The 68,240-nt window shown below is 32.3% G+C and overlaps 11 protein-coding genes, 1 non-coding gene and 1 pseudogene across 16 annotated transcripts in view; 8 read left to right on the top strand and 5 right to left on the bottom strand.

Moving 5' to 3' along the window:
• Positions 1 to 1,696, top strand: part of LOC112792515 (putative clathrin assembly protein At2g01600) — a 5,830-nt gene extending 4,134 nt beyond the window's left edge. Inside the window, exons 10-15 of the mRNA XM_025835784.3 lie at positions 1 to 76; positions 196 to 276; positions 400 to 576; positions 647 to 728; positions 832 to 956; positions 1,098 to 1,696. The exon at positions 1 to 76 is cut by the window's left edge and continues 5 nt beyond it. Coding sequence (XP_025691569.1) covers positions 1 to 76; positions 196 to 276; positions 400 to 576; positions 647 to 728; positions 832 to 956; positions 1,098 to 1,460 — 904 coding nt within the window. The 3' untranslated portion in view covers positions 1,461 to 1,696. The remainder of the gene's footprint in view (positions 77 to 195; positions 277 to 399; positions 577 to 646; positions 729 to 831; positions 957 to 1,097) is intronic.
• Positions 1,697 to 10,271: 8,575 nt separating this feature from the next.
• On the top strand, positions 10,272 to 14,662 carry LOC112792514 (myosin-binding protein 2). Of its 2 annotated transcripts, none has more exons than XM_025835783.3 (4): positions 10,272 to 12,093; positions 12,170 to 12,355; positions 12,438 to 13,828; positions 13,951 to 14,662. In XM_025835783.3, the coding sequence occupies exons 1-3, from the start codon at positions 10,800 to 10,802 to the stop codon at positions 13,802 to 13,804; spliced, it is 2,847 nt and encodes a 948-aa protein (XP_025691568.1). In that variant the 5' UTR covers positions 10,272 to 10,799; the 3' UTR covers positions 13,805 to 13,828; positions 13,951 to 14,662. The 2 variants fall into 2 exon arrangements, with proteins under 2 accessions (XP_025691568.1, XP_025691566.1); XM_025835781.3 differs by having other exon boundaries at positions 10,278 to 12,093; positions 12,435 to 13,828.
• Positions 14,663 to 17,622: 2,960 nt separating this feature from the next.
• LOC112783896 (uncharacterized mitochondrial protein AtMg00810-like) lies at positions 17,623 to 18,057 on the top strand. The gene has a single exon (XM_025826976.1). It carries the CDS (start codon positions 17,623 to 17,625, stop codon positions 18,055 to 18,057), a length of 435 nt encoding a protein of 144 aa, XP_025682761.1.
• Positions 18,058 to 21,283: 3,226 nt separating this feature from the next.
• On the top strand, positions 21,284 to 25,593 carry LOC112792512 (cysteine-rich receptor-like protein kinase 43). The gene is made up of 6 exons (XM_025835778.3): positions 21,284 to 21,808; positions 21,932 to 22,071; positions 22,402 to 22,612; positions 23,729 to 23,963; positions 24,135 to 24,285; positions 24,929 to 25,593. The coding sequence occupies exons 1-6, from the start codon at positions 21,730 to 21,732 to the stop codon at positions 25,367 to 25,369; spliced, it is 1,257 nt and encodes a 418-aa protein (XP_025691563.1). The 5' UTR covers positions 21,284 to 21,729; the 3' UTR covers positions 25,370 to 25,593.
• Positions 25,594 to 25,978: 385 nt separating this feature from the next.
• Positions 25,979 to 28,323, top strand: LOC112792513 (uncharacterized). Its single transcript, XM_025835779.2, has 4 exons — positions 25,979 to 26,403; positions 26,490 to 26,885; positions 27,214 to 27,628; positions 27,716 to 28,323. The coding sequence occupies exons 1-4, from the start codon at positions 26,190 to 26,192 to the stop codon at positions 27,918 to 27,920; spliced, it is 1,230 nt and encodes a 409-aa protein (XP_025691564.1). The 5' UTR covers positions 25,979 to 26,189; the 3' UTR covers positions 27,921 to 28,323.
• A 988-nt stretch (positions 28,324 to 29,311) lies between these two features.
• TRNAL-CAG (transfer RNA leucine (anticodon CAG)) lies at positions 29,312 to 29,392 on the bottom strand. The gene has a single exon. It is a non-coding gene; the product is annotated as a tRNA-Leu (tRNA).
• Positions 29,393 to 29,987: 595 nt separating this feature from the next.
• On the bottom strand, positions 29,988 to 32,089 carry LOC112792510 (reticulon-like protein B9). Its single transcript, XM_025835777.3, has 5 exons — positions 31,936 to 32,089; positions 31,530 to 31,710; positions 30,708 to 30,849; positions 30,551 to 30,620; positions 29,988 to 30,453 (listed from the first exon to the last, which is right to left on the bottom strand). Exons 1-5 carry the CDS (start codon positions 32,039 to 32,041, stop codon positions 30,284 to 30,286), a joined length of 669 nt encoding a protein of 222 aa, XP_025691562.1. The 5' UTR covers positions 32,042 to 32,089; the 3' UTR covers positions 29,988 to 30,283.
• A 4,809-nt stretch (positions 32,090 to 36,898) lies between these two features.
• Positions 36,899 to 39,650, top strand: LOC112792508 (L-Ala-D/L-amino acid epimerase). The gene is made up of 6 exons (XM_025835775.3): positions 36,899 to 37,558; positions 38,097 to 38,207; positions 38,290 to 38,506; positions 38,680 to 39,013; positions 39,125 to 39,186; positions 39,307 to 39,650. The coding sequence occupies exons 1-6, from the start codon at positions 37,025 to 37,027 to the stop codon at positions 39,378 to 39,380; spliced, it is 1,332 nt and encodes a 443-aa protein (XP_025691560.1). The 5' UTR covers positions 36,899 to 37,024; the 3' UTR covers positions 39,381 to 39,650.
• LOC112792506 (kinesin-like protein NACK1) lies at positions 39,618 to 44,741 on the bottom strand (annotated as a pseudogene).
• A 128-nt stretch (positions 44,742 to 44,869) lies between these two features.
• Positions 44,870 to 48,647, bottom strand: LOC112792509 (uncharacterized). Its single transcript, XM_025835776.3, has 6 exons — positions 47,881 to 48,647; positions 47,386 to 47,600; positions 46,237 to 46,522; positions 46,055 to 46,140; positions 45,866 to 45,957; positions 44,870 to 45,667 (listed from the first exon to the last, which is right to left on the bottom strand). The coding sequence occupies exons 1-6, from the start codon at positions 48,184 to 48,186 to the stop codon at positions 45,411 to 45,413; spliced, it is 1,242 nt and encodes a 413-aa protein (XP_025691561.1). The 5' UTR covers positions 48,187 to 48,647; the 3' UTR covers positions 44,870 to 45,410.
• A 794-nt stretch (positions 48,648 to 49,441) lies between these two features.
• LOC112792507 (LEAF RUST 10 DISEASE-RESISTANCE LOCUS RECEPTOR-LIKE PROTEIN KINASE-like 1.2) lies at positions 49,442 to 52,435 on the bottom strand. Of its 3 annotated transcripts, XM_072212935.1 has the most exons (6): positions 52,297 to 52,435; positions 52,016 to 52,216; positions 51,288 to 51,613; positions 50,834 to 51,141; positions 50,590 to 50,736; positions 49,442 to 50,406 (listed from the first exon to the last, which is right to left on the bottom strand). In XM_072212935.1, exons 3-6 carry the CDS (start codon positions 51,437 to 51,439, stop codon positions 49,592 to 49,594), a joined length of 1,422 nt encoding a protein of 473 aa, XP_072069036.1. In that variant the 5' UTR covers positions 51,440 to 51,613; positions 52,016 to 52,216; positions 52,297 to 52,435; the 3' UTR covers positions 49,442 to 49,591. The 3 variants fall into 3 exon arrangements, with proteins under 3 accessions (XP_072069036.1, XP_072069034.1, XP_072069035.1); XM_072212933.1 differs by having other exon boundaries at positions 50,834 to 51,613; XM_072212934.1 differs by having other exon boundaries at positions 50,834 to 51,613; positions 52,016 to 52,213; positions 52,297 to 52,423.
• Positions 52,436 to 53,479: 1,044 nt separating this feature from the next.
• On the top strand, positions 53,480 to 54,899 carry LOC112792505 (uncharacterized). Of its 2 annotated transcripts, XM_025835773.3 has the most exons (4): positions 53,480 to 53,851; positions 53,941 to 54,001; positions 54,113 to 54,308; positions 54,396 to 54,899. In XM_025835773.3, the coding sequence occupies exons 1-4, from the start codon at positions 53,763 to 53,765 to the stop codon at positions 54,623 to 54,625; spliced, it is 576 nt and encodes a 191-aa protein (XP_025691558.1). In that variant the 5' UTR covers positions 53,480 to 53,762; the 3' UTR covers positions 54,626 to 54,899. The 2 variants fall into 2 exon arrangements, with proteins under 2 accessions (XP_025691558.1, XP_025691557.1); XM_025835772.3 differs by having other exon boundaries at positions 54,113 to 54,899.
• Positions 54,900 to 57,855: 2,956 nt separating this feature from the next.
• LOC112792504 (LEAF RUST 10 DISEASE-RESISTANCE LOCUS RECEPTOR-LIKE PROTEIN KINASE-like 1.2) lies at positions 57,856 to 61,087 on the top strand. The gene is made up of 4 exons (XM_025835770.3): positions 57,856 to 58,711; positions 59,592 to 59,624; positions 59,713 to 59,970; positions 60,071 to 61,087. The coding sequence occupies exons 1-4, from the start codon at positions 57,943 to 57,945 to the stop codon at positions 60,970 to 60,972; spliced, it is 1,962 nt and encodes a 653-aa protein (XP_025691555.1). The 5' UTR covers positions 57,856 to 57,942; the 3' UTR covers positions 60,973 to 61,087.
• The last annotated feature ends 7,153 nt before the right edge of the window (positions 61,088 to 68,240 follow it).

Raw genomic sequence — 68,240 nt, 5'->3', positions numbered from 1 at the left:
AAGTCTCTCTGATTTCTATGAAGTTTGCAAAGGGTTGGAACTTGCCAGGAATTTTCAGTTTCCTGTTTTAAGAGAGGTTTGTCTTTGCAAATGTGTCAATTACATGCTTCAATTTAGCGTTTTTATTATTGGTCTTCCTGTTCCATTTTTATTATGGGGCTGCCAATTTCCAATTGTTTTGATTGTTGTTTTCAGCCTCCACAATCTTTTCTCACAACCATGGAAGAGTATATTAGGGAGGCACCGCGAGTAGTGACGGTTCCAAATGAGCCATTGGTTAGTATGTTTATTGTGTGCCCAGTTGGCATCATAGCTTATTTTATGTCATTTTGTTTCTCTATACCCTGGCTAGATATCCTGAAATCCTCAAACATTAACTTCTTTCTTCTGTGTTGACAGCTTCAGTTGACTTACAGAGCCGAAGATGCTCCTGATATTGAAGACACTCAAGTACATGTTGAAGAACAGGAGCCATCAGTTCCTGTTGACAACGATGTTGCCTCCAATTCTGAGTCTGCACCTCCTCCTGCTTCTCTGCCACCGCCGCAGAACAATTTTGAAACTGGAGACTTACTGGTACATTTTCAGATACAAAATAATCTCAGTTGTCTTTCCTGAACTTTACTTATTTGTGCCCCAATTGCAGGGATTGAATGACACCACACCTGATGCATCATCACTAGAGGAAAGAAATGCCCTTGCCCTAGCCATAGTCCCCACCGAGAATGGTGAGCTTTGTTTTTTGGTGCTTCTCTTTATGTTTTCTTCGCAAACTATGATGCTCGTCAAGGTTTTGTGAAATGTTTCTGCTCATCTGTTTTGTGCAAGTAGGCACTACTGCTTTTAACCCAAGTGCTACTCAAACGCAACCAAAAGATTTTGATCCAACTGGATGGGAGCTTGCTCTGGTTACCACTCCAAGTACCGATATTTCTTCAGTCAATGATAGACAACTGGTAGGACCTTCGTTTGATCATTCTGGGTTGTTAGTAGTTTATAAATTGATACTAATATTAGTGTAAAATCAATGTAAAGTTATGTAAGTGATTGGTCCTTCTAGCAGCTATGTTTATCTTTAATTTTATTTTGTGTTTCAGGCTGGTGGATTGGACTCTCTTACTCTTAACAGCTTATACGACGAAGCAGCGTACAGATCTGCACAGCAACCAGTATATGGAGCACCTGTCCCGAATCCATTTGAAGTGAATGATCCATTCGCCTTGTCAAGCAGCATCCCCCCGCCAACCAATGTCCAAATGGCGTCAATGGGGCAGCAACAAGTGAATCCATTTGGTCCTTACCAACAACCCTTTCAGCCGCAGCCACCACCACAGCAGCAGCAGCAGCATATGCTGATGAACCCAGCAAATCCCTTTGGAGATGGTGGCTATGGGGCTTTCCCTGCACATCCTGTTTCTCACCCGCAGAACAATCCATTTGGAAGCACTGGCTTGTTGTAAGGGAATGAATGCCTTTTTGGAGATGCATGCATGCTTGTATTTAATCAAAACCAAGATGGATTTTCTACATTTTAGGGTTGTGGAAATTGTAAAATGATCAACTACTACTTTCTTCTTTCTTTGTTGCTAGATAGGTTGTTTCTTGATTGGGATGCTTGCCTTATAAAATCCAAGACTAGACACAAAATGTAATAATCATTTTATTATATAAAGAATTGTGGATTGCTTTCTTTGGATATACTCCACTCATTTTCTTAAAGACATAGGCATACATGTTCATATATGATACCTTTTTATTGTTTGGTTTTATAGATAGAGTAATGTTACACATTCAAGTTTTTTTATGAATCAAATCTAATCACATTAAACAATAAGATTTGAAATTATGTTAGTCATAACTGATCTTTGTTATGTTAGATCAATTTGGTTAATAAAAAGACTTCTGGATAATAAACAGTTGTGGTGATCCATTTACAGCAAAAAAGGAAATTTACTCGATTTTTATTTTTCACCAGATCAATAGCTTATTTACATTTTTTGGTGGAGGGATCACATTGTTTTAAAGACCCATAAAGTTAGATATGTCTCAATTAATTACTTCGGTAGAATACACACGTGTTACAGCTAGAGAAACAGAGTATTGTTTAGCAAAGAAGTAATTGATCTACTATCCACTATCAAAGTGTTAGATTTGCATTCATGACATTGTTACGTGTGCCTATGCATGTGTGTATTTTTGGATGGTAATGTATCAAAGAGTTTTTTGAAAGAGAGAGTGAGAGGGTATCTATAACAAAGTGAAAGCATAGTAAAGAAGAGGGTGAATAAGGTGAATAGATATGTCCATGTCCCACATATCCAACACTTTTGAAGTCATCATCATTACTACCACATCTCTTTCAATTTATCTAAGTGGCCTTCTCCAGGAATTTTAATTTACTTAAAGGAATTATTCATCAAATTATAAAATTTAACTTTCAGAAAATTCTGTCGCCAAAAGTTCAAATTTTTTATTCTTATCTTATTAAAATATTATTGTATATTAAATATCAAAGAGATTTTTCTTTTATTGATAATGATAGTATTTTTGAAAATAAGAATATATTTCCAAGAATATATACAATGAACAAACATATTTATAACTTATTTTTGAGAATATTAAAAATGATCTTTAATTATTTATAGTAATAAAAAAACAAGTTTTTTTAATAATACTTAGATATAATATTTCTAAGCATAATATATTTGAAAATATTAATTTTTAAAGTACATTTTTAGCCTTAAAATAATATGTTAAGTAGTACCATTTCTCATTTTTGTGTTGGGTGAGCTCTCTATGTTTATTTGTTTAATCTCTTTTATTTTCTTGCTTAAGGAACAATGAGTGGTATCCTATTATCAGACAACCATTCTATGATTCTTTCTTTAATTTCTCTATTATGTATTTCTCCTTCTCTCTTTTTAGGATTTGTCTATGGTGAGGAAAGTATAAAGTGGTTCTTTAAGGACTAGAGAGAATATGCTATTTTTATTGTGGCTTTGAGAATTTTTTACACTATTTTTTTTATTACATAGATGACTTCTAAGCTAGTAAAATTATAATAAATAAATTAAAAGATGGTCCAGTTATACTAAAAATTTTAAGGCATAAATTTAGTGAAAGAAAAATATGGACTTTTTGAAATAAAAATATATTTAGTAAAATTAATTTAGTAAAAACAATATATATATATATATATATAAGTAAATATCAAAATAATCATTTATTCCTTTAATTTTTATATTAATAAAAATAAAATAAAATTGATATTAATTTTATTTGCTTTGCTTTATTTTATTGGTACCAAAAAATATATAATTAATTTGAATCTTTCAACAAAATTATTGAGGAAAGTAAATATTCAATTTAAAACCCTTATTACAAACTATGTAATTTATATATATTCACACAGATTATTAGATAAACTTTAGTAATTATATATATCATGAGTAATATAAATATTTAAAATACAGTAATATTATTTAATTATTCTAATTATTATTTGTATAATACTATTAGTTAAGTAAATTTAATCAAGTCTTTAATTGTTTTTAATATATTTAAAATGAAAATTTTTTAACATTTTTTATTTTAAATTAATATTGTAATTACTAGGTTATATACATGTCGATCATAATTTAATTTTATTCACATAATTTTAGTCCTTTCAAAATCTATATTGCAATCTTACTTATTAGTCAAAATCTATATTCACATGATTTATTTTCCATGATAATTTACATCTCAATTAGATCTCATGAATAATTCTTTTTATAATTTTATTCATATAATTTTAGTCCTTCCAAAATCTATATTGCAATCTTACTTATTAGTCAAAATCTATATTTACATGATTTATTTTCTATGATAATTTACATCTAGATTAGATCTCATGAATAATTTTTTTTATAGATAAAATTCTTAATTGATTGTATTTTGATTTTTCAGTTATATGTCAGAGTTAATTCTTATTTAAAGTAGATGTAAATAATAAAGAATCAAATAAAATATTTACCTCAAGTTACCTGGAGTCATTAAATTTTTTTACCAATAACGTGTCATTAATAATCTCCTCTAAAAGTTTAAGTTGTATAAATACAATTGGATAATTTTAATTATTAAATTATATATAAATAGTGTATATAGAAATATGACTATTAAATTGAATAATTTAGTTTTTTTACTTTAATGTTTAAAAGATATTTTATTATTTTTGTAATAAAATTAAAATTTTAACATTCTCATAATCAGATTAAAATAGACAAACACAAAAAAATACTAAAAAATAAAAATAATCAAATTAAAATTATAATGTCTAACATAATCAAGCATTGTTACATCTAATATGATTTTTTAGTTGTTTAAAATAAAGTAAAATGATATTTTATCATTTTTAATATAAAAATCCAATGAATATACTTGGTTTAGGTATAATTATAAGAATAAAATTAATTTTAAATATAAATAGGATAAATAAGAATAAAAACTAGTGTAATAGATTATTCAATTTATAAAATATCAATATGATTTTTTCTACAAGTGTTTAAATATAAATTATGTGTCATTATTATATGAAAGATACTATTTAAATTATAAAATTGTATGTCACTAATACATGAAAGGTTATTTTATTAATTATAATTCACTTATGTAATGTAATTTTAATTTATAATTGGATTTGTCAAAAAAAAATTGAAAAATAAATTAAATATAATAAAAATTTATTTGTCTGGAGGGTGGAATAGTCATTTCGACAGTTAAAGGAGTGAAATGTGGTTGTGTCACATGTGCAAATGAATAAAAAATATACTTTAATTATAAATTGATTTAATATCAAATGAGTTTTAAAATTAAAAAAAAAATTGCACAAAGATACTGGTCCTCTAAGGACCTTAATATTCTTTCCCCACAGTAGAACTCTCCTTCTTTTTATTTTTGGTTTTGGTTTTATATTAAAACAGAATCCTAAGTTGTAAAACAACAGAAAAGAAAAAGGCAGCGTTCCAACCTGCCTTTACTTCCTAAAAGATTTCAGAAAAAATAAATATTCACAACTTAGAATAGAATATTCCAAAAACTATGTATATTGATTTGCTTTTTGTGACTGCTATTTTCACTTATATATATTTTTGTATATATAGATATACCCTTATAGAATTAGAGGGCCCCTAAAAGGTACATGATGAATTTGAATTATACATCAATGTTATATAGTGCAATATTGTATATTATTGATATTAACCATGCATTTTCATTGGTTGTTGCTTTGCTAGTAATTTAAAATTGAGTTTATTTTTTGAAATGAAGTAATAGGTTTAAGATTATTTTTGTGGCAGTTCCATTTCTGCCACCAAAGAACAACTCAAGTTATAGGCTGTTTTTAAATTCAGGCAATTTTTCTTTTGGTCCCATCTGTGTGAACTGTCCTTCAAATCCCTGCTGATTGCTGTTTATTAAAAGGATTAGGGAATAAAATGGTGTCGGATTTCATTTGTAGCCATAGGAATCTAAGTTCTCTTCATTCTCCAAACCATAATCTTGTATAGATTTTGAAGACAGAAAGGTTAAAATTATATCAAATCAAATAAAAATACAAGAATTGAAGATGTCTCCATCGATCAGTAGATGTCCTTTCACCCCTTTGATATGCTTTATAGACATGATGTCAGTATCATGCAAATCCATCTGTATTTGTTGTATACAATATAGTTAGTTTTTATGCAACTTAAAACATTCATATCTAATCATTACTTGTTGCATAGACAAAATTAATTAGCTTTTAAATTCACTATCTTAAAGATAAAATAAAATAAAAAAACTTATTGAAGGTGCATACTAGCAGATAAATGCAGGCCATCTTTCAGTAACCAAATTTTTATAGGCTCTTTTGTCCATACATTAACATGTTGGGAGTAGCATAACTTTGAAGAATCTTTCTCTTTCTTTTTTTTTTTTTAACAAAGAGTTTAACCTGCTCAAAGTGGAATATACAAAGACACAGACAAAATAATAAAAAAGACAAAACAATATTATTTTCGGCAAAATCATCAATAAATGAGTTATTTATCACACTATTATGTAACACAAAAAAGCCATTGGGCCGCACAATCTATGATTCATATTGTTTTGCTCTGAAATACGACGTCATTTTTTCGTAACCAAATATTTTATATAACTAAAAAGAACCCAACTGACTAATATTTGTGAAGCTCTTTTCTCATATATGAATCTCTAAGTCTAACTCTTAAAATGGTGATATTTTAAGGTACCAAAAATAGTCCATATTTGTCCAACTGTAATTCATGTTACTTACCAAGAATACTTACAAGTAATAAATAAGTATTGTACATTTTTAACATTCTTCTTACACAACATGCATAAATTATCATTCTATTCTAAGATTTTCAACCTACTTAGCCGGTCCTTTATATTGGTCCGACCTACAAATATAAATCAAGTGAACAATTCAACTCGAGGTGAAACTAATTCTTTTCAAATTTCTTTTATAAATTTGTAGTTCAAAATCTTTTCGTCTAAAGTCTCTTCTTGCAAAATCTATACAATTTTTTCCTTTCTTTTTATTTTTTTAATTACATCTTCAGTGTGGTGAATTAGTAATGAGAATGGGAACATTCAATTACATTGATCTATATATTTTTCTTAAGGCTGCGTTTGTTTTCGAGAACAGGACAGGATAAGACACGGAGAATAGGACAGGACAAGACACTGATGAACAGAGACACAAAATTTTGTGTTCTTGTATTTTGTTTGGTAATAAATTAAAACAAATTATGAAAATATAATTTATTCACTTTTTTTTCATTCAAAAAATTTGAGATGAAAAATATAATAATAAAAAATATAATTATAAAAAATTAACAAGAATAATAAAAGAAAAAATAAAAAATAAGTTATGTCCTTTGTTAGTGTCTCTGTGTCTTTTCTGTCAGGATGGACATAAAATACACTAATTCAGTGTTTCTGGACACATTATCTCTATCCATGTCTTATCTACTAAACATAATTCTGTATCTCTGTATCTTTGTCTCAGTGTCCTGTCTCTGAAATAAACGCAGCCAAAAGGAATGAAAAATTATTTTTCCTCATTCTTATCCGTGAACCAAAGAATTGGACATTCTAACCATCACCTAATACCTATGCTTATCTCAATCTATAATAGATTCTGGCACCTTATCACAATTTGTTAAATAGAACGAAAGAGAAATATAACATCCCACTCTTTATAGGCCATTTTTGCCTTTTCAATTTTCATATCATTCTTAGCATGAGGACTCTATAAATCAAGGTTACAACATGGCACTAGAGCCTAGAGGATATGATATTTATTTTAGAAAAATAAATGCTAAATTAATTAGCTTAAAACTCAGTTAGCATCGCTTCCGGATTCTCATATCAAACATTGGAGCCTACTTATAATAATGCTAAAACTTTGATCCTCTAGAATGTCATAGTCACCCTTCATTTTCTATCCAGCAGTTTTAGACTTTGGTATACCATTTTTTTAAAATAAAAATAAAATTTTAATTGTAGACCCCCTTCACTTTCTCCCGCGGCGCTCCCAATCAAGAAAAAAAAAAAGTTAAGAGTGTAATAGAAGGACGTTAATGGTTATCATTGGAAATGAAAAAATAGGGGCCATTTAGTATAATTAATATGTAGGATTAAATAAAGTATATACACTTGCAGATTAATTTCATAATATTTTATATGTCACATTTTTTGTTGGCTTTGAACCCACGCAAGCCGTCTAATCCTGATTAAGGGTCCCTCATCTAATTGAGCAATTAGATAACAATTACAATTCATGTGCTCATTTTCAGCATAACTCGCCAAATTTGAAACTTACAAGGAGCTATTTGGTCCATAATATTGGACTTTTAATAACAATGTGTGAATAAGTATAACATAATCTTTTGAATAATATTATTCTTGTTCACATGGTTTTAATTACTTTACACCATGTCATTTGTTCCAAATATGGGAAATTGAAGAATAGTATGCAATTTTTGGAGCTCTATTTTCGTTTCACTCCCAATAGGGAAAAAGAAAAGAAAAGAAATTTTTTTTTTATCACTTTCTTTTGTTTCACATTTTAAAAAATGTTTGATGCTCCTTTAATTGGGATTTATTAGGAGCAATTGAGGGCTCCCCCACCAGTAATTAACTTTATAAAGTTGTGTTTAGCTTTGATGTTTCTTCCAAGAACAAGAAAGATAGTGCCTTTGAATTCAAAAACGTTTTTAATTTTTTCTGTTTTGCATATTCAACTCTGCCTAATCATAAATGGCCCCATCTCAATACCTATCTCATTTAGTCCCAAGTTATACACAACTACTTGCCCATAATTAAAATTATGATACAATATGTTCATATAACAAACTTTGATGAATCATGAATCAATTGGTTTATTCATTTATTGTATATAATAAGACATTGTCATTAATGAGGGGGCAGCTTCCTTTTTATTTTTTCTTCTCTTCAATTTTCTCTACCTAAATATATACTTATATTGCAACTTAGGTACCACTTTACTATCTGGCATAACAATTATTTACATCTAAAATTTGTACTTTATGGATTCAAACATGATCAATTATGATGAACAGGTGCAAAAGTATGATCAGATTTGCTTTTGATTTCGTTTGAGCTGGCAAGTATGTACTAAACAAATTTGATAATGGGAGTGTAATGTAGGTTAATTATATTTGCTCAATTATAACAAAGTAGGGCCAATTTGGACACTGAAAAACTTATGGTGGAGACTTGACTAAAGCAAAAGCAATTTGGAGGGCCAAAGGCACAACATTAACTGAAGCTAGCCATAGATTCCTCTTTCAAAAATGTACATATTATTTTGGAAAGTACATATATTGTCACAGTTTTGAGTTCCAATTCTAAGTTAGAAAATAATAATAAAGAAAAAGCAGATTAATCCATCTTTTATAATATAATTGAAATACCAATTATAAATCACAAAAAAGAACAAAATAATATTGAATTGTGATAAAATAATTTTAGAAAACATGGCAACAAGGTCGGTGAGAGGCGGTGCAGCCCTGCTTCCATAAAAGGCCAAGTTAGACCCTGTTGGAGCCTAACAAACTGCTCACTCCATATTTGTTTCGGCTTCTTAAGCCCCCCACCATTCATTTTCTTTCTTTTTCCCTTTTTTTGTTTATATTGGATTGTATACCTAACTAGTCACTCATTTTCATGGTACATCCAACATGAAGATAATGGAAAAAAAAAAACTGTGAATAAGTTTAGAGTTTTACTAATAGAAATTTCTTCCAGTCAAGGTAAAGTTGGATAAAGAATAAAAATTATAATTAATTTTTTTAAAAAAATGTGCATTGCGCATAATATTTTTATATTTTAAATATTTTTTTTATCTCTTTACTCAACTTTTCTTTTCACTATAGTTTTATCCGTTATTAATATGTGTTCTAAAAATACATTTTGAGAATATCATAAAAAATATAATTAAATTTTTAAAGAAAGTGTGTATTGCACATAATATTTTTATTTTTTAACATATTTTTTTATATTATAAAACAAACAATTTTCACTCTTTACTCAACTTTTTCCTTCACTATAGTATTATCGTTTATTAATATGTGTTCTAGAAATACATTTTGAAAATATCATAAAAATATATTAGACTAAAAAGTTATGCAAAACCATCAATTTTTTAAAAATAATTACTATTATAAACTAATAAATTTATTGATTAGTATATTTGACAAAGAAAGCCAATTTAATTTTGGGTTGTGACATAATCTTGAGTGAGAAAAAAAAAGAAGACAAGATACTTTTCTTCCATAATATAGTAATATTAGATTTGTTGAGGTTATTTATCAGCATATATAAATGCTTGTTAGCAAAGTAAAATGAGTGAAGGTTTTAAGGAGCAATATTGTGAATAAAGAGTTTTTACTTACAATAATAATTGGTTGGTTGGAAGTGCATTATATGTATATAACAAAAAACAGAAAGTGTGATAGGAAACAGACCCTCATAATGAAGTGAAGCATCTGCAGCCGTATAAGGCCCCACACCCACACCCCCTTACTTTGGAGTGGTCCCCACCAGCTCATATCTGTGGTCTTGTGGGCCATCCCATTTCTTGCCTTTGTGGATTTTTCCAACACGAGCTGGCACCATTAATGGATTTTCAATAATATTATTTTGGCCAAAGAAAATTCTAGATATTGATGTAGTAAATTATTTAGTACTTCAATCCTCAAAAAATTACTGGTTCAACAAAGAAACTTATTCAGATTTTGTATCAGAAAAGAAGTGCTCAATTCCACAATATTAAGGCACAAATGGGACAAGTAACCTTAATTGTTGTTCTAGTGGAACAAGTGAACTACTGCTACTAAGGTTCTATAGTTTTTGTCAAAAAGGCACTAAAATGTTGCTTAGAAAATAAAACATTCTTTAACTTTCTTTGACTCAAGAACATCTCTTTTCTTTTTAATTTTTCTTTTTCATTTTCATTTTCAATTTCCCCCTCACCTCAGAGTCTTCTTTGGTTGTCATTCCATTCAAACCATACCACCACCAATACCTCCAAATAAAACCACCCTCTCTCTCTCTCTCATAAACAGTTAAACCTCTCTTCCCTTGGAAACTTGTTCCTCTTCCTCTAATTCTAGTACCACCTCCTTTAGATTCCACCAAAATCTGATATACTAATACTATTGTAGGGTAAAACATCATCCCTTTTTGTACATAACAAAAGAGAAAACACAGAGAAACCAACAACAACAACCATGGCTGCTAACAAGTTTGCAACCATGTTACACAGGAACACCAACAAGATCACCCTTGTTCTTGTCTATGCCATCCTTGAATGGATTCTCATCCTCCTCCTTCTCCTCAATTCTCTCTTCTCCTACCTCATCATAAAGTTTGCAGATTTATTTGGCCTCAAGAGACCCTGCATGTGGTGCACCAGAATCGATCATCTCATAGAGCCTGCAAAATTCAACAAGAGTTTATGCAAGGATCTTGTTTGTGAAGCTCATGCCTCTGAGATTTCCAAGCTTGGGTTCTGCTCCAACCATCACAAGTTGGCTGAATCAAACCACATGTGTGAGGATTGCTCATCTTCATCTCAACCAAGTTATGCCAAATTGTCTCAAAGCTTTGGTTTCTTCCCATGGATGAAGCAAATTGGTGTGGCTGATGACAGGGCTATTGAGAAAACAGAGGAGCCTCTGACTTGTTCTTGTTGTGGCACCAACTTGGACAGCAGATTCTACCCTCCTTGCATTCTGATCAAGCCTTCTCTTGATGTTTTGGGGTATAACCAGAAGCAGAATTTGCTCACAGAGCGTGGCGTTGACACGGAGGTTGACGATGGCGATCGCTCGGATCACAGCAGATCAGATGAACAGAGCACTGAAGAAAACAGGGGAGGTGACTTGGTTTTTGAGATTGATCAGTGCTCTGGTAGAAGAACAGAGGAAGCAGGGGAGAGTTGTGCTTGTTCTGTTTGTGATGGCTTGGATTTTAGTTTAGAGAAAGGGAAAGAAGCCATTGAAGAGGAAGCAGAAGCTTTGATAGTTTCTGAGGAAAAGAATGATGATCAGGCCTGTGAGAAGAACACTACTTCTCAAGTTGATTGCACTGAGGGGGAGACGACTCTGGAAATTCCAAACAAACATCTTGAATTTTTCATTCATGGTGATGATTGCAGGTTGATTCCTGTTGAATTTGACTCTGCTGCCACAGAAGATGCAAATCAAAGTAGGTATAAGGCCAATGGCGAAGATTTTATTCTGGATTTTGACACGAGTGTTGATGCTGAAGCTGCGCCGGTTATTGAGAATTGGCACATTTCTGGGGAGGAAACTGTGGCAGAATTTTCATGCCAAGAGAATACAAAGGCCTTTAAGGTCAATGAGATTGAATCAATTCAATTACAAGAAGAGGAACAACATTTGGAGCAAGATTATCAAGATGTGAAGATTGCTGAAACCACTGAAGATTTGCACAAGGATGATAATGCTGAACCAAACATGGAAAGAAGAGATGGAGAATCATGTTCAGATGTTTCAACAGGTTAGTTGTTATTCTATTCTCTTACTTGATTTTCTATGTTTATTGAATGATCTAATACCTATCTTTATTTGCGCAGCGTCTGAAGATGGATCGCAGTTGCAGGGAGAGGAATTTGAAGCAGAAGTGTCCATAGGGACTGAAATTCCTGATCAGGAGCAAGTTGATGAGTATCAAAGCCAAGATATTGTTTTGGATACAAGTCAAAGGATACAAGAAGATCCATCTACTAGCACAGTCAGTTATCAAGTCCAGGATCATAGTGGTAAACCTTAACTTCTTATCTCATTCTTGCTAGAAATTTTTCATTCTGTTTTGTGACATTTTTCAATTCAATATATAAGTAGGCCATGAGAAATTAGAAGAATTTGTGGAATTCAAAACCATGTCACTTGAAGTGAGAATGCCAACAGTAAATAACCACTTTTCGGAGTCTTCTGAGATTCATGAGAATGAGGAAGAAAGGGTTCCTGAGACCCCAACTTCAGTGGAGAGTCTGCATCAAATACACAAGAAACTACTACTCCTTGACAGGAAAGAATCTGGAACAGAAGAGTCGTTGGATGGAAGCGTTGTAAGTGATCTAGAATGCGGCGAGGTATCCATTGAGAAGCTAAAATCAGCATTGAAATCAGAAAGGAAGGCTTTAAGCACTCTATATGCAGAACTAGAAGAAGAGAGAAGTGCATCTGCCGTGGCGGCAAATCAAACAATGGCAATGATAAATAGGCTTCAAGAAGAGAAAGCAGCAATGCAGATGGAAGCTTTGCAGTATCAGAGAATGATGGAAGAACAATCTGAGTATGATCAAGAGGCATTGCAGCTTCTGAATGAGCTTATGATGAAGAGGGAGAAAGAGAAGCAAGAGCTAGAAAAGGAGCTTGAAGTGTATAGGAAAAAGGTTCATGAATATGAGGTAAGGGAAAAGATGTTGATGATGTCAAGAAATGGTAGCAGTATAAGAAGCAGAACTTCATCTCCCTCTTGCAGCATTGCTGAAGATAGCGATGGATTATCTATCGATTTGAGTCATGAAGCGAAGGAAGAAAACGGATTTTGTAGCAGCCAGCAAGAATGCAGCAACAACCAGAACACACCTGTGGATGCAGTCTTGTATTTGGAGGAATCATTGGCAAACTTTGAACAAGAGAGGCTATCAATTATAGAACAGTTGAAGGTACTGGAAGAGAAGCTTATTATATTGAACTATGAAGAGCAAGAGCAAGTTCATGATGATACAAAATCAACAGAATATCTTTGTGAGGAGAATGGGAATGGATATCATGATCATGATGTTGATGATCATGGAGGTCAGGTAAATGGATATGCAAATGGCCATGCAAATGGTAAGCATCATGAAGGGATAAAAATCATGGGTGCAAAAGCCAAGAGTCTTCTCCCACTTTTTGATGCAATGAGCACAGAAGAAGATGTGGAGTTGAGTGGAGATGAGTTAGAATTTTCTCCCATGCAACACATTTCGGCAGAAAAGGCTAATTCGGATAAGAAAAAGCTTGCTCTAGAAGAGGAAGTGGATCATGTTTATGAGAGACTACAGGTGTTGGAGGCAGATAGAGAGTTTCTAAAGCATTGTATCAGCTCCTTGAGAAAAGGGGACAAAGGGTTAGAGCTTCTTCAAGAAATTCTACAACATCTTCGTGATCTCAGGAATGTGGAACTCAGAGTGAGGAACATGGGAGATCTTGCAGTGTAACTAACAAGTCCATGCTCATACTAGGTAAAATAAAAATGCTGAACTTGAGTTAACTCCCCAATTGAGTTTATGATTTTATAATACTCTGCAACGTTTGATTACATTGTTTGATTTTATGGACTTATCTTGTTCTTTAATGAATGCAGATTTGTTATACTGGAATTGAAGTTGATCCACATGCAGCAGATCAAGCATACAACATGAGCATTGAGTACCACTGGTGTGGTCTACCATAGATACAGGACAACCAATGCAAATGCATCACTTCAATGTTAACAAAAAGTGGGATTCCTTAATGGAGAGGGGAAATCCTGGTATGGTCTGTGTTGATACAATCATGGTGGACAACAAAACTGGAGTCTACCCTTCTCTTTTTCTTGTTTTGTTTTGTCCATGTAAGCCCAAAATTTTTATGGGGTTGGTGTCTCCATTTCATCATCAGTCTTTGTGGAAAAGGATGGTGATGATTGAGTATATGTCTGTGTAGGGTAGTGAGGTTAAGGCCAACCTGTCACATTGTGTATTTTGTGAGAAAAAAGACCTGGCTTGCAAAGCTGGAGGGATATATCAAAAGATTCCAGTGCCAGGTACATATAGCTTTAGTTTATTAGAGACAGAATTAGGGCCACTACTTTTGTCATTTTCCTTCATTTTTTGTTTCCTTTGATAAGGGTGAAAGATGGGGTAAGTAGCCTCTTCCTTTTTCTCTTCTCTCATCTTTTGCATACTTGCATTCTGTTGAGGTTTGTTTTTTAAATTTTTAATTTTTCTGAGGGGGACAAGGTGAGTCACTTGTATACTACATGTATTCATTTTGTAATTATATATATATATATAAAAAGTGTTTGTTTGTTTAAACTTTATACTGATTAGAAGTTCCTTGGTTACTGTTGTTGCTTAAAGCTAGCTTGTGACTGAGATATGCGTTCCGAAATAACTAAAAAGTTAAGAATAAGAATCAGAAAATGAAGCCTCTACGGTTTTAGCATTGATTATGCTTTAAGGTTAAGCATAATGCAACTTCTTGTTAGGTTGAGACAAATGTAAGTAAACTAAAATAATAATAATAATATAATATTGAGATGCATGCTGCGTTGAAAAGTGAAAACAATAGAAGGACGGCACTGAGATGATATTGATTACTAAAAGGAACATTGCATGAAGTCATGAACCTATTGATCATAAGATGAGAAAAGGTTCCAAAATCTATTAAAAGTGAAATGGCTAGTTAGCTACACAAGTCAACATCAATGCAAGAAGTTTTCTCAATACTAGCACTCATTAAGTTTGCAGTGTTATGAAAGAAAGAAAATGTTGAAGAGTTCACATTCATTAAGAGTTGCTCAACTACTATAGAATTCGACAAAGTGGTTTATTATGTCATCCAAATTAAGGATAAAAAGTAAACATAAGGGAGCAATAATTTAATGAATATCATGTATGCGAGACAATTAGATTTATGTTTATTATTAATTATTTATTTTGACCAAAAAGTCACAGATATTTACCAATGTAGTTTTGATGTGCAGAAATGAAAGCTATAAGTGATAAATAGAAAGTCAACATTTTTTTTATGATTTGCATGTAGGACAAAGATAGTAATCTCCATCTTATTGTGTGTTTTATACCCAACCTCATCAAACATAAGAACTTTAAACACCTTCCAAAATAAATGTTATTAGTAAGAAATTGTCGATGTCAATCAAAGATGACGAGTTATGTATGGTGTATACACTGCATCTGCCCCCCAACTAAGTTTTTCAATCAGTGAGAAACAAAAAAAAATGTTTTCAGGGAAATTTAGGAGTGCCCCTGATGTCACGGTAGCATCCCAATGGACCCAATTTGCCGCGAAATTTATGTACCATCCCGTTTTCTATTTCTTCTGAGTCCACAGACCTTACTCTAATAAATGTCACTTTTATTTTCCATGGAGAATGAAATAGACAATTATACCCTGTGACCGGACAATTTTGCAACCTAGTATTAGTTGTACACAACTTTGGTTCAAGGAAAATGTACCCTTTCTTTAACAGAATTTTTATTTTAATAAATAAAATAATTATAATAATTACTGAAATAAATAAATAATTCTCTTTTATCTTGTTTACACGGTAAATAATTTAATTTTCTATATATTTTATTTACGGTATAAACGAGAGATACGTGCAAATATGTAAACGAGATAAGGCTGGGAGACATCTTTAAATATATGTCGTTCACAACCTTTGACCGGGTCTCAGTTTAAACTTTTCAACTACTTTTTCGTCTCTTTTACTCCTTTCTAACCATATCAATAAATACAACGATGGCACGTGCAGTTAATAATGATAGAGACATCAATAGGATGAACGAGACTTCGCATTACGTTGCGCAGCCGACTTTAATGTTAGTTTTTATGTGTTGAATTTTGTGCTATCCCATATAGATATATTTTTGTATGTAGCCATAATTAGGATTGTTGCGAAGAACTAGAGTATAGTTTGTAGCGTTAGGAATAGGTCGTTTGTAGAAATTTGAAACTTTATTTAATTATGGTAGATTATTACTATATAGTTATTTAGTTTGGAACTCTATTTTATCTGTGGCAAATTATTACTACTTATTATAATCTTTTAGTTAGGTTTTTTTAGTATCAAATATATTAAAATTAATAGAATAATATTTGTCTAAAAAACTTGTAATTAAAGATGTAAATATGTCCTTAATTAGAAATATCTTTAACTTAGAAAGAAATATTTATTTAACTTTAAAAATTTTTATACTAAAAAAAATCCAATTACAAAGTAAAATAGTGTAAGAATTTATTAAAAAAATATAGAAACCTATTTAAAAGTTTTAAAATATGAGGACTGTTAAACGTCGAAGACCTAATTAAAGTTTTAAAAATATTTTTTTATAATTATGAATATTTTATTTTTTTCAGAGGCTTCACCTTCTACTGGCTCAACAAGTGAGTCATACTCTTCCTTTATCAGACGCCATCGTCCCGTATCTGGTTGAGACTGGATTCGGCGACACAGTGCCCCTCAAAGATTTCATATTCGACAATTCTCTGATTACGGCATTCGTGGAGCGATAGCGTCCGGAGATCTACACGTTTCATCTCCCATGAGGTGAGGCCACTATCACCTTGCAAAACGTGGGGTACCACCTAGAGTTACGCGCATACGGCGCTCCAATCAGGGATACCTTTGTGACTTCGGTAGGTATTTAGCCCCAATCAGGGATATCTTTGTGGAGCGATTGATCAGGTATTTAGTCCAATCATTAAACCAGCCACAATCCGGGTTATACTTACCATTGCTCTATCAAAACGTTGGCAAAATTTTCAATATGACTTCAATAATAAATTCTTGAATGGTGTCCTTCATGAGACGATGTATATGCAACAACCACCATGCTTTGTTGATAATGACTCTAGTCAAGATTGTTGACTGCACAAATCCATTTATGGATTGAAGCAGGCACCACATTCGTGGTTCATGACTCTATCCAATACTCTTTCAAAATTTTGCTTTAAAACCACATAGTTAGATCCTTCCCTTTTTACACGCCTTACCTCTTTTTCATCCATTTATATCTTTGTTTATTTTGATGACATCTTAGTTACTGGTTCTAACAATAAAGAAATATCCCTACTTATGAAACAATTGCACTCTATTTTCTCCTTAAAAGAATTGGGTGAGTTTAATTACTTTTTTGGTATAGAAGCTATCAAATCTGATGCAAGTTCCTACATTCTAACTCAATCTAAGTATATTAAGGATTTACTGTATAGAGTTGGTATGAATTACTCTAATCCTATGCCAACACCCATGATCACTACTACTAAGCTCTCTAACATTGAAGGTGAATTTTTCGACAAACCCACTTTCTATAGGTCAGTGGTGGGTGCCTTGCAATATGTGACTCTCATTAGACTAGAAATTGTATTTGTTGTGAACAAAGTTTCACAATTTATGCATCAACCTCAGTTACCACATTGGCTTGGAGTTAAAAAGATCCTTAGATATCTTGTTGGCACTATTGATCATGGGATTATTTTCAGACCGTGTACTAATTTAAGGATTTTTGCCTTTGCAGGCTCAAACTGGGGAAGTGATGTTGATGATCGGCGCTCTACCTCTGGTTCGTGTGTCTTTCTGGGATCCAACATTGTAGCTTGGTATAGTAGGCAGCAACGGTCTGTGAGTCGATCTAGTGCTGAGGCAGAATTTCAGAGCATTGCAGCTGTAGAAATTGACATTTGATGGCTTCAAAACCTTCTATCGAAATTGATGATATCATGTTCGTCTATTCCTACTATTTATTGTGACAATATAAGCGTTGTTCTTCTTACAGCAAATCCAATCCTTCACAATAAGACTAAGCATTTTGATTTGGATCTTCATGCTGTGTAAGAGAGAGTTCAGCAACGTAAACTTTGTGTAGCTCATATCCCGACCTGTGATCAAATATTGCTAATGTCCTCACCAAATCGGTGTCCGTTAGCTCCTTTACCCAGTTTAGAGACAAACTCAGGGTCTCATGTTGAAGGACCATGAGTTTGAGAGGGGGGTATATAGGAGATACATCATTTATATAGAGTTAACTGATTTAACAAATTTCTGTTAGGCTGTTCTATATAAAGCTAACAATTTTGAGACTCTATAAATAAGAATATACATACTGCATAATAATGTAATGATTCAATATTAATAATATGTCCCTGCATTAATTTTTTTTAATTAGATCCCTCTTAGTAGTAATTGGCTTAATTATATAGGGACCTAACTAAAAAAAATTGGTGCAAAAATCAAATAAAAGAAAAAAAAGTGTAGGAACTCAATTAAAAAAAATTTGGTATAAGAACTCAATTAAAAAATATATATATAAAGACCTAACTAAAAATTTTATAAAATTATAGGACCCATAGAATAATTAAACCTTAATAATACTCATTATCATATTCTTTTACTCTCTATCATTCTAATCTCTTTCTTCTCAAGCCAAGATCATCATTGTTATCTGATACCTTATAACATTGTTATTAATTGAATTATCTCCCCTTTTCTTAAAAATCAACATTTTCGATTCTTTTATGTGGAGTTACAAAGTCAGGTTATGTGATAAGACACTTGATGATTCTATAAAGTTCAACCATTTGAAAGATGACTTTGTGAATTTATACCTTGGTTTGCAAATTGCAATTAGGTTAAAAGAGTCATCTAGCCATATATTAATTTTCTATCTTGTTCAAGGGATATATACATTGGTCAAATAGTCAATAATTGGCGCAATGTTAATAACCCATGCATGTACTTAACCCAGTTAAACTCGATTCAAACTTAAAGCCCAAGAAGTGGGACGTACTATTCATGCAAATAAAGACTGCCACTAAACAAGTAGTCAAATGATAAAGGAAGTTTGAAAGTACTTTGTTGAATGTTGTTCCTTATAGGAAGCAGACAAGCCGTTCTTCTCCACGATGATAATTGATAAGTGAAGTTCTTCTCCTGGTGGCCGAGTTGGAACTATATGGCTGCACTTATATGTTTTGAGCATTATTTAGAATGTGTTCAAATCTTTATTTGCATATAGATCACATTATCAAGAATGTGTTCAAATCTTTATTTGCATATAGATCACATTATCAGCTAACACACTAACGTTTTTTTTTCTTTCGTTTGTTTTTTGGGAAATATATAATTAATGAAAAAGGTTAGAAGATTATTAAAATTTATTATTTTTAGTTATTATTTAATTATTAATTTAATTTTTTTAGTTTAATTTTTTTAGTTTAGTAATTTAATAAGATATTTTTATCTCCTATTTTTAAATATTAATAGTTAATCGATGGCTAAAAATAATAAATTCTGATGGTTATCTATTATTCTTCAAAATTAACATATATCCGTATATTACTTAAAAAAATTATATATTACTATATTAGGTAAAAAAATAAAATATTATTTGTACATTAAAATCAATCATTATGTAATTATACATAAATATATATTATTTAACTTATTATATATATATATATATATATATTATACTAATAATTAATTTTAAAAAATTTAGTATACATCTAATATTATTATAAATAAATTTATTGGCTATATATTTGTTAATCACTTAGATTTTCTTTTACTGTCTTATCATAATAAATAAGAATAAAATTTTACATCCAAGTCTAACCAATTTGTTATAACTTATAACTACTTTTCAAATCACGCGCCTTCTCTTTCTCCTTCTCCGTTTCCTTCTCCTTCTCCTTTTTCGTTTCCTTCTCCTCCTCCTCATCTTTCTTCTTCCATTTTCTTCTCTTTTTCATTTTCCTTCTCTGTTTCCTCTTCCTCCTCCTTCTCCTCCTTCTCTTCCTTTTATTGATATCTCAATTGTTATTTTTTTCTCTTTTTTTTCCCTTTTTTTTATTCTTTTGTTATCGTTGTCACCACCACTACCTTCTCCTTCTCTTCTTTCCTTTTTTCATTTAATTTCTTCTTTTCATTTATTTTTCTCCTCCTCCTTCTCCATCATCATCATCATTGTTATTGTCATATCGTCATCGCCATCTTTGTTATCGTTATCGTTATCGTCATCGTCGTTATAGTTAAATTTTTATCATATTAATGATGCCTGATCCAAAATTAATTTGAATGTGTTTTTGTTCATAATTCAGTATTGTTTGTGTGCTTGTTTTCGAACTAAGTTTGTGTGTCACAATCATTAAATAATTTTGATGTAAAAACTAAAAAATTTATGTATATTTATTAAGAAATTTCAGTATATTTTTATTCTGATAAGTTCTGCATAATTTAAAACTTTTCATTTTTTTCTTTCTCAGTTTTTGCTATTGTTTCTTCTTTTTTATCGTTATCTTTTTTTTTTCTTATTCATCTTTTTTTTCTTAAGTTTCTTCTTACTTTACTCTCTTAACAAGAATAATAAAAATAAAAAATTAAATTAAGAAGAAGAAAAAATACATAATATTGCAAAATTTTTAGAAAGAGGATAAATTTTTATTCATTCAACTAAAAAAAGAAAGAAATAATGAAAATAAAATGAAGAAAAAATACAGCATTAAAAAAGATATTTTTGTACTTTTGTAATAAAATTTTAGTGTAAAAACTAAAAAATTTATGTGTATTTATTAACAAATTTTGATGTATTTATATTCTGATAAGTTTTGTATAATTTAAAATTCTTTTTTTTCTCGTCTTCTTCTTTTATTTTTTTAATTATTTTTGTTTCATTTTTTTAAGAGAAATAAAAAAATACAGTAATAACAACAACAAAAAAAAAATGACAATAAAAAAAAACATATAAAAAAAATATAAAAAAATATTCGCGTAAGTAAAACGTGCTTGTACACACTGCATGTAATAAAAATAATTTTTATTAGATTTAAACTAAATTAAATTTAATTGCAAAAAAGACTTGGGCACATAGCAGGAGTGAATAAATAGTGTAATGTATATGGTTTGATATCCTACAGAAATGTTTTAGCATCCCTCTCCCTTTCCATAGAGAAAATGAAACTTTTGGTTGATATTTGATTTTGACTTTTCTTTCTCAATAATCAATATGAAGAGAGAGTCAAGGAGGCGTCACCTAGTCAATATGAACACACACGCTTCTGTTCTGTGTTCTCTCTTCTCCATTCTCCATACATATTTATGTTCCGTTTCTTTCTCTAAAAACCAAACTAATAAGTAATAACTAAGACCCCAAAAATGAAAAAGAAAACTAATAACTAAGAAGTAATAACAACTCAGGTTTCGTATTCATCATTTCATATCTCTCTTCCCTTCTTTTATATTCTCAAGCTCCCGCTTCATCTCCATTTCCTCACAAACCCAATTTCCTGTTCACAAAAAAGATTGCAACTTTGCTTCCTTTGTTTCATGGGCTCATCTTTCGAATCATAGAATTCCGTCATGGACAAGGATAAGGACAAGTCGTCCCACAGTTTTCTTCATAATCTCATCAAACACATTAAATTGGGTTCCAATAAAGGTATTCCAACTAAATCCCAACCTCTTTTTTTCCCCATTGATCTGAATTGTATCTTCTTCTTGATGTGCTCTCGTCTGATTATAATAGGGTTGTGTTCCTCTTCTGTGTTGTTTTTTTTATCAGAGCGAAGCAATGAAGCTGAAATAAAGCAAATGGCTGCGCAGGAGCAGAAGGTCTTTTCCTATGAAACGTTAGTTGCAGCTACCAAGAATTTCAGTGCTCTGAATAAGCTTGGTGAGGGAGGCTTTGGACCCGTTTATAAGGTGAGCCATAATCACCAATTTTGTTAGTGTTTTTTGTGTTTGGTTGCAAGGGAAAATGGATGAGAGAATACTGAGAAAGCTTTCAATTGGTTGAAGTAAAGGTACATGTTTTCTGATCATGAATTCAGGAATAGGCTCTCCAATTTTGGAATTTTCACAAAGAATCACTTCTGATCCCTAGAATTTCTCATTTTCCCCCTTTTTTGGGAAGCCCCGCATAAAAAAGGTGGTTCCTTTTTGTTTTGCACGGTAAAGAATGAACATATAAAATCTAAGAACTATTCTAAATAATATGTTTTTTATTTTTCATCAAACTTTCATCACTTGCAGGGGAAGCTGAGTGATGGGAGAGAGGTTGCAGTAAAAAAGCTATCACGCACTTCAAATCAAGGGAAGAAAGAGTTCATGAATGAGGCAAAATTATTGGCTCGTGTCCAGCACCGGAATGTGGTGAATTTGTTGGGCTATTGTGCCCATGGCGGAGAGAAGCTTCTTGTCTATGAGTATGTTCCTCATGAGAGTCTTGACAAGCTTCTGTTCAGTAAGTACTTCCCCCTTTCATTATTACCAATCCTTATTCTCTTCAATGAAATCACATGGAAGGAAGAACACCATTCATATTTTCCTAAGAGGATCTATGTAGTTAGGATTGCTTGTGGAACATGTTTTCTGTTTTTGTTACTTGTTGGGTACACAATACTAATAAAATAAGCGTTTCAGATTAATTTGGTTTTTATAATTGATAGTCTGAACTAAGATAATTGGTGGTTTTTATTCAACCCAAAATTTCATTTTCTTCAGCTGACTTTGGAATGCAAGTTTCCATATTTACCCTTTTTCCTTTAAAAGTTTCAAACCAATTTTGCTTATAATAAGCTGTTCCATCTTCTTCCCCTCCATTTTTTTAATGCAGAGGTCCTGACTTTTCAGCTATACCAACAACGTGGACGATTAAAATGTAAAATTAGTTTTCTATTGTGATAGTGACTGCACTTAGGACTGACTTTGATATCAAATAAATAAACTTCATCCTTAAATTGGCTTGTGTAGTCAAAGAGATTGTTCCAACTTCCAAAACTCCTCCTTAGCAAAGCCATGACGAATCCTTAATTATCTTTGATGAAACTTCCTAATCATCTTCTCTTTTCCTTTTCAATGATGGTGCTTAACCATTTATGGCTTCCCATTATAAGAAGGACAAAGTGAAACTTCCCAAACCCAAAAGCTTTCTAGTTTCTAGCATTCTTTTTGGGGTGGAAAAGCCATTCAAGACTCAAGGCAAAATAAATAAGTTGTGGGGTCAATCCTTTCTCATTTTTCTCTCTCTCAAACCAACACAATGCATTTATAATTATATTGTCTACGTATTTGCAAACTGTTTTGGGATAGGAATAGAAAAATATTAGAAAATGTCTATATTCCAATATATTATTTCATTTTTTACTCACTAACAAATTAAGACGTGGTGTAGATTGAGACAGATCTTGTTTCACTGTATTTATATTTCGTGTTATGAGACACTTATCAACAAAGAAAAAGAAAACATAATTTTGATTCATTAATCAGATCAATATTGTGAGAAGCATTTTTGTATGTTGTTGACTTGCTTCAAGAGAAAAGATGAAGATAAGAAATTGAATTGAATGAATGAATGCAGAGGTGCACAAGAGGGGGGAGCTAGATTGGAAAAGGAGGCTGGGGATAATAACAGGAGTGGCAAAGGGGCTGCTTTATCTTCACGAAGACTGTCACCATTGCATCATCCACCGCGACATCAAGGCCAGTAACATCTTGCTCGATGACAAATGGCAGCCGAAGATCGCAGACTTTGGCATGGCCCGTCTCTTCCCCGAAGATCAGAGCCAGGTCAATACTCGTGTCGCTGGAACCAAGTAAGTCTAACCACAACTCTTTTGTCCCTTGTACATCAACACCATATTGAAGTCAAATATCAAAACTAGTACTATGACTAAGTATGCATATATTTTTCTCCTAAGGTTATAGAACATAATTAGATGTTTGTGTTTTGGTAGAGTCATAATAATTTGGTGATCATATCACAGTGGTTATATGGCACCGGAGTATGTAATGCATGGACAGCTGTCCGCCAAGGCTGACGTATTTAGCTATGGAGTGTTGGTGTTGGAGTTGATCAGTGGCCAACGAAACTCTAACTTTAATTTGGATGTGGATGCACAGAATCTACTTGATTGGGTAACTAACAATTGATGCCTCATTCTCCTTCACTTATATTTTCTCACGGTTTAGGTATTGTGTATCCTTTTCTTAATCACCAAACTATATAAAACAATAATAATCAATAAACACATGTAGGCGTTTCTTGACTTTTCAATAAATGGTTTTGGAGTTATTTAGTTACTTTAAAACTATTTAATTAATTCAATAACATTGATTCGGGGATTGACTGATAACCCCATCACATCTTTTCTAAAAAGAATTTAAACCAAACCCCAACGCCACAAACTGCTCCCTTACCTCATGGATACATAATCTGATTCCATCTAGAATCGTTGATAATAAAGCTACTTTACTCATAAATACTACAGTTAAGATTGACATTAAATAAATATTATATTAAACTACAGAATATTGGGAGTAAAGGGGGGGGGGGGGGAATCGCAGCTCTGCTATGATGTATTATCTCATTCTAGAAAACATGAAAGAAAAAGAAGTTATGATCGATTGGTTGCAAGGGTACCCCAAGAGAAAGGAAATAGTGACTACTACATGCTAAATTCACAAATTTATTTCAGTCACAAAGCAGTAAGGATATCTAAAAATGAATTAAAATTTGCATAACAACTCTAAATGCTGTCTATTTTGTGTCTGGTTCTAGGCATACAAGCTGTACAAGAAGGGGAGGAACTTGGAAATGGTGGATTCCGTGTTAGCATCCACAATGGAAGCAGAACAAGTAGCAATGTGCATTCAGCTTGGTCTGCTGTGTACTCAGGGTGACCCAAAGCTCCGACCCGACATGAGGCGCGTTGTGGTAATGCTGTCTAGGAAGCCAGGCCACATGGAAGAACCTACCAGACCGGGTGTGCCTGGTTCCAGATACAGGAGACGACCCAGGCAGCATACTGGATTGTCCTCCGCCACTCCTGGTACCTCCGGTGCCTCGGATTCTCAGACTTCTGATTCAAGTAGCAACACAACCAGTGTTACTGCTACTAGTGCTACTACTCCAACTGCAACTAGAACTAGAACAAGAACAAACTCGGGAGTTGCGGAATCATCGGACTCAAGAGGGAAACGACCAATGGAGGAGGGTTAGACTAATTTTGTTCTTTATGGTGTCATTGGGGTCAATCATGATTTTGTTATTCATTTTGTAAAATATGAGTTGGTGATATGATTAAGCAAGCAGTTAGAATGTAAATATTAAGAGGGTTAGGATAACTGGATAAGGATAGGTTGAATTGAAATATTCATATCTTATTCTTTTATATATATTAAAATGAGGAAATTAGTTTATCTCATTTTCATTGCCACAACAAACTGATACATACCATAGTTTCTACTGTTTTGGAGGAGAGGGGGTCATGATCTTGTTCTCGATATGTTTCTGTTTTCACTAATAACAAGTGCCGTGCACCTTAATGGCTGCTGAAAATATCGAACTAAACATCAAAATATAGTTGGCTAGTTGGTATATGCCCTTTAATGGCTGCTGAAACATCAAATAATGCAACATTCATGTTATTTTTGTATATAAATAACTTCTTGTCTTGTGGATGTGTCATTTAATCCAACAAATTAAACATGACGAAGCAAGCTATCTCTAGCTTATAGTCAAAGTTATCGTCATATTTTATGGTTTTAACTGATGACGCTTTGACCTTGGTAATAGTTATATTAGAGGCACTGACAATAAAGTAAAGTTGGTTTGCTAACTAATTGTACATCAAATAGTAAAAGAAATTGCTATCTCAAATCAATTTTGATTTAAGTCTATGCAATAATATTTCCTTGAAAATAAATAAATAAATAAATAAATTCTTAACAAATTAAATTAAAACAAAAAGAAGAAGAAGAAAAGAGGAAGACATCAGTGCCATCAGCTCAACAGTGAAAGTGAAACCCTAGACACCGCCATGAGACGCACCCTTCTCCGAAGTGCTTCCTTCTTCTCTCGCAACCTTCTGCTCCGGCCCCCTCCTCCTTCTTCTTCCTCCACGACCTCACTCCCCTCTCCTTTCGCCGCCGCAACCCACTCCCGACTCAGGCTCTTCTCCTCCGACACCAACGACTCCTCCAATGAAACCAAAAACGACGCCGCCCTCGATATCAAGGACGTGAGCAACAAAGGTACACAAAACCCCCTTTCAATCATTTCCCTCTCTAAATCCACCAAATGAATCTGTATATTTATGCATTCTTTTCGGTTCTGGCAGAGCTGAAAGAGTTGATGGTGAGTTACTTCAAGGGCGATAACCAGGTTCTTCCGTCCATCATGGAGGCAATCATGCTGCGGAAGCTCTCCGGGAAGCACGAGGACACCGACGACGAGCTCATGGACAGCCTTCGTATGGAGCCCATCGATGACGTCGATGACAAGGATTTCGAGGACGATTTCGAGGACCTAGTGGAGACTGATGAGGAGATCGATGACCTCTACAATGCTAGGGATATCGTCATGAAGAGGATGGTCAAGGATGAGTTCTTCAACATGGACGAGAAGAAGTGGGATGAGATCGTTGAGGATGGGGTCAAGCATGGCATCCTTAGGGACACCAAGGAGTGTGAAGAGATTCTCGAGGATATGCTCAGCTGGGACAAACTTCTCCCCGGTATGCCGCCGATTCTTGTTTAGAAATTGTACTGATTAATACATGATTCATTCTCTCTAGTGCTCTAAAAATGATTAGTTTAGTGTGCAGTGTTAATTACATTCAGGGCTATTATAAATAGGTTGGTAATAAGTAATAACTTCAATGTGCAATGTGAAAGGCAATAATTCTGTAGGCACCAATTCTTATCTTCTTGCTTGTGCCTTTTCTGTTATTATCTTTGCATTTTTTGAGTTAAAATTTAGTTTTCAAATTCTACATTGGGTGACTTATGTTTGCTGACTATGCTGCTTTTTCATTTCTCGTTTTGGTGTGAAATTTCATATAGATGAGATAAAAAAGAAGGTGGAAATAAAATTTAATGAGCTTGGGGACATGTGTGAGAGAGGAGAGCTGGAACCCGAAGCAGCTTATGAACAGTTTAAGAAGTTTGAGGATGAGATGGTTGCTGAGTACATGAAGATAATGGAAACACAGGAGGCCCAGTCTTGCGATGGTACAGCTGTCCCAGACAAGAAAAAGGATTTAGATGACCCACCTGGCGAAGGCCCGATTCTCCGGTGGCAGACACGGGTAGTCTTTGCACCTGGTGGTGATGCTTGGCATCCAAAGAACAGGAAAGTGAAACTATCTGTAACTGTGAAGGAGCTCGGACTCTCAAAGTACCAGTTTCGCCGGCTGAGAGAATTGGTAGGGAAACGATATCATCCAGGAAAAGACGAGCTTACAATTACCAGCGAGAGGTAAAGTGTTATACCTATAATTTTCATTCATAGACTATTTCGTTCAATTTTCTGATTTGTGTTTGGAATCCTTTCTGTATTTTGAAGGTTTGAACATCGGGAAGAAAACAGAAAGGACTGCTTAAGAACTCTTCTCAATCTCATTGAGGAGGCTGGCAAAGCTAACAAACTGGTGGATGATGCACGGGCTTCATACGTGAAGGGAAGGCTCCAAGCCAATCCTGCTTTCATGGAGAGGTTGCGAGCAAAGTCGATCAAGAGATTGCAAGAATCTAATCAGGTGCCTGCTTGAGGTTCTTCAGGTCTGATGTACGAATTTCGGACCCACCTTTCACCCGCCTTAATTTGTCACTGCTCCCATTCTACTTCTGTGATTATGATCTTTCCTTTTTACACCGGAGTTATATTGTGAGCCAAAGTTGCGGCAATAGCCTTTTCCGCATGGTGGGCTGAGGTTGTAACATTTGATTCTCCGAGTACGCCATAACGGTAGGAGATTCAGTGCACTGAGCTGTTCTTTAGTCGTATCTTTGATATTTAGAGATAGGCATCGCCGATAATTTACCTTTAGCAGGTGTTGTATGCTAAGTAATTGATTTTTATCATGCTTCAAAGTTTTGTTTGCTTTTTCACCAATAAAATGTTTTTATGTGTAAATAAATACAACTGACGGTCACTTGGATACTGACTAAAAATTACTTTGTAGCTGTTCAATTATTTGAATTGCACAATGAATACCTAAACTAAAAGTGTTGCTCGAAAAGAAGATATGGCAAAGATTATTAGTGCTAGCTTTGTTTCTGTAGAAGCCGTTGGGACATTGATTGGTGGTTGCCGAAGCGCAATGGATAGTCAATACGAAGGCTAAATGCAAACAGAATTTGACTTTGTTTACCTTTAAACGTCTTTTTCTACGGTTTAGATCCGATCAAGTTACTTGGAATTCAAGTGCACCAAACCTTTGATTAGGGAACATGAATAAATAATGAATGAATAAAAAACAGCAGCAGCAGGTGACCAATTTTTTACCGTTCCGTTCAAGGCGCTCAATATTGCAATAATATTTTATTTTTTGAAAAAGCACCTGTGATATATAATCGCCACCGCTTATGGCTTCGGATTACATAGTAACTGAGCAATCATTTGAGTTCGTGTCTATTACTTGGGATGGCCGATATTGACCTAAACATCACTGACTCATTTTGAACGAAGTCCCTAATCTGAATCTCCATGTTGAATTTTTTTTAATGCACTCTTCCAAAAGCAGTTGGTGTGAAATGTGGAAATAGGGAGCATAAACTAAGACAAACGAAGCATTATTTGCTGAGAAGCATGAAGGTAAGCCTGCCAATGGTAACCTTTGTTCATATTCTAGCATGCGCTCTCCACATCAGCAACCATGTTGGAGATGCGTGGTTAACCTGGTTGAGTTTCTGTTAGTTGTTGAATGTTGTGTGATTGTGTCTGTTTCGCGTGAGGCCATGATACACAATGTATAGTTGTATGTTCTGACAAAAGCAGGATTATGGAATGGGATGTTTCCGGAGCATTCTTTATGTTTTGACATTGATTCAGGTGATATTTTTTATGACGTTAAACCAAATTGTGTATGAAGCCAAAACAAGAGTACAGTCGTAGGCTTTAGATGTATGGATATTAAAAACATAATAAGTAAAAATACATTGTCAAGAATGGGATTCAAACCCATGCCCTTTCGGACCAGTACCTGAAACTGGCGCCTTAGACCAACTCGGCCATCTTGACCTGTATCATGATTCTGGCAACTTTTATTAATTAACTTCATGTATTATAATTTTTTTTTTCTTGTTAATTGTTATCATAACTTGGAATGGGTGTTTGGACCATAAATGCCAAAAGCTCTTCATATTTCCCTACACAGTGGTATCAGCAGTATACACCAAGATTAATTTCTTCATTTCTTGGAAACCCCCCACCACAAAAATGATATTAATTTAACTCAGCATTTATATATAGTCAGATAACTACTTTGGACAAAAGAAGGAAAAAAAAAAAAAAACAAAGCACATTGTTAGCTTGACTTATAGGTTTGACGCATTGCACTGACACGTAACACCCTTCAATATTGGTACAAAAGTTGGGCCTAAAATGTGTCTCTATTATACAGTGGATTAGCATAATAATTGAAGGAGTTTTTGTTCTAGAAAAAGTATAAATGTGATTACTGGACCTTACTGCTCCATTGTTCTCGTCATGAAATTAAAAATTATGGTAGTGGAAACTAATTAGTATGGCTTGCCGTTTCTCACACACAAATCATGTGATGCGAGTCTAAATGGTTAATACTTTAATTCCAGCTAGAGTTTAAAATTGGCACACATGTTTTAATTGACACTTTCATAAATAAGCTTAACCAACAAAGACATTTATTTTTGTACTTGGGGAAGCGGCAACTAGTTTAATGTTTTTCACTTTAATTGGAGACTTAAATAAATGAGGACTAAATATGGTTATTGTTGGTTGATCTTGGAAACTGCGACAGTGTTGTGATCCTAGTCCCTTATATTATTCTTAAGGGAATTTCTATATACATATATGGATATATACCAACACTTGACATGAGAATGATGATAATATTTTTTCATCCAGTTTATAAAGTATGGTCGGATTGTAATTTTATTTGATCTTCTTTTCCTTGACCGGTCCTCTGGGAATTTTGTTCAGATATGTCTTCTGAAACCTTCTATATTTCCTCCTAATATCTATCAAGATATGTTCAGCCAAATTCCTAATTTCTTCCTCATATCTATCATATACAATTGGCAGTGTTTGGATGCAGATAGAACCTTGTGATCATAAACATGAAAAGACAAAAATTAATGCACTTATCTGCAGTATCAAATATCTTGACAAAGAAACAAAGTGTAGGAGTTGAGTTCTAACCAATGTATAGCAGATTGATAAAGCTGAAGTAGTTTCCAATTTCTGATAATATATAGAGGGAGATGATAATCTGAAAATTTTTATTTACAAGTTAGATATTTAATTTGGTTTTGGTTAAGAATTCAAGTGCATAGATGGATAATCATTATTAGCATACTAGAAGAAACCGTGGTAGGTCTGTTCCACATGAAATGTGGAAGAGCACTTGTAATAGCTGGTAAAATCTTCTCTGCAAATTGAAAGCTAGATCTTCAAAGAAAGAATCTTTCAAAATAGTTTCCGGAATCTTGGGACCATTCCTGTGTATCACCACGTGCCAGATATATAATTTTTTTAACATATTAATTTTTAAATTATTTGGAGACATTATATAAAAGTAATGCTCTATAACTATAACTAGTGAAATTAATGAAGATAAATTTATTGTTGAGTAATAAAGTAGTCCTCAAATTTACAGTTTTCACTATAGCTCTTTAAATTTAAAATTAATTTATACTAGTCTCTGAAATTTATTTTTAGAACTATATTGGTTCTTAAATCTTTTCTAGTACTGAATTAATGAACTAAGTGTTGAGTTGGCTTTAACTTGTCACATTTGGACATAGGACTAAATAGCGTCATTTTGTTTTGTCACTTAAGGCAAAAGCGAAAAGAGGAAAAAGAGTTTATATAATGTGTAAATCATTATATCTCCATTCTCCAAAACAACCTCGCTTTTGCCTTAGTTAAGAACTATAACGAAAAATATCATTTAGCCATGGGTCTAGTGTGACAAGTCAAAACTAGCTCAGCATTTTGTTTATTGATTTAACGTCGGAAAGAGTCTAAGAATTGATATTGATGCCTGAAGCTGGATCTCATAATCATCAATATAGCGAATTTTGAATATAAAAGACTAAAATAATAAAAGTTGTAAATCTTAAGAACCACTATAAGAATTTAGTCTAATATATACTATGACTCAAGTCAAAATGGTTACCATTTAAAGATATCAGCAACCGTGGACCATATGTAGAGTACTAGCATTGTGGTGATGGAAATGTGAGAAATAAGTGTCACGAAATTGTACTCAACAACCTCAAACAGAAACCAAATAGCTGTAATCCCAACCAAAATTGCAGCCGACACATTTCTATCTTTCCATAATAACACATCTGCCACTGCAAATTCAGCAACCAAATAATATAATCAATTCATTCAACTACAAGAAATAATTAGAAAAAAAGATTAATTACTTTTCCATCTCACATGACACAGGTGAAAACAGTAAAACACACATGGCTTTGTAATATTTTATTATCAATTATGAAGAGTGTACTTTTTTATCCCTTTCCTTTTGTTTCTTATTATTATATTCTCCAACATGAATCAAAAGTAACAAGTACCTTTTCCTCCTCCAAGAACTTCATGTATTGATTTTCCATGGGGAAAGATCTTTGTCTGTGTTGTGATAATTTCATTATCAGAATCAGAGGATGTATTGTGCGCCATATTTTCTTGTTAGAAAGAAGATATTGCTCTATTGTGCTGCCGTTGTTATTTTATACTATTCTGATGGCATGCACATTAGTAAGTAATTATTCTATTCTCGTTATTGAAGGAAGGTATGAATTAGGTTTGAGGTTAAACTTGGATACCTTGAATCTTAGATGAGACTACTACTTTGGCATGCAATTCTTATTGATGGATTTGTCATGTAATCCATGCCAAGTATATACTACTGTATATATATATTATTAGTTTATTACAATCCAATGCTATTTAATTAATTTTTTTAAAAAAATATGAAAAAATGATTGGATAAGAGCATGTTTGGAAAACAGGAAAAAAAAAAAAAGACAGACTTGCTCAAAAAACAACTTATAAGCAAAAATATTGTTTTTGAATTATAATAATTTTTTTTACCAAGTTAATCACAATTATCACATATCAAATAATATAAATAAATATTTTATACATATTTTTGTAATTATATCATTTAAAAATAATTTCTTTTTTTTTCATACATTCCAAATAAAATGATTGATTGTCACATATAAAACAAGAATTATTTAAATAAGTTTAATTTATTTATCCTATATATGTTACTAACCGCCACTCTTTAATTTCTTTTTTACAGTATTTCTTTTTTTTTTCTTTTTTTTTTTTGTTACTGATCAGGGTATATGAATCCAGCTTGTTTAGAAAGGGTGAAGAGAAAAAAGATAAGAGAGAAAGGTGTTGTGTTTGTTGGCTCAGCTTATGAATACTTCTTGTGAATAAACTAAATCAATGAATATTCTAACTTCTAAAGACATTCCATTACTAATGTAATATAGAATCTTAAAACATTTACCGGGACTTGGTTAAAATCTTAAAATATATGTGTATAGTATAGAGTCTTAATTTTAATTATTTAAATGTAAAGTATAGAGTCATAATTTTTTAAAATATAAGTGAAATTATGTGTCTGTTGTACATAAATTTATCATCATTATTATTTATTAGAATAATTATTTTAGAAAAAGTAAGAAGAATAAAACTATTATTTTGGGCTTTAAAATGTTATTTTGAAAAAATATTTCTAAAAAAATATATCATATTTTCATCCTCATAAAATCAATATTCGCTATATAAAATTCACCAAAAATAGAGATAAAATAAAAAAATAATTTTAGAGATAAGATTTTACATAAATAAAATTGTTATATCACTCAAATTTGATAATTTTAGATAAGCTAATTTTTTTAGGGGGATAATGTCAAAAAAAAAATTCTTAGAAAATTGGAATTATCCTCTTTAGTCTTTTGTATGCATTTTTTAAATAATGTTCTAAATATTACAAATAAACTAATGTTATAAATTTTTTGTATAAAATTTTTTGATAACTAAAATTATAATAGAGGAATTTTGAGTTTTATAATTAGTTATATAACATAATTTATATAGCTATTAAAACAAATATAATAAATTTTATAATAAATTACATTAGTAATATATAATGAAAACTAATTAGATCAATCTATACTTATATATATTGAAGTATTTGCTTATATAAGTAGTATTTTTAACATGTGAGGAGCACATACTCTTTTAATTTGCTCTATTAGGTTTTTCAAAACATAATTTTTGTACCGTCTAAATCAATATTTGATTTTGTCAATTCTTTTTTTTTAATTTTTTTATTTTTTTCTTTATTTTTTTTTAATTTGTCATAAAAATTCTTTCATAAAATTATGCAGTTTAAAAAGATCTCTAACAATTCATAATCTTAATCTTAAAAGAATGTGTTAATCTCACTCCTCCAATATAAATGAAACCCTAATTTCTCAGCAGCCCATCGAAGTCCCACTCTTTCGGCTACTGACTGGAAATTTTTATCACCTTCCATTAATTTCATGTTTCTAATATGGATGTTAAAAAAATGGTATATGCTATAGTGTTTATATACACTTACCTAACTTATTAAAAGAAGAAAAAATTAATATTTAAATTAAAAATATAAAAATAAATAATTTTTTAATATTTAAAACTTACTAAAAAAATAATTTCGGCAATTTAAGCACCAAAGTTAAAGACATCGGAGAATTGGCCTAAAAAATTTTACAATTTCATTACTAAGTTACCTAGGTCAAAGTGTTCTTCTTGTAAGCTCATTCTTATCACCTGTTGAAGACTCATTAGAAGTTATATCTTAGCCACCACATGTCCACATCTATCAGATTCAATTGGCCATCGTAGAAGTCACCCCACAAAGTATTTGTTTAAGTAAAATATTTGGTAAAATATACCAAAAAAAAGTGTTATTTTATCTTAATATTGTTGAATATCAACTAATTTTACAACTTAAAATTTCATCTTAAAAATTCAAAATCTATAAAAAAAATTATAATATATAAATTATTTAATCTATAATGTAAATCATATAAGAATAAAATAATATTTTAATAAATAAAAATAAATAATATGATAATTTTTCTTAGAAAATAAATAAATAATGATATTAAATTCATTATTAATTAGGAAATAATGTTAGTTAATGTCATTAGATGAGAAAGGATAATAAGAAAAATAAATTTAAAATTCTATAGAAATTATAACTCGACAAAAGGTGACAATATACGTTTGGATTTGGATCCTCTAAAGTTTGAATTTCACTTTAGAGAGTAAAGTATGATCTTCTACCCTTGAATAATTTCTTTTTCATATTTATTTTTGGTCCCACCTATAAAATCAATGGTGAGAGATCACACTTTACTCTCTAAAGTGAAATTCAAACTTTAGATGATCCAAATCCTATGCGTTTTACTACCCAATTCGATCCAATATGGTAGAGTAAAGTTGCCAATCCGATTCGCAGCGAGTATAGTAGGGTGTGGGTCGGGTAGAATGCGGGTTGAACCTCACTAATCCGTACCTTATATATGTATATGTTATATACTTATATGAAAATATATTTTAAGTGAATGTTGAATTAAAGACTTTTCACTAAATGTAAAAAATTCTTAACTACTAAGAGAAGATCATTAATTAATAATTTAATATATTTTTTTTACATAAAAGTCAGTTCTATTTTAAATTATCATCAAGTTATATAATAATGTTGTATCTTTTTGATAACCCCGCGTAGAATTGGGTACCTGCAGATTAAGAATGGGTAGAATTAGAGTTGGGATATTTTCAACCAATAGATAAAATTACGATTGGATTCAAACACTACTCTACCCTAATCATTATCACCCCTAATAATAGAATAAGTAGAAAAATTGTCATTTTTTAATTGCAAAAAATAATCATATTAAATAACCAGCCGAGTCAGTTAACAACAGCTAACTATTAGTTGGAATATAAACAAACAAAAAAAATCTAAAATAAGTAAAAAAAAAACATCCAAAATTAAAAGAAAAGAAACATCCAAATCATTATAAAAAAATATTCAAAATTTAACAAAAAAACATTTGAAAACATAATAAAAAAAATATTTAAAATTATTGTACAAAAACTTTCAAAAGCAATAAAAAAAACAAAGAAAGAAAAACGCAAAAAGAAAGACGACATAGAAAAAGAAATACAAAAAGAGAGGAGAAAAAAGATAAAAGAAAGCCATTTAAGGGTTTGCCGCTGGCCAATGGGTTGCTGCATGCACAAGACGGGATTCAAACCCCTGACACTTGCTTAAGCAAACTAGTGAGCTAACTACTAGACCAACCCAACTAGGTTAAAACAGGTGCCTTTTATCAAATTGACATTCTCTCTTAAGAGGATTGGGTTTGCTTTCCATCCAACATGATTCGGAAATGGGCCCTTCAATTTGAAAAAAGAAAAAAGTAATGAGAAAAAACCGGTTTTTAATTAGTCAATATAAGTTATTTCTTAAAAATTTAAATTGAAAAGAGTTAGCTCTCTAATCAAAATATTTGAAAAAACATACAAATTGTTTACTATTGATAAATGATTTTAGAGAAATTATATTCATTTTTGGACTGTATCACAGATATCAGATATTAATGTGAGTAAAGCTTATATACCTTTATGTTGGACAAGATATTGATGTGAACCCTACATTTTAATCATGGTATCATTTGGACTGAGGAGATAATCCATATGAGAATGTATATGGACGATAAAATTGGTTAAGAGGGCAACACCAACGTTGTATTTCATGGACACTCCCTTGGTCCTGTCCTTTGGCAGTGCAAAGAGGCACATTATTGGAAATATGATACTCACTGAATTATTATCATTCGTGTTTCGTACTGCTTAGTCAATCTTAAACCAATATATAATTGCAGAGGAAATAATTCGAAGTTAATGCCATCATTGTAATATTCACTAATTATTTGAGTTTTGGTGAAAGTGACAAGTGCTTTTACAAAAGAATAATTATAGATCCAACAAGATGCAAGTGGACAAAGTTTGGGTAAGTAGACTACACTTAATTTGCAGGCATTACACTTAATTAACAATTAACACCGGGAATCTTTTTGGTATAATTAGGGCATTGGTATCCCTTTTTACAATCAACAATGTAGATTTAGTTACAATTTTATCTGCACAGATAAAACCTGTATGATATATTATTATCTCCACAGTCCACATGTGACATGAATGATATTTTCTATAATATATAGTACATAGTACACACTTGAGACAAAATGAAAGAGAGTACGAAAACAATGGAAAAGTTTAGAGATAGCAACTTTATCAAATTTTAGACAGCATATAACCAATAAAAAAAATGAGTCATTAGATAAAATTTTACACCAATCTCACATCATTAAAATTATCATTAATGACTATTTAATAGCTATAAATCACAAAAGTTAGTGCCTCTAATACTCCTCCGAAAACAATATCATAGGACGGACACAACTAAAAATAATCATCATTGGCATCTTCTTATGCATAGAATTCTCCTCTGATTCATTCACACTCTCCTCTCAAACACTCAACATCTGCAATACATAACAAAACATAACACACACACTTCATCAAATGGACTCACCTAGTTTGCGGTTCCATCTCAAAAACTCAAAATCCCACACTTTCATCACACCCTCTCCTACCCTTTTCGCCAACAATTCCAACAACTCCAATTCCATCAATTTTCCAACTTCCTTTGCCAAAAAGTCCCGTGCTTTATTCTCCAAAATGATGGTTTCTTCTTCTGCACCTGCAACAGCAGCAGCGCCCATCACCTTTGGCTTCAAGAATTTGATGGAAACTTTCACTGTTGATGTGCACAGAGCAGAGAACAGGCCACTGAACGTGCCCTTGATTGCACCTTTTACCATTGCATCATCAAGATTGGAGATGGTAGAGAACGTGGCCCTTAGAATTGAGCTCAGCAATGGCTCTGTGGGTTGGGGTGAGGCACCAATTCTGCCTTTTGTTACTGCTGAGGACCAGAAAACTGCCATGGCCAAGGCTTCTGAGGCATGTGCCTTTCTCAGGAGATGTCCTTCACTGACACTGGGTTCCATGTTGGAGGAGATTGCTGCTATTCTTCCTGGCCATGAATTTGCTTCTGTGAGTGACATTCAGTTAAACTCTTCATCTTCATCATCATATTAATTTTTTCTACTCATTCTAATGTTTTCCTTTTGTACTTTTGAAAGGGACGATTTGCATGCCCCTTTGCTACATGAATTCATATGGCTTTGAATTAACTACGATCCTTCTTATTATTGGTAATTAAGGAAATGAAACGAGACTTGTAAAATTTGAGAAAGTTTTAGTCTTCAATTAGGCATTGTATTTTGTTGTATTTATTTGGTTGACTTTTGCCATTATGCCCTGCTTTTTGCGCCTAAAATTTCTGCTTTGATTCTTGTCTTTGGTTGCTTTTGAGAAAATGTGTTGTTTCAAGGTAGCTTAGATTGTTTGAAAGTTGCTAGCTTTTCCTGCACAGGAATCAATATCAAAATGTACAAAGGAAAATGAATCTTGTCCTGGTGCTTTCTTAAGGATAATTCAACCTTTTTCCTTCATACTCCATAATTTCCTCTTAATACTATTATAGCAATAAAGCTATTTTCATTCAGTTGGGATTTATGTAATGTTAAAGGTTAGGGCTGGGGTGGAGATGGCAATAATTGATGCTGTTGCAAATAGTATTCGTGTGCCATTATGGAGGCTTTTTGGTGGAGCCTCAAATACCATAACCACTGATATAACGGTAAGTTATCATTGATCATAAAGATAAGATTTTAATGGAAATACTTGCATATAAAGAAATCTAAACTAACTCATATCTACAGATCCCAATTGTTTCTCCAACTGAAGCAGCTAAATTAGCTTCTAAATACTACAAAGAAGGGTTTAAGACTTTAAAGCTGAAAGTTGGCAAGAATCTGAATGCAGATATAGAAGTGCTTCAAGCTATAAGGGTTTCCCACCCTGAATGCCAGTTTATTTTAGATGCTAATGAGGGATATAACTCTGAGGAAGCAGTGGAAGTTCTTGAGAAATTAAATGGTTAAAAGCTCACCTAGTTGAAGTTTTTTTTTTCCATGACTTCCGCTGTCATACAGAAACAAAAATGCACACATGCGCCAATTTACTTAGCTTGTGCAAACTTCTGTTAATTGCAGTATTTTAGGAAAGTTGACATGGAACTTAGATTTAAGAATCTTTTTTTTGTGTTGCAGAAATGGGGGTCACACCTGTCCTATTTGAGCAACCAGTTCATAGAGATGATTGGGATGGCCTTGGATATGTCAGTAACATAGCAAGAGAAAAATATGGAGTGTCTGTTGCAGCTGATGAGAGCTGCAGAAGTTTAGCTGATGTCTACAAAATAGCCGAAGGGAATCTCGCAGATGTCATCAACATTAAGCTGGCAAAAGTTGGGGTTATCGGTGCTCTGAATCTCATTGAGAAGGCAAAAGCAGCAGGTTTAGATTTGATGATTGGTGGTATGGTTGAGACAAGACTTGCAATGGGTTTTGCTGGGCACCTTGCTGCTGGCCTCGGTTGTTTCAGGTAAGTACATTATAGTTAAAAGATTTTGACACTACTTTAAGTTTTCAGAACGAATTCATATTGTTTTCCTTCTGTTTATTTAAAGCTTTAAATAACCAAACTCTTTTCTAGGTTCATTGACCTGGATACACCACTTTTGCTGTCAGAGGATCCGGTTCATGAAGGCTATGAAGGTATACTCTCTGTAATATGCACATGCAGGCATACAGCTCTTAAATTCAAGGTTTTATGTAACAAGTTGTTTTATTGGTGTCTTTTGCAATCTGATGACATTGAGGTATTTATTTGAACAGTTCAAGGTGCCACTTATAAGTTCAGAAATGTGAAGGGACATGGTGGATTCCTTCATTGGGGCAATCTTGCTTAGCAAATTCTGGTTTTCTTGGAGAGTACAACCATAGTTAGTCTAGCATGGCTGCTAACATATGATAGTTGTGAATGAATGAATGATGTACACCTTAAAAAGAATTCAAATTGTTCATTCCTTGTGATTGGTTGGGAAGAAAAACATTACTATAGTTGGTTCTTGAACTATTACCAAGAACCTCTATGATCAGATTGCTTTACTTAGACAAAAATGTGGCTAAAGTACTATGTGAATAAGTAAGAAAAGAAAGGTGTTTTTTATTGTATGGAACTGGGAAGCGTTGTCCAAAACAGTTTGAATGCTACTTACATAAAAAATCAGCTTAAAACAAAAATTAATTTCCATATACAACATTTAGATGGTACTTATATTAGTCATGATGTATTACAAATTTAGTAAATTTGTTATAGGACTCCAGTCCATTAACCAGGGTCTCTTGTCAGATGGAAGCACAAAATTGAGCTCAAACATCTCCCTTGATATGTTGCCTCCTTCACAAAACCCGACAAGTTTTGCAACTATTTCAGCACTCTCCTTTACATGCTTTGGATTATGTGGTTCTGTCCAGAGCTTGCTCACAAACTGCAGCCTCTTCTGCTTCCCAACAACTGGAACATCCCATTTCATGTACAGTGCATCCCTCTCCCCTAGTGTCAAACGTGATCCCAATCTCTTTGCAAGGAATTCCCTTTCTCTTTTCAAGGCTTTGATACTATGTCATAAAATTTATAGTTAACATAAAAGAAAGATGCATTGATATAAAATATCATATAAGAAAGAAAGAAAGAAAGAAAGAAAGAAAGAAAGAAAATACCTTGATGACAAAGAGATCGTACGCTCGTCTCCAACATGAGCGGGGCTTGCATTCCCAACTTCTGCCAGGTGTTGTTGCAACCATGTCAAACGCCTTAGTTCAACTTCCATGTATATTTGGTCAGCTGGATCTCCCTTGAATAACAAATAAAATTGGGTCCTATGAATTACGGAAACAAAACAAACATCCCATAATTCAATGATCTGCTGCTGCTGCTCCTGAAATGTTATATGCCCTGAAACTTGGGATCCTTCTTGTTCACTAAGACCTTCATTTTCTATATTGTGGCCATTTGCTTCATTTGCTTCAAGCTCAAGAACCTGTACAGATGAATGACGTGAGTGAACAACTAAGAGCATAGCAAGACATAATGTAGACTATTCAATGGTAACGCAAAATGATTTTTAAGTAGATACTAACATACCTGGCAAACAAGTAACTGCTTTTGGTATTGCAATTTGGCCACACGTTCCTTCAACTCTGTAACATAAGTCCTTATACTTCTAACATTCTCTTCTGCAGCATTCTGAAACATTTTCTGCATTTTCTTCATGTTAACTGAACTAGAGCGTCGATAACCTGAATTGATGTTGTCCCGGGATGAAACATTATCCCCTTCTTCATTCTTGGATGGAGTCTCCTCCTTCTCAGATTCTGGTGGCAAATTCTCACTTGAAACAATGTCTTCATCATCCGGAGCTCTATTTTCGATATCAGATTCCAAAACTTGGTGAGGGGTGGATAATGGTGAGCATGGAGATCTTATAAAATTTTGCCGATTCACAGCATTAATTGAAGCCAAAGGAGGCAACTTTTTCCTTCTGTGTTCTTTTCTCAGTTTCGAGGCTTTGCTGTTTAGTTGTTGATAATTGTTTGGGAGAGACATCACCAGCTTGTCTATGGACCTTTGAACATTTTCTAGCTGTTGCTCAAGATTTGCAATGTTGCTTCCCTGTGAATGAAGACGGGTAATTTCATGCTTGAGATTAGCACTGATGCTCTTGTTTACAGAAACCATGCTCCCAACTTCAACTTCCTTGGGTGCAGACCTAACAGCACACATTTGCCTTATTTCAGCTTGCAGGTTAGCAATTGTCTCTGCTGCATTTTGGTTCCCTAGTCTGTGACATGCCACTTCCTTCTGTAATACTTCCAGTGCTCGATTAGCTTCTTCCCCCAGCTGCGCCTGGAGATGCTCAAGTTTGTGAATTTCATGCATAAGAGTAAAAGGAGCAGTAGATGATTGCCTCATTGACTGCCTTAATGTTGTGTTTCTTATTCTATCCCGTTTTAGTGATGATAGTGAACCAGTGTACGAGAGACACTTCGTGACTGATAACTGAGGTGATTCAACTTGATTTGAGATGTGATGATCCTCCTGAAGTTTTTCTGTTTAATTCATCCACCTGAGATTGTGCAAGATCTCTTTGAAGTTTCAGTTGTTCAATCTCCATCTCCATCTGGATATAATTAGGTAATATTATCAGCAATCATAGTCCTGTCCTATGTCATCATACCTGTTCATAGTAATCATCTTTCTTTTCCAATTTACCTGCTGTATTTTCAAATCCTTTTCCCTTGACTGATTAGGTGTGCGAAGCTCTGCCTCAAGCCTGGCTAATTCCTTTTGCAAATGTTTAACAAGCTGCTTGTCAGAAACAACCTTTGTAGAGTGTTTCAACACAGGAGATTCACAGATTTAGTATCTGGATAAGGAAAAAGGAAAAAGGAAAAAGGAAAAAAGAGGCAAACCAAGAACTTTATATTACCATGTTAACTTGAGCATTATTTGTTACTTCCTTTGCCCGGGTAGCAAATAAGAGAGTATTTCGCGACTGCTCCAGATGACTTAGTGCTGGGCTCAAAGTACATATGATGGCAGTGCGTGCATTCCCTCCGAGAGAGTGTTGCAATATACGGGTGAGTTTTGAATCTCTGTAAGGTATATGACCACTTCTTTTTCCAACACTGTGGATAAATACTAGTTGTCAGAGTAATCACATCAGGTGTGTCATGGATCCTCACAAACAAATAAGCGCAAATGACCGTCTCATAAGATTGTGAAACAGCTATTCTGACCTGAGTTTCCGGATCACCGTTGTGAGAGTCATCAGGCTAAGATTAATATGGCAGCCTTCTCTAAGCCTAGTGCCATCTGCATGTGTCTGTGCAGCCCTCTCACTTCCAGCCAGATCAACAAAGTTCTGCAGCAACAAAGTGAGTTTGGTACTTCCTATAAAGAACTAATGTGTGCTTAGCTAAAACAAGTTTGGAATTTCGATTTACCAGTGTGGCAAGAAAAGATCTCACACAATCTGAATTTTCACGTAGTGTGCTTTGAATTGTCTGCAATATATACCAAAAAGAAAAAAAAAAAAAACTTCCATTACCCTATTATTTGTTATGAGGCATCAAGGGTTTGAAAGAAACAAAAGAAGACTATGTTTAAAGCTAACCAGTCTTATTATTTGGTGAGATCTTGAGCTCTTATCATTAAGAGCAGTTTCACCAACCTGCCTTTGAGCTGCCCAAAAATAAAAAATTAAAAATTAGGTGATTAACTTGTGAAAAAGAAGGCCATCTCAATTGCAAGCCACGGCCGTTAGTTTCATTACCTTCACAAATAGATATAAGATATCTTAAATGCTTGTCATCATTTGCAGTTTCTTCCACCAATTTCTCAACAACAGTACCTTTCTACATAGTGATTAAAATATCAAGTTGCATTTTCACTGAAACATGGCAATAAATTGTAACATGAAAAGCAAACTAATACGATTTGAACCTAAGGTACTCCCAGATCCATCTCCATAAATAAAATCTCAAAAAATCATTCAATGATTACCTCGGGATCATCTAAAAGCTTCAGACTGCGTCCAGATTCTGAATTTAACAAGTCCCTCACATTTTCATTGTATATTTCAAGTCCAGATATTTTTATAGTGAAATCTCTCTCTGGGGTCTGCATCCATCCGATTCAAAAGTTTAGCTTTGTTTCCAAGTCATATCTAATCCTCATGAACTAGAGTAACTGAGCAAGAAATACTCTTCGTATGAAATAATACTAATCAAATTCTACAGCACCAAATATTGATTGATAGCTACATGAAGGTTTCGATAATATTTACATCCATTATATGGTTATATATATCATTGACCGCCTTCTCTGTTATGCCTCTCATTGTGTAAGTCTTTCCACTGCTTGTTTGTCCATAGGCAAAAACAGTTGCTGCAGTGAAATAGTTCCAGTCAAAGATCTATCATAATTCATGTATCTACGGTTCAAGCGATTTATGAAAAATTGATACAAGCAGTACAACTATAATGGGTACCATTGATGCCCATCAATGCAGACAATACGACATTCTTCACTCCTTCGTCGTATACTGTCTCGGTTAAACAAGCAGGACCAAAAACTTTATCTGCAGGGATGAAAGTAAAGTCAAGAACTTGTTAAAATACAAAGACATTATCTAACATGGAATTGATCCGATAATTGAAAAATGAGAAAAATTTAGTGAGGATCAATGTGTGATTTGATACCAAAAGCAAATGAGGTTGGTTGAGTTGCATGTTCAGGAACTTGTGGTTTACACACGATCCGGTGATGATCGACGCAATCCCATGCGACCTGATCTTTAGAGAATTGCTCTCTTCTGTTTAGAGGTCTTAGCCTCACTGTAACTACAATCTTATCCTCCCTTGCTCTTGTCCGTCCAGGGGTTGATGGTGGTGTCGTTTCAATCTTTGAAGCTGGTGTTCCAGGTGTTCTAACAGTCATTTTCTAAACAAAAAAGGGATTAAGAAGGTATTATTAATCGAAATGATAACTAAAATTGAATGCTAAATTTAAGCATTAAAGTTGAATATGAAGCAAAATAAGGAAAGAGGATAGTAAGCTCACTTGTGTTATAAGTAGCTCAATAACTTGAACTTAAGTAAGATTCTGAACAAGAAGAAGAAAAGATAGCAGCTGCAAGTCTGCAACAATGATAGTTACATACAGAGAAACGGGAATTTAGGGTTTGAGAGAAAAAAAATGAAGGAAGGATGAGCCTTTGCTTTCATGTGTCTTCACTCTTCAGACTTCAATACAACGCATGTTCTTACGGGAGCCAGTGGACTCATAACGGCTACTTTCTTTCTTTTACTTTTCCACAGCTTTTTTTTTAAGGGAAAAAAAGCAAAATGATTATGACTGTTTTTGGCTGATTTTCTTTGGTTACCAAACATATTATAGTGCAATTAATTTTGGGGCTATCCATGTAAAATTGGAAATAAGGCGGCCAACGGGGTTTGAATATCTAGATCTAATTATTTTTTTTTCTTTTTCATATGTAATGAAACTATTGTTTCTATTTTCAAAAACTTTTATTTATCTTTACCCATTTTAAAGCACTTTTGGTGAAAAAAGATTAAAAAAAAAACAATTGAAACATAATTTTAAAAAAGGAAAAATAAAAATAAAAACACAATGATATGCTCATGCAACTCATGTTCAAGAGTTTTGAAATTTCTCCACCTCGAAAGGAGGAAGAACTTGTTTCTAACAAGCTTTAATACTGAAGACGTTGTATACTTCCTATTTCAGTAAACATTAGGTTCACATTATTGTGCGGGATATTGAGTTTGTAACCAAACAAACGTATGGCAGAGAATCACAAGCAGTGACCGCTTTTCAACATCAATCATAAGTTGTCTTGTAATATTTCACACACACCCACAGAATTCTTGACAACATTCATATCCCAAACCGACCAGCATCTAAAGAGTCAAGGATGCAGCACTAGCATTATAATTCATAGTTTAGTCATTAGTGCTATCATACAGTAGTACCAAAATTGCGCCTTCTTATTGTTATACACCAAACACCCATTTTCTTCGAAATCACAACTACTATTTGTAAATATTTAACCATTATTCAAATGGTGGCATGATCCCGCAGATGCTCCCTGTTCATCAATTTCCTCTAGCCATTTTTTCTTTATTAGATTTTCACCTTTTTCACTAAGGCCTTCCACTTATATGATAGAGTTTTCTTTTTCTCCATCCTCCGTATAAACCAACATTCCTCTTCAGCATCATCTTTTCTACTGCTTAGGCAAGTTACCACAATCTCCATAAGATGGATAGACTTTTTATCAACTTCACACCAAGCAATCAACACAGAGATTTGAGCTTTTGGCCATAGCAGAGAGAATGGAATGACGTGTCGTCTAATTTACTTCACCTGTGGTGCGGCGCCATGATTTAAAGAACTGATAATCTGGGTGGTTCACCTGAAGAAGCCTTAACCAGTTATCTGCAGCCTGAAAGAGGGAATTCACCAGTTGACCCTCACCAACTCCTTTTTTCATCCACATGGATCCCTTTAACTTATAGGAGGCCATTGCAAAAGTGGGCAATGAAATCTTTGGTATGCCATCCATCTCATTGGGATAAACCAGTACGGGAGCCGGAGTACGACCACCACCTAAAAAATGAAATTGAAAAAAAGATGAAAATAAATAATCAATGTTGCATGAAACAGAAACATATTTCACATATTTAAAGCATAGCATTAGTTTTGCAAATAGCTGTGATAATGGTGTTGCTGTATTAGAATGACTTAGGGTGTAATGAACTAAGAAGCCATAGCAATTCAAACATAGGCTTGAAGTTCCATAACTACCTGTTGAGGGTGTATGTAGTGTATGGTATGTAAGAAAGCAGGCATCTAAATCTTTTAATGTTGGACCTGTGGGTATTCGATATATAGGATACCTAGAATATGACAAAAAATTGTTAATTCACTAGTTTAGTACAAAAGCCACACCTATCGAAAATACAAAAACAGGAAAGAAATGAAGCAGTTGATCACCATGCCACAGACATCCAACTAGCTGGCAATAAATCACAACTTCTTAATGACTTTAGGCCAGGATAGTGGCATGCAAGATATAGTACCTGTCCCAATATTATGAAGTACAAGTCATAAGAAAAGCAATTTAGATTTAGGCCAAACAAGCCACAAGGTAATAAAGATCGATATAAGGTACGTGCCTTGTCAGCCAATGGTTCACGGCTATAAGGAGGATCTGGTTCAAAATACTCAAAAACTAGATCCTGAGGATTTCCAGTTTCACTGTCATCACTGGAAAAGCCTTCTTGTATTGTATTGGGCTTATCATGTACAGAAAGCCTGCTCATTCCTAAAGAAACATCACCTGTAAGATATTGACTACTCTGTCCTATAAACTGATCAGTCCTTTTCCCATATTCATAATCACTGCTTTCATCGCTACATGAATCTCTGTAATAATCACCATCACTGTCTTCACTGGTGTACCTAATGAAGCAAGAAAATCAAATTTTATTATGCACTAAAGAATATAATTGTACAAGCTACAGTTGCACAAGAAAAAGTAAATTCATAATTCATGTTTACTCTAATTAGGAATCATTAGCCACAGAGAGACTGAAATTAAGGTCAAAAGATCCAACAATTTTAACTTTGCTTGATGAGGGAGAGAAGAAGAAGGAGCAGAAGTAAAAATTGACAAGGTATCAAACAAGGCACACATCTAGACACATCACTCAGTTGTGCTCTTCTCGATCTAATTCTATTTCTCCTGTTATAACTTCTTTCCAGAAGCGCAAAAGATATTCATTCCTGCACGGTACAGTCTATAAGGAATTAAGTTATATATTGATCATATAAGCAGTTAAGCACCATATCAAATATAAGGAGAGTCCTCTCAACAATTCAAACACTGTATCTCCAATTACCTCAAACTCCACAGACAATTTATTCACTCTTTCTGATCACCAATCTCGTTTCAACAAATCATATATAAACATTAAAGAGTTAGAATAAAACCAATTACAGAACCAAACTTGAGTGACGAGTGAATCATTAACACACTATCTTACCAAGAACTTTAGTCCCAAAAAAAGAGGATGAGAAGTGAAGCCAAAAGATGCAGGAGTTACAAAATCAGGCAAGATGAAGAGTTGTGAAATAATAAATTTGAATGTTTCACACGGTTATTTTGCAAAACACAAGAGACTAAGTAAAACTCTAAAAGCGTATAGAATAATACTGGTAATAAAAGAGATGCTGCACATATCAAAAACTTAACCTCATTTCGAGTGATCATGGTTACCTATTGTCAGCACATATTAAAGAATGACACTAAAAAATGCCAATACCTTGGCTTAGCACTTGACTTCTGAGAAGATTGACCATACAGTTGGATGGCTGACAAATAAGGTACATAATATTGTACAACAGATTCATTCTGATCAAGAAGCAAGGGCACTCCTGCACCATACGCGCTCCACTCCTTGAATGACTCCCACAGATCATCAAGAGTGAAATAAGACTGATACTCAACATCACAAGTTTTCCAACCTCTCATTGTTGTCTACACCCACAAACAGAATAAAAGAAACAAATGCGGTCAGAAGCTAAATCATATAGACTATATTAACAAAATTACAAGTGTCAAAAACATTGTAGCCTACACTAGCTCAAATCATAAACTACTTTAAGTACCTTAACCCAAAAGAGCTAATGTGAAAAAAGATAACCTACATATTATTTATTTGTCTGCATTATGAAAGGACTCATCAAGAAGCAAGATCATGGCATAAACCAAAAGGAGGTGAATAGTGAATAGTGAGTAGTGAATAGGAATCATCAACCTTTGAGAAATACTGTGCGGGGACTAATGGAGTTGTGGACTCCAAGAACCTATCAATGTTACTAGCAGTTTCTACAGATTCACAAGGAGATGGCTTTGACAAAGAACACAAAGATTCATGATTGGAATTGTTATTCTCGGAATCTAGAAGCTTAGTCTTCGGAGCTGAATCAGTAGTTTCAGGTTCAGCAGCGTTCTTGGGTCTGTGAAGCTGTTTGCGCTGATTCTGATTCTTCCTTGCCTTCACCGGAATGTAGAACCGATCCTCACCGCGAACACCCCTAAATTGCAGTGCAGTTCCCAGCATTTTCTGAATCCTTAATTTTTCAAGAAAGTACTATATACTCCTCCGTTTTGGTCAGATAGAAAACGGAGGAAAGTATCAGATGGAAAAGAAACAAGGACCGAATTCCAAAATCTTCTCTTTTTTTTCCCCACACTCTTGATTCTCGAAACAAACGGCTCCAATTAAAGAAAGGAGGGAAAAAATGAAACTATTGTCGGTGGGAGTGAATAAGGGATGTATGAATTTGTGACGAACCAAACAGAGATTAAAAAATGAAAAGAGGTCTAAGAAATCGGAATCAGCAATTGGGAAGCGACGAAGAGAGAGAGAGAGAGAGAGGATTGGAATGCGTGGAAGCAAAGAGAGGAACCGTGAAGAAAAGAACAGAAACGCAAGAGGAAGAGGAAGAGGAAGACGAAGAAGACAAGCTTCAACCACAACACTCTTCTTACACACCCAAAACGTACCAAAAGTGCACGCTAAGTTCCGCGCTCCCTCACGCACAATATAGTTTCCCGTTTCCTTTCTCTTTTTTTTTAATTTAAAATAAAAAAAAATAACAAATAGTTCTTTGATTTTTGGTTTGGACATTTAAATTTTTAAAAATTTAAAAGTATATTTATATTGCTGACATTCTCAAAATTTTGAAAATATTGATGTTTATTTAATTTATTTTATTTTAAAAACTCTCTTATGTGTTAAGTCAGTCCATATTTAATTTTTTTATTAAATCTGTTAGTCAGAAATTAATGTATCAAAATTTTGAAAAATACTTAAAAATTTAAATATTTATAAATCAAACAATCAATGACATATTTACTTTTTTCTCTTTAAAATATTTATCGAAGAGTCCAATCTATAATTTTTTATTGTAATGTAATATAGTTACCGTTAAATCTAATTTTAAATTTGTTATTTAGTATTCAAATTTTCTTTTAAAAATAAAAATTAATTTGTTTTGGAAAATTAAGAGTTAGATTGTTCTAGAATGATTTTAAAATATTATTTTTAATATTTCTATAGAATTAATTGATTTATAATTAAAATTAAAAATATAATAAAATTGATTTTACTTAAAAAGACAATATCACTTTAATAAAAAAATTAATAAAATGTTGACATTAGCATAATTATATCTTAAAGAGAAGAGATGGTTTGAGAAATCACCTCTTGGTCTCTCAAAATTTAATTGAAGAAACTTTTTACTCTTATACAAAACGAGAGTCTCCTACCCTCTGAAATTACTCTTGTCAGTGGATAGCAAGCAAGCGACAAATTAGAATTAACCATCTGTTTTCTATGACTTCCAATTCAAGCTAAAAAAATGTCTTACAATTCATAATCAAACTAATAGTTCATATTCCTAAGAATTTGATAAAGACGATAAAGACATTAAGTTTCTATGCTTGATAAACAGACAGTATGTTTATGTTATCTGGTTGAACCCCCAAGAACCTTGCTTTATGCCCTCCAATGTCTCTAAGACCTGCTTCATTGATGGCCTGAATTCTTTAGGATGCTGCACACACTGAAATGCCAACTCTGCCACTGCAGTTATAGTTTCCGTAACACTATTGTCCGAGTGAAAACCAAGACTTGGATCCACAAGCTCTTCCAACTCATTGTTCAAGATCTTTCCCATTGCAAAGTTAGCCAAAGTAAAAAGTAGCGGTCCCTGCCTTACAGTGGAAGGCATGGATGATATGAGCTGAAACAAAACCATGCCATAGCTATATACGTCGCTTTTGTCACTCACCTTATTGAATTCAAAGTACTCAGGATCTATATAAGCAGGGGTTCCTACTGGAGCAGTAGAAACATGAGTGACAAAATCAAGATCCCCAAGTGGAAGAAACCGCGCAAGGCCGAAATCTGCAACTTTGGCACATAGATTTTTGTCCAAGAGAATGTTGCTGGGTTTGACATCGCGGTGAATTATACCAGAATGGTGAAGATAGGCTAGTGCAGAAGCAGTCTCAATGGCAATATTTAATCTGGTAGCCCATGGTAGTATGTTTCCAGAATTTCGATGGAGATAGGTTGATAGAGAACCGTTGGAGACATACTCGTAAACTAACAGGAGTTCTTCACTGTCATCAGAACTGCGGCCATACAGCGAGACCAGATTCTGATGGCGCATGAGACTTAGGATCTCAACTTCTCTCGTGAATTGCTTTCTTGTCTTCTCTTTCTTTTCATGGAAACGTTTGATTGCTACCTCATATCCTTGTGGGAGCTTCCCTGAACACAATTGTAATTCTAATTGTAAAATTACACAATATAACTCTAAATAAGTTACACTATAAAGTAATGTCTCTTGAAACTTAAAACTAATAAAGTTAAAGAGAAAGTGTTGTTGCTATAAATTTGCTTTGAACACAAAATAAATAAATAACTAAAGATTAAATATCCAACATGTCTTACCATAGTAAACAGTTCCAAAGCCTCCTTTCCCAACATAATTCTCAAAATGGTTAGTTGCTTTTACAAGCACATCATAAGAAAAGATTTGGAATTGTGACTTCATGTAATCCCAGGAAAACGCCAACGTCAGAGTTTCGGACTTGAAATCTAATTATCACAAAAAAAAAAAAAAAAAAAAACTAAAGAGAATGCAAACACTTGAACACCAGAATTAGAAGCATGAAGAAAGTAGTGGTAATCTCACCTGCAGTCAAATTTAAGTCCCTTCTCTGTTCTCTGATGCCCTTCAAACCCTCAAGCACCTGTGCCATGGATGATGGGCTTAGAGACACATCATAAATCAAGCACTGATATGCTAGCACTGCCACAGAAGTTAGCATCTGCTTTACAGCAGGGTCTGATTCAAACCCAAGGCTTGGATCCAATATCTCCTCCAACGCATTGTTTTCGATTCTACTGATTGTGAAAGTAGCAAGCTTCATGTCTAGTAAGTTTTCCCTCTTCATGTACGAGGGCTTGGATGTTAAAAGCTCACACAACACCACCCCAAAGCTGTATACGTCATTCTTGAAGTTAAGACAAAATTCACCATTATGTGAAACAAAACCAGAAGGGCCTCTGGCAAGTTGCCATGATCCAAGACAGTTCTTAACTTTTGCACCAAAGTTTTCATCCAGAAGAATATTGTGGGATGTTACCTGGTTGTGGATGATGCCATTAGAGTGAAGATATGCCAATGCATTGGCAACATCAATAGCAATATCCAATCGGGTATCCCATGGCAACGTGAGACGCTTTGATCCTTGGCCATGAAGATGATTATGAAGAGCACCATTTGGCACGTACTCATGTGCTAGCAGGAATTCTTTCCCATTAGAACTGTACCCATACACAGACACCACATTTTTATGCGGCAAAAGACTTAAGATTCTGCTTCTGCAGCCTTCTACATGCTTTTCAATTAATTGGAATTCACTTGCCGATAAGCGTTGGATTGCAACTTCACGAAAATCTTCTAGTATACCTAATGAAAAAAAGAGCACCCAATCAATTCCCTGGATAAGCTAATGATTGATAAGTTCATTTTTATGATCTCATATATAAAGCACTTCAATTTATTATTGAGAAATGAATCAATGTTTGAGTAAGGTAAATTCTGACATTATTCTATAACAATTTACAAGTAGCTAATAAAATATAGTCAATAATCAACCAACAAGTTACAGAGAGATTCTTAAGCTTATGTGTACTCAATTATTCTTTACACTATGTATCTATCAATCAATTTTCTATCATAAGTTTTAAACTAGATAAATATATAAAAGTGTATTTGATATAGAAAAAATATAAAATAAATACTCACGATTGTTTTTTGTTAAAGAATCAGAAGAGTAATTATGTTTTTGAAGGAATATTGGCGTCTTACCATGATATACCTTGTGATATGCTCTAGTTCCAAGATTCTTGGATGGATGAAAATGATGACAGGCACTGGCAAGTTCAGTATAGCCCAAGTTTGGTAACTGTGACTTAATATCAAACTCGGTGGATGCATCATAAGTAGTGCACGCAAAGCAGCACTCAAAAGGGGCACACCTCCACTTCATAAGGCTGATATATCTCACTGCTGCAAATCCAATGATGACTACCCGTTACTTAGATACAAGGAAAACATGCATAGAAATAAATAAAAGAGAAGGAAACTACATCTGCAATGACGCGTTGTTTAGTTTACTTGTAGTCAACCCAAGAAACTTTGATTGAACTGCTGGGAAGGAAACTATATATCCCCCCTATATCCAATGATAGCTTCCTCCACTTTTCCTTATATTTGGTCACTCATTCTATTTATTCAGTATTCAACTATTCAACTATTCATAGTTGGTTGCTAGCTCAACTCGAAGTCTCGAACAAATATGTAAAGGGTTATTTTCTATAATAAATGTATTTTAGTTATTTTTTATAAAAAATAAGGAAAAGTCTAGGGACCATCAATTTTTATGTTTTTTGGCCAGCACTTAACCATTAAAAAAAAGTGAGTGATTTCTCACCATTGGATGTAATCTCACACCATTAAAAAAAGAAAAAGTCTAGGAGACCTGCAATTTTAATGAATTTTGGCCAGCATGTAACTAGCAGAGAAAGATGAGTCATTGGATGAAATCTCACATCAATCTCACATCAATCTCACACCATCAAATCATCATTGATGGTTAGTTGATGGCTAACAATCACAAAAATTGTTGGCCCCTAGCATTACTCTTAAAAAAAATTATTGATGGCCAATTGATGGTTACAAAATATCAAAGTTGCTGGCCCCTAGCATTGCTCAAAAAATAATATTAATTTAGACCAATTCAAGATTTAATTTATTATTTTTTTTGGTTAAATTAATTTGTCTAACCTAATTTTGACAAAAATAATACGATTTAATTAATTATAAGTATTAAATTTTAATTAATAAAAAATATCTTTAAAAAAATATTTTAGACATTTTTATCTGAGTAGCTTCCATATATAAAATTATTTGTTAATTTTTATTGTTAGAGAATTTAAAATTTAAAATTAAGATTGAGCTAAAAAAACAGAATTTAAAATGTAAGATAAAAAAGTCCAAGGTAATTTTGCCCTTTTTTCTTGTTGTCTTAGGTATTTTTTAACCCGACAGATGAATGACTAATCTATCGTAAATTGGAGTTCCATTAAAGGGTCCATTAGCCAATAGATTGTTGCATCCATAAAACAGGATTCAAACTTCCACACTTATTTAAGCGGATGAGTGAGATGATCACTCACCATTTGACCAACCCAATTGATTATTTTGCCTATAATTTAAGGGGTTTTTTTTTTGGATATTATTTAAGGTGTTTCAACCTTAATAAATTTGATTGTTTGTTGGGGTTCGAATTGTTGAAGGAAGCCCTCTGGAGAGAATTGGGCTTTCCTGGGCTTCATTTTCGAAAGTCCCGCGAGTCCAGCCCCGCCACCTCAGCTATATTCACCTAAACTGCCTAATTCTATTCTGAGTGGTTTCATAATTTCATTGTTCTTGCTAAATTCCATTCCAGCTTAGACTCCCTACATACTTTGATTGATACCTTCTGCTCTAGGGTGTTACCGATCCAGTTTCGTAAGTTGGTGTTTTTGTGATTTTCAACCCAAGAGAAGAGAGAATGCAGCTATCGTTTGATGCACCTCCTGAGTCCCCAGATGTTGCGGCAAACCCTAACAACGAAGCAGAGGAGGAGAATCCCGAACTTGGGTAAAAATCTTATCTTTTAACTGTTTCAGATCCCATTGTACCACATTCACTTTATTTTATTGAAAATATTCGATTGGTTGGTTGTTCAGGGCTTTACTCTCGGAGCAGATGAGAAGACACGAGTCCTTCTGCGAACCCAATATAAAACCGGTAAGATTCCTCTGCTATTAGGAACTAGGGTTAGGTTAGGGGTAGCTTCTGTTTCCTTTTCTTTTTTCCTATTTGGTTGCTGGAGCCTGGACTTATGAGAATGCAATGCAGGATGAGATTAATCCTATCACTCCTGAGCCTCTTGGAGAGAATGGAGACTTTGCCGTTCACCTTCATTCTCCCCTTACCATAGAAGCGAAACAACTCAAACTGGACTCTGATTCAAATGGTAGCCCTCGAACACCTAAAGGCAGTGTTTTTGACCCCTTTGCACCTGGTCCTGAACATTTGATGCGTGCGCCACAGGGTAAAAAATATCTTGAATTAAATATCGGTGTTTCTAGGCGACTTGATTTTCCTCACTCTCACTCTCTTGATGCTTCCTATGATGAAGAAGAATCTCTTTCGGATCAAGAGATCTTTGACTCTTTATGCAAGGATCTTATGAAGGTCATTGTTTCAAATCAGACTGAGGTTGCTTATTGTACGACGCCTCCTAAGCTTTTGCCGGTATTCAGTGCCAGCCCTGGTACTTGTCCTCCTGCACCTATCAAATTGAGATCAGGAGCCAATCCAAGGAATACGAATTCTGAGGTGGGCTTATGCAAGAAGCTTGAGTTCTGACGAAGCTGATCTATAGTTAATCCCATACATCCATAACTGCTTTGTGTCCAGCTAATTTTAACATATTTTGTTCTGATCTTTTGATCTCTAGTCTACCCTTTGAGACAAACATGAACATTTGCATCTGACTAACATGCTGGCAAGCATTCCAACAGCATTGTATAGTAGTGTAGCCTAGTGTACCGATTGAATTTAATTTATTTTCTATTTGTTATTATTTGATGTTAATTAGATCATCGAGATATATTCTGCGATGCTATTTTTCTTTGTTCAATTGGTAATGTAGCAGTTTTTTATAGTTGGTTACTAGGTAAGTATCGATTGATATATATTTGTAAAAGGGGAGTGCAAGTTGAACAATGACGATCTTGAACAATATGAACAACCACCAATCAAATGAAAATACACTACATTCTAATTTAATACTACTAATTAAATTTAAGATTAATTTATTCTTTTAACCTTATTAATTCATATTGTTCAAAAATATTGTTAATTATTTATATTTTTTCTTTATAAAAATACCATGTTGGTAGGAGGAATGGTCAGAATTGAACAAGTGAGGTTGTTAGGAAAGGGATTTTGTTGATTTTGAAAATATTGTATTTTTTGAATAAGATTGCTTTTGAACATGTTTTTTATAATTAAACATAATCATAAAAAATTCACAAAATTATGCAATTTCAATGAATAAATATAAGATAAATTGATAAAATTCACTCGTTTTAATTTAAAATTCATAATAAAACATGAGTTTGTCACTTATGCCATGAAACGGAGACTGTGACAATTCGGACATTTCCGACGTAAACTGTGGTATTCTATAGCAATTTATATTTGCCTATATAATCTCCTTAAAAATTACATGTCATTGTTAATATAAAAATTCATAACAACTACCTTAATATTTTTATTACATAGACCTTTCACGTAAATAATCTTCAAGTTCAATACATTTCTTCATAGTAGCTTTCAGATTCTTCGAATCTAATTTCTTTGATTTATACTGACGTTGAATCTAATTTAAATATGGAATTCATACAAGAAATTGAAAAGTAGAGTTTTGTTTAAGTGCTACAAGTTAAATTGATCTTTTGAGATTAACAATATAAAATTTATATTGGAGTACTAGAAAAAAAATTGATAAGAATTATTCTCATTTTCTAAACGCACAATGGAATAACAAAAGAAAATGAGAGGTTAAAGTCTTAATACTATGTGATTTATTGTAATGCATTAAATACATATGTACGAATAGTTGAAGTCGTTATATATTTTGGTATTGTTTGTACGAACTATATCATGCTTTTTTTTTGTGCTGAGTTTAATATAATACTACTTATGAAAACTTATATTATTTTTATTCCAGTTTCGTTTATATCAGATTGTAATGAATTTAGAATGGTACACCAAAAAGAATGAATATTAAGTTAATTAACTCATGATAATTAGAATGATATGCATACAACACATAATTCTTCATTTTATACCAGTTTAAGTTCCATTTTAGATAAATAAAAAAGATTTTTATTTTATATGAATATAAGTTTAATACATTATAGTTTAGGTTAACTAGTGTAGTGTCAAAACTAAAAAAGATGTGCAGAATATAAACTTAACCTAGATCGTACTTAAGTACCTGCCAAACTAAAAAACATGTGCAGAGTATAAACTCAACCTAGATCGTACTCCTGTCACAATTTGTATAAAAATTAAAAATAGGAAAGATGCATATATATTTTTTTATATAAAATAGAAGACTCAAATCCGCAACCTCTTAATTGAGTATAAAAAGACTATGTCATTTGATCTATTACTCATTGGCATAGGAAAAATGCATTTGCGTCTTCAATATATAAATGTTGTATTTTGGTAATATTAAAGGACAAATAATTTATTTTGGTAGCTTGTCCTTATTTATAATTTATTATATCTTGTTAAAATATCTTACTCTTTTAAATTTAAATGTTTTATTTTTTAAAACAAAAAACTCAATACAATAAGATAGAACATCAATAAAAAAAATATCAGTTCCTATTCCGAATGAATCAACAAGCATCAGATCTCCGACTGCTTATTAGTTTAATGACAATTTATTTTTATTTTCAGTTGTGTTGACTGTTGAGCTATTAAACTTCTTTAATTGTCGTATTTGAATTCTATTGTCGTTATATTTCATTAGATCAAGACTTTGTTAGCTATTGTGTATTTTGGCTTGTTGATTTCAATCTTATGACATTGCATAATAGTATGGTAGAATTTTTTTTATTTGATTGAAAAAACCGAACAAACCGAACCAAACCAAATCGATTTTAATTGATTTGGTTTGGTTCGGATGATTTTGAAAAAAAAATCGAACTAAACTGAACCGCAGCTTAATTAAACGATCGGATCGGATGACTTTTCCTTTAAAAACCGAACCAAACCGCACCACGAACACCCCTAAAGATAGAACATCAATCAAAAAAATATTAAATAGATAAAATAAATTAATTTTTAATCATCTTCTATAATATCATCTACAACTTAAAAAATTAAATATCACTCTATTTTTTACAACTTCTAATCAATCTGATAAACTACTTTTACAATATCTATTTCTTGATTCCTAAAAATTTATCATTTCTTAACAACTAAATACTCCAAATAATAACAATAAAATCAAACTCATTAACCTTCTATCAATTCGATATTGAGGTTTCAATGCTAAAAATCAATAGAAATATCTGAGCCATTGCATGTAAAAACAAACATAAAATATAATATAATGTGCTTGCCGCTATCTTTTGAAGTCAGCATTTGATAATTTTCCTTAGATAAACTTCAATAGAAACACCTCTGAATAAATTATTCCTTATTGAAAGAAGTCAACATGACGGTTTGAATGCAACTTTGAAGCAGTATGGATAGCAAAGTGATTTATTTGAGGCAGATGGAAATGACTACAATCTAATTAAGAATTTACTTAATGACCTAAACTATGAGATTTATAAAAATCAGAAGTCAAATTTTGTTCTTGTCGCACTTCGATTTTATTATATACTTATACAATATAGGCAGCTTTGCATCCACAGATACATAAATCATAAATTTCTGTCTGCATAAAAATAGTCAAAATAAATAATAACGATATAATATAATTTTTTGAACAAGCCTGATTTGAATAATCACAAGTCAAATCTCAAATAGACAACTCTTCTAATATTGCGTCATATGAATAGTCAATCATCATATGCATAGAAAGAACGCAAGCAATTAATAATTCTATCAAACTTTCCATCTTTCATTATCAGCATCTCCACCTCCAGGTTCTATCTATGGCGGTGCAAATACATGAAAACCTTGTTAGATCAACGTTTACTATATCTCTGTTATGCTTGGCCACTTTGGCAAAACTTTCAATCTCTCAAGAAAGTGACAGATATGAAGCGTGCTCCAAGGCTTACAGCTGCGGAGAAATAGCCAACATCTACTATCCTTTCTGGGGAGGGAGCAGGCCAAGCTATTGCGGCATCAGCCAGCAATTCAAGCTCAGCTGCGACGCTAATCGCAACACCTCCATTCAAATTGGCTCACAGAGTTTTCATGTGCTGAATATCGATCAACCTGCTTGCAACATAACAATGGTTAGAACTGGGATTGCCTATGATCAATGTTCTTCTCATTTAACCAACACTTCCTTAGAGACAAGCATGTTTCGCTTCTCGCCAAACGTTAGGAACGTCTCAATCTTCTATGACTGCGCTGGCAACAACAATGAAACAATACACTCTTTCCCTTGCAAGGATGATCCCAATAAGCGAGCTTTTTATGGGGATTTGGGAGTGGCGGTTGCTCAGAACTGCAAAGGAGTTCATGTGGAAGTGCAGGCGATAGAGGAAGTGAGAGCTAATGAGGATGGAATTGAAGGGTTGAATAGAGCCTTGAGTGCTGGGTTTGATGTGAATTATAGTTCACCTTTTGGCATTCAAAGATGCATAGGATGCATGTCGACTAAGGGAATATGCGGATCCAAAGATGAGTTTCAGTTTACTTGCTATTGCCCTGATGGAACTAATCATTCTTTGGATTGTTCTCATCATCATAGTATGTCTTCTTACCTTCTTATTTTCTTCATGTGAATATATATGACAATCGGACAATGGTTTTAGAAATGGGTTTATATTAGAGAAAAGATTTTGGTGCAAGAGTTTATGTCTATCTTGAAATCTTGATGAATCTGTATTGCCACTATAGAAGATGTGGAAATATTGAAAGTAGTTGACTTTACCATTGATATTCCCAATAATCCACTCTCATTTCCTCAGTACTTATCACCACACCTCTTGAAAGCATAAACCATGGTTATCCTCTGGTTGCTCTAGTTTTTCTAGAGGAAGAATGTTAGAAGGCCATCCGAAATTATTGTTTTTGACAATCAATTAGTCATCAATGTTTAAAGATGCGAGTTAAAGTATGTTGTTGGATTAAATGATGGCAAAAAACAATAAATTCTGATGAACTTCTAGCATTTTTCTATCTAAACTTTATGTACATGGTTAATTTCTTTTGTTTACATAAATATTATTTTTTGTGGTAGTTCTCAGAGGAGAAAAGCCAGAGTCTTTGCCTGTTAGTTTCTATCCAATAAAGATTGTTGCTTTTTCAGATTGGAGACGAGGCAGACCCATGCTTCCTTTTTACTTTTAATGGTCTACCTTTATCCTTATGTTTTCACACTGCACGACAATTTTTACTTTGACCAGTTTGAATTATCTAATATCTAACTATGATATTTTTCTTTGAAAAGGAAAAAGTTTAACGTTTTCTATTGCTAAAACAGTAGGGTTTTTATGCAACCATAAAGTATTCTGCTTAACCTTAATTTGAATTGGCAAATGAATTTGATGGGTATGTGTATACAATATGAAGTTATTTGACAATATTCATCTCATTCAAACTTTGTCCTCTATCTCAACCGTTTCAGGTAAATTGAATTGGAAGAAGAAAGTTGCTATAGGTAACAAATGCAATCTTTATGAATAATTTATTTTCACTAAGCCCTATAAACATCATATCAATTGAAAAATCCAACTCATTCTTCGTAGGAGTTGCTGCTGCTGTGCTTAGTGCAGTTATATTAGGCATTGCCTTTAGTCTCTATTACCGTCGATGGAAGAAGAATTTTCAAGATGTATCATTTATACCATCTCACAGCATGTCTTCTTTTTTAGAAGACACTGAAAAGGGACATCAAAAATACTCTGGACTCCAATTCTTTGCCTATAGAGAACTTCAAGAGGCCACAAACAACTTTGATTCAGACAGAGAACTAGGAGATGGAGGCTTTGGGAAAGTATATTTTGGTATCCACAGCAATATCCTTAATGATCAAAGAGTTATAAATACATAATTGCTTGCTTTTTTAAGTCATTAGTTTCAAATGTTTCATACTTGTTTGGTCAGGAAAACTTGGAGACGGCCGTTTTGTTGCTGTGAAAAAGATGTATGAGAACAATTACAGGACAGTAGAGCAATTTATGAATGAAATTGAGATCTTAACAGGCTTGCGCCACCAAAATCTGGTATCATTGTATGGATGTAATTCCAGCCACAGCAGTGAATTAATGCTTGTCTACGAATATGTTTCGAACGGAACAGTTGCAGATCATCTCCACGGGCAGAAAGCGAAATCTGGTGCTCTATGTTGGGATACTCGAATGAACATTGCTATAGACACAGCTAGTGCATTGGTATATCTTCATGCTTCAGACATCATCCATAGAGATGTTAAAACCAATAATATCCTTCTTGATGATCACTTTAGAGCCAAAGTAGCCGATTTTGGACTCTCAAGACTATTTCCAAACCACTTAACTCACATTTCAACAGCGCCACAAGGCACACCTGGTTATGTTGATCCGGAGTACCACGAGTACTACCAGCTGACAGATAGAAGCGATGTATACAGCTTTGGAGTTGTGCTGATTGAACTAATATCTTCAATGCGTGCAGTTGACATAACAAGGCATAGGCATGAGATCAATTTGTCCAACATGGCCATGAAGAAGATTCAGAGTGGTGCGTTGCATGAGATTGTAGACAAAAGCCTTGGATTCGAATCGGATTTGAGGGTAAGGAAGATGATCAATGGTGTTGCAGAGTTGGCATTTCGGTGCTTGCAGAGTTCTAAGGATATGAGGCCTTCAATGGTACAAGTGTTGGATACTTTGAAGGATATACAAAGTGATGGGAAATATAAAAGCAAACGAGAGGTGATGGATATATCAAAACAAGAAGATAACGATGCAACCCTGCTTAAGAACGAACCACCTCCACCTTCACCTGATTCAAATGGGAAAGTATAGGTAGACAATAAGAATACTAAACAATGTGAACAATGGATATGTCGAATGTTTAATTCAATGAGTATACATATAATTATGTTCATTATTTTTTATTGGATGGTTTTTTTTTATTCGATTTACTTATGCACAATTAACAATGAATGGATGATCAATTCATTAACTGTGCTGATGGGTTATCATAATGTTAGGGTTTAGGGAATAATTTGAAAATGGAGTATTTTTTTTCTTTGTTGTGCCAATTCTAGAACCCATTATTTACATGGTCTACCTAACAAAATCCAATTCAAATTTGTTGACCAACTAATGTACACCACCAATTTGGAACATGAATTCTTGTCATTTACTATTGTTTAGGAGAGTTCCTTTCTCCTTTTTTGGCATTCATTTCTAGAGTTAACGTCGATTGGATTAGATACGACCAAAATCTCAATTTGATCGGCACTAAAATTATTAGACTTTTTTTTTATTTTTTTCAAAATTAAAAATGAGATTCGAACCCAAAATCTCTATGCGAAGATGAGAAGACTATACCACATATTTACTCTTAAAATATTATTAAACATACTTTTTTAAATAATAAAAATAAAATAATATAATATATATGATAATTATTAAATAAATAAAATATAAAAAATATTTATTTATTTATTTTTACAGATATGCAAATATACAATATATGTTTAAAATCTATAATCCAATTTTAGTAGTGTACGAGATTCAACCCAATAATAGATCAGATCAATATCCATAACTTTTGGGAGGGGTCAAAGTTTAGTTTACCAACAACAAGCTTAGGAATGAAACTCAAATTTGTATTGAAATATTAAAAAAAAAAAGTACAACATGACCCACAAATTCAAAGCCGAATATTCAAACCCGAATTTGATCCACCAACCCTCTCTAGGTTAACAGAATAACACATGACTGTTTCTATACAGTTTTGGTGGGTAGCTCCCAAGGTTAATGTTTGGGCCGGGGAGTTTTGATAACTAAAATAATATTGGACTGTTGTTGACGTTTTTAGGTTTTGATTGGAAACCTTTTTTTTTTGTCAAATGTCAATCAACAAATAAGGAATAGATCTTGTCCAAAACAAAAAGAATATAATATAAAGAAGAGAACATAATGTTAAGCCTATATAGTTGGGCCAAAATTTATTTTCAGGAGAACCAAAATAAAATTTATGACAGCTCAACAAATTAAAAAAAACAAAAAATACTTTTAATATTAAAAAGAATTCAATAAACCTTATCATTACTTATTATGCTCTAGCAGAGAAGCTTTAGATTTGGACAATGACAAAACGTTACAAGCTACCTTTTCAAAGTTCCATGTATTTGTGAATCCCTCTCCTTTATATTTTTTATTTTTTGTGATGGAATAAATAATTGCATTCCTCGGCCATTCACAAAGCTGGATGTTCTCTTTATCCTTTCTTTGCCATCCACTTAACCCAATCTATCTTTACAAAAAGGTTCTTAGATTCTTCAAAAATGAGTTGTGTAATATATAGTTATTTTTGCTTTATATGTATATAGTAAGTTGACACAGATGTTGAATATGAGTTATGATGTGAGTAGCAGTAGCACATTATCGGTGATTGCCTTTTTTTTTCTTAAATCATGATTGATATATGAATTTTTATTGTATGATTTTGATCATTCTCTTTTTTGTTTTGAGTTGGATACTCTTTTCATATCATTCTTCATTTTATTTTGACTTTAATAATACTTTTTTATTTATCAAAAAGAAATTCCGAATACAAACATGAAAAAAAAATAAGAATCAAATTTTTAACTAATAATTAGTCAATTGTTAGTAGAGAGAAAATTAATTTTCTTAACCAAAATTGTGTTTAAAAAAATAAAAGATTCGTATTGAATAAAAGGACATCTGTAAACGAAGAAAAAGAAGAGCAACTATTAACTAAGAAAACGAAAGAGGTGCCTAACCAATACTCAGGTTAACCATAGATTCATGGTTGAGTCACTGTCTTGGGTATAAAGGCATTCAAATTAGTGAATGTCAAAAGATTATGACATATCTCGTCATCCACCACCACTTGATGCAACAGTCTAAAGCACTACCAGAATTTTGTCTTTGTCAATAAATAATTATAATTTTATATTATTATATAATTCGTATTTTAATTTTCTTATTTGGAATCTTTGATATGTTTCTCCCATTGTCCATTGATATAAATTATTTGCTTTTTCACCTATATAGATATACCCTATTTAATTTGAAATTCTTTTAGAGTATGATAATATATGATATATCCACTAATCAAAAATCATTATTTTTAGTTGAATGAAAGGACAGATTACACTGACATGGATGTGGAGATCAATGATATTATCTACTTACATTATTTTTAGTTTAATAAAGAGATCCCATAATCACTATAAGGAGCATGATATATATATATAATCTATACTTACATTATTGCATTATGATGACAAGTACTATTATCCCCCTTGTCATTATCATAATCAAATAAATCACCAATAGGATATTGGATTATAGCATGGTGGAGAATGGAAGCCGAAAGTAGTGTAGAGCATTTGCCATCCACTAACTTCCTGTTAGAAGCAGCCAAGAGGAACACCAATCATATAAAAATGGTTCAAAAATAATATAAAGGGACAAGCAACGTGATTGTTTTCCAAGATTTCCCAAGTGATCAATTCCGTTAGGAAGCCAATGGAGTATTTGTACAATGTGTACAATAGGCTATTTATTTAGTTTAATATAAGTTAAAAATGAACATTTAGAATAAAATACTACTAATTTCTTAAATACAATACACTCATACTATCTAGAATAACCATCCGGGTACCAGGAATAATAAACATCTGATATCCTACTGAATCGAACATTCCTAAATCTCCATTATACACATTGTACAGATACTCCATTGGCTCCCTATACTTTCTCTTTCTTTATTATTGATGATAGAAATTTGTTGATCACTGAATTAGTCGTTATCTAAAAGATTTTTTCTAAGTGATATAAAGCTTTTCTTAATTAGATCTACACTACTAGCTAGTGTAGTGATTTTTCTTTTATTAAAGAATAAGAAGCAATCAATATATAGTCATGTTACCTTTGCATTGTATGAGGTGACAAAAGAAGGTGTCATTTTATGTGTGTAGCCAAAAGAGATGCATGGTAATAGGCGGCATATAGTGTTTGGGGGTGTCGATGAATGTTTTATATACAGTGATGGCAAGATATGAACTCCCAACATGAATTTGTCGCCTCTTAATGGAACGACCAAACCCATTGACACTTTCAATAGGGACACATGCATCTCTATCTTCATTCTTTCAGCCTTTTATACCATACCCACCTTCTTCTCACGTGCATCTGCTATTTTGTTAGATTTAATTTGGTAAAATTTTACTGTTTAAAAGTTAATTTATTAAGCAAACGAAATATAACTCAAATGACATAACATTTTTTTATACTCATTTAGAGGTCGCGAATAATAAAATATGAATAATTTTAATAATCACAATTAAAAAAAATAGATAACATTTAAAATAACCTTAATAAATATTAGAAATAAATGTAAATTTTTTAATATATAAAATTATTATTAGATTTTTTAATTTTAAAAACACAAACTAATGTAAAAAATATATTAAATTTTTTCAAAAACAGTCCAAATTTTTCAATCTAAAAATATAAGTATATATATGATTTTTTTATTTATTAAACATAAATAATTTGTATTTTTTAAGAACACAAACGCCTCTCGAAAAATTTATCAAACGAACCGATTTTATTATACCCTATTTGCAACCTCAAATGAACTCTGTTTATTTTTCAATTTTTCAATATAGGAAGGGGATTTATTCTTTTTTCCTTTTAAACTTTTAGTTAGCAGTAAAAAGAATGTATATAAAAATAAAATCCAAGAATAAAATAACGAGCACAACGCAAATTAAAGTTTGACAGCCATTGTTCGCCAACCAAACCTTCGTCTTTTATGCTTGCTTTTGTCCAGTATATGGAATATCTTGCTCTGTATATATAAGAAACTTGAAATGGATTTAGAGTAAAAGCTTTACCTTAAAGAGTTGTGGAAAACAAAATTTGTTTTAAAAATATTTGTAACAACATAAATTTATTAGTATTTAAAAAGTTGGTTGGCATAATTAATATTCATCAAGAAAGTTATGAGATATTCATTTATTTCTTAAACGACTTAAGACATTAAATTAGTTCTAAAGGTTGAACTTTATTTCAAATAAGTTACCACTTCAATTCAATTATTCTTTTTTTAGATTAATTTTTTATTTTTTATGGTATCTCCAGGTTCAATAAATAAAGGACTAATTTATCGGAATTTGAACTTTATTTAAAAGTCTGTTGTTAGTCAATGAACTATTGCATATATATGTCTGGATTCAAATCACTTGACACTTGCTTAAACAAACAAGTAAACTGATCACTTTATCAAACCAAATTGATTTTCTTTTTTAGATTACTAATTCATACCGGTTTTAGTCTTTCAAAAAGCAAATTAATGTCATAATAAATATATAATAACCTTAATTAATTTGAATTGGTCCAGTGGTAAGCTCATTGTCGGCATAAATAAGTGTCGGAGATTCAAATCTTGTCTTGTGTATCTGCAACCGCAACGGATTAGTCCTTGACTTATTGGGTTGGAAGATACCATTGGCAACCAAAAAATATTTTATAATATATTAATCTTTATTTGATGATCAATTATTTGATATTTTATTCTATTTTTTATTGGCATTAGATTTTTTAATTATACGTGATTAAAAACGGTTTTGTTAAAGGATTAATCTTTTAAACTAACAAAATAATAGATGAACAAAGATTAAAAAAAAGAGAAAAAGGTTTAAAAATAAATAAAAGAGAAATGTTAAACGATTATCAACTGAAAAATTAAATTAATTTTTAATTTTTAATAAAATATATATAATTAAAAGAGTAATAAAAAACAACTATAGAGTAATAAAAGTTAAATAATGATAGTCCTATTACTTGTAACATATATCTATACTTTTGTCTTTCTCCGTGACATTCTCAAATCTCAAAAGCTTCAATTGGCAGTAAAAAACATATGGGACTCTCCTCCAATAATCAATAGAACTATTATTATTATTATTATTATTATTATTATTATTATTATTATTATTATTATTGAGGTAATAATAATAATAATAATGGAATTGTAGGTAAGTGAGGCCTTATTATTATTACAAGAACTGATCAAAAAATTTTTTACAAGAAACTACTAAAGGTCAACAAGACAAGACTTGGTGCGTATAATGTATGCTTTTGAGCTTGAACTTGACCTACATGCAGTCGCAACAAGCATATACAAACACATACACAGTTCCTCCATGTTCACCACTTCACTAATTGGAGATCCAGACTGATTGATAAGACAAAGAAATTAAAGCTATGTTACTATATATGCTTACTACAATTATTCACATGAACAATAATATCAACATCCACCTCATCAGTCGGCAAAAAGCAACACACATATATATAGTTAATTAAATATGCATCAACACAAAATATTTCCTCACAATTATAACTGCTTCATCATCAACACATTAATAATATTGACAAAGTGATGTTTATAGCAACTAACTCTAATTTGATCAATTTTGAGTTACTTTTGATTTTTATAGTAATTAAAATGATTTAAAATTAAAAATATTTTTATGTTACATCTAATTTTAATTTTATTTTAGATTATATAAATGATACATAAATATTTGAATGACTATATATCATAAACAGTAATTTAAAATTAAAAGTAAAATTTATTCTTTCAAGATTTAGTTTTAGTTTAATTAAAATTTTATATTATTTTTAATTATTTTATTAACATAATTATATAAGTAGCAAAATTTTATTGATTTTCTATTAAGGTGATATTATTTTTATTTCATCAATCAATTCCAATGCAAATTTCAATTATAAATTAATTCATTTCTTTAAAGTATCAAAAGTGATATTCTAAAAACATTTAGTTGAAAATGTTCAAAAAGCTTGCATTAGATACCATCTTTAAAATGATATTGGTATCAATAATAAGGAGATATTACGGGAATAGATCCTCTCTTTTTTTTTCCTTAATTATTGGTAAAAGGTGATCTCCCATCTTACATTCTTTAAGTGGGATTAAGAAAAAAATACATGAGAAAAAATATTGAACAAGAGATCACACTTTATACAAAAAATAAGAATCTATTTTTTGAGATTCCTTATCATTTTGAGGAAAGATTAGTAAAATGCTAGCACTTATATAATATATTAAAGGGAACCACTCAAATAAAGACGTCTAAAACGTCTTTATTTAAAGATATTTTTTAGTAATTAAAATTTAACACATATAGTCTAATTAAATCATATTATTTTTATTAAAATTAGGCCAAACAAATTAATTTAATAAAAAAAACAGTGGATCAAATTTTGAATTGGTCTAAATTAATATTATTTTTTATAAATAATAACTACAATATCCTTATTATAATAGAAAATAACTAAAATATTTCAATAATATATATATATATATTAATTTTGAAAACTCTAAATCCTAACTCTATAACGATAGAGAAGTAAATGGCTAGAATTTAAGATTCTCAAAATTAATATATATAATAGGAGTATTTTAGTTATTTTTTATAATAAGGATATTGTAGTAATTTTATATAAAAAATAATATTAATTTAGATCTGTTGAAATTTTGATTCACTATTTTTTCAATTAAATTAATTTGTTTGGTTTAATTTTGATAAAAATAACATGATTTAATTGGATTATATGTGTTAAATTTTAATTACTAAAAATCATCCTTAAAAAAAGACGTTTAAGACGTCTTTATTTGAGTGACTTCTTATATTAAATCCCCGTTAAATGAATATTATAACATTGTAATAAAAATTCAATTAAAATATACTCAAATAAATTATATATACTCAGTTGTACACATTTTGTTATTCTATTTTTTTAATTATCTTCTTATCAATTTGATAAAAGAATAGATCCAAATCAATTTAATAGTAAGTTCTTTCTTAATTATTTACAAATTTTTTATTTTTTCAACCAAAATACACAAATTTTTTAATTTTCATATTTACTGAATTATTAATTTTGTAATTTATATTTTTTATTTTAGTCAAATTTTCACAATTTAATTAAAATTATTTAAAACAATTGAAAATCATTTAAGTACAAATTAAAATGAGATTAAGTATTAGAAAGACAAA

The sequence above is a fragment of the Arachis hypogaea genome, chromosome 13 (assembly GCF_003086295.3).
Source record: "Arachis hypogaea cultivar Tifrunner chromosome 13, arahy.Tifrunner.gnm2.J5K5, whole genome shotgun sequence".
Taxonomy (NCBI): Eukaryota; Viridiplantae; Streptophyta; class Magnoliopsida; order Fabales; family Fabaceae; genus Arachis; species Arachis hypogaea.
Note: the sequence above shows the minus strand (reverse complement) of the source record. Positions and strands in the feature narration are given on the sequence as shown.

What these genes read in the sequence shown, in the direction of transcription:
- LOC112792514 (XM_025835781.3), top strand. Translation starts at nt 10,800, where the DNA reads ATGGCTGCTAACAAGTTTGCAACCATGTTACACAGGAACACCAACAAG. An exon ending in ATGTTCAGATGTTTCAACAG is followed by an intron (nt 12,094 to 12,169) that starts GTTAGTTGTTAT and finishes TTATTTGCGCAG; the next exon opens with CGTCTGAAGATGGATCGCAG. An exon ending in TCAAGTCCAGGATCATAGTG is followed by an intron (nt 12,356 to 12,434) that starts GTAAACCTTAAC and finishes TCAATATATAAG; the next exon opens with TAGGCCATGAGAAATTAGAA.
- LOC112783896 (XM_025826976.1), top strand. Translation starts at nt 17,623, where the DNA reads ATGATCACTACTACTAAGCTCTCTAACATTGAAGGTGAATTTTTCGAC.
- LOC112792512 (XM_025835778.3), top strand. Translation starts at nt 21,730, where the DNA reads ATGGACAAGGATAAGGACAAGTCGTCCCACAGTTTTCTTCATAATCTC. An exon ending in TAAATTGGGTTCCAATAAAG is followed by an intron (nt 21,809 to 21,931) that starts GTATTCCAACTA and finishes TTTTTTTATCAG; the next exon opens with AGCGAAGCAATGAAGCTGAA. An exon ending in TCTTGACAAGCTTCTGTTCA is followed by an intron (nt 22,613 to 23,728) that starts GTAAGTACTTCC and finishes GAATGAATGCAG; the next exon opens with AGGTGCACAAGAGGGGGGAG.
- LOC112792513 (XM_025835779.2), top strand. Translation starts at nt 26,190, where the DNA reads ATGAGACGCACCCTTCTCCGAAGTGCTTCCTTCTTCTCTCGCAACCTT. An exon ending in CAAGGACGTGAGCAACAAAG is followed by an intron (nt 26,404 to 26,489) that starts GTACACAAAACC and finishes CGGTTCTGGCAG; the next exon opens with AGCTGAAAGAGTTGATGGTG. An exon ending in CTGGGACAAACTTCTCCCCG is followed by an intron (nt 26,886 to 27,213) that starts GTATGCCGCCGA and finishes AATTTCATATAG; the next exon opens with ATGAGATAAAAAAGAAGGTG.
- LOC112792510 (XM_025835777.3), bottom strand. Translation starts at nt 32,041, where the DNA reads ATGGCGCACAATACATCCTCTGATTCTGATAATGAAATTATCACAACA. An exon ending in AGTTCTTGGAGGAGGAAAAG is followed by an intron (nt 31,711 to 31,935) that starts GTACTTGTTACT and finishes CTGAATTTGCAG; the next exon opens with TGGCAGATGTGTTATTATGG. An exon ending in ACCTACCACGGTTTCTTCTA is followed by an intron (nt 30,621 to 30,707) that starts GTATGCTAATAA and finishes AAAAATTTTCAG; the next exon opens with ATTATCATCTCCCTCTATAT.
- LOC112792508 (XM_025835775.3), top strand. Translation starts at nt 37,025, where the DNA reads ATGGACTCACCTAGTTTGCGGTTCCATCTCAAAAACTCAAAATCCCAC. An exon ending in CTGGCCATGAATTTGCTTCT is followed by an intron (nt 37,559 to 38,096) that starts GTGAGTGACATT and finishes GTAATGTTAAAG; the next exon opens with GTTAGGGCTGGGGTGGAGAT. An exon ending in AGTTCTTGAGAAATTAAATG is followed by an intron (nt 38,507 to 38,679) that starts GTTAAAAGCTCA and finishes TTTGTGTTGCAG; the next exon opens with AAATGGGGGTCACACCTGTC.
- LOC112792509 (XM_025835776.3), bottom strand. Translation starts at nt 48,186, where the DNA reads ATGCTGGGAACTGCACTGCAATTTAGGGGTGTTCGCGGTGAGGATCGG. An exon ending in AGTTGGATGTCTGTGGCATG is followed by an intron (nt 45,958 to 46,054) that starts GTGATCAACTGC and finishes GTCATATTCTAG; the next exon opens with GTATCCTATATATCGAATAC. An exon ending in ACTACATACACCCTCAACAG is followed by an intron (nt 45,668 to 45,865) that starts GTAGTTATGGAA and finishes TTCATTTTTTAG; the next exon opens with GTGGTGGTCGTACTCCGGCT.
- LOC112792507 (XM_072212933.1), bottom strand. Translation starts at nt 52,196, where the DNA reads ATGAAGTGGAGGTGTGCCCCTTTTGAGTGCTGCTTTGCGTGCACTACT. An exon ending in GGACTTAAATTTGACTGCAG is followed by an intron (nt 50,737 to 50,833) that starts GTGAGATTACCA and finishes TGTGATAATTAG; the next exon opens with ATTTCAAGTCCGAAACTCTG. An exon ending in CTTTGGAACTGTTTACTATG is followed by an intron (nt 50,407 to 50,589) that starts GTAAGACATGTT and finishes AATTGTGTTCAG; the next exon opens with GGAAGCTCCCACAAGGATAT.
- LOC112792505 (XM_025835772.3), top strand. Translation starts at nt 53,763, where the DNA reads ATGCAGCTATCGTTTGATGCACCTCCTGAGTCCCCAGATGTTGCGGCA. An exon ending in GAGGAGAATCCCGAACTTGG is followed by an intron (nt 53,852 to 53,940) that starts GTAAAAATCTTA and finishes TTGGTTGTTCAG; the next exon opens with GGCTTTACTCTCGGAGCAGA. An exon ending in GCGAACCCAATATAAAACCG is followed by an intron (nt 54,002 to 54,112) that starts GTAAGATTCCTC and finishes AATGCAATGCAG; the next exon opens with GATGAGATTAATCCTATCAC.
- LOC112792504 (XM_025835770.3), top strand. Translation starts at nt 57,943, where the DNA reads ATGGCGGTGCAAATACATGAAAACCTTGTTAGATCAACGTTTACTATA. An exon ending in GAAGAAGAAAGTTGCTATAG is followed by an intron (nt 59,625 to 59,712) that starts GTAACAAATGCA and finishes CATTCTTCGTAG; the next exon opens with GAGTTGCTGCTGCTGTGCTT. An exon ending in CTTTGGGAAAGTATATTTTG is followed by an intron (nt 59,971 to 60,070) that starts GTATCCACAGCA and finishes TTGTTTGGTCAG; the next exon opens with GAAAACTTGGAGACGGCCGT.